The sequence below is a fragment of the Antechinus flavipes genome, chromosome 1, assembly GCF_016432865.1.
Source record: "Antechinus flavipes isolate AdamAnt ecotype Samford, QLD, Australia chromosome 1, AdamAnt_v2, whole genome shotgun sequence".
NCBI classification, from domain to species: domain Eukaryota; kingdom Metazoa; phylum Chordata; class Mammalia; order Dasyuromorphia; family Dasyuridae; genus Antechinus; species Antechinus flavipes.
Genome location: NC_067398.1, coordinates 672,613,723 through 672,676,283, shown reverse-complemented (window position 1 = coordinate 672,676,283; position 62,561 = coordinate 672,613,723). Strand labels below are relative to the sequence as shown.

General features: G+C 49.3%; 1 protein-coding gene across 1 annotated transcript; it reads right to left on the bottom strand.

Moving 5' to 3' along the window:
• Positions 1 to 16,851: 16,851 nt before the first annotated feature.
• On the bottom strand, positions 16,852 to 46,367 carry MKNK2 (MAPK interacting serine/threonine kinase 2). Its single transcript, XM_051972251.1, has 14 exons — positions 46,251 to 46,367; positions 45,367 to 45,431; positions 38,267 to 38,354; positions 37,594 to 37,695; positions 37,271 to 37,368; positions 32,420 to 32,499; positions 31,898 to 31,971; positions 30,156 to 30,260; positions 29,840 to 29,895; positions 29,099 to 29,194; positions 25,899 to 26,093; positions 25,294 to 25,458; positions 21,735 to 21,778; positions 16,852 to 20,524 (listed from the first exon to the last, which is right to left on the bottom strand). Exons 2-14 carry the CDS (start codon positions 45,415 to 45,417, stop codon positions 20,269 to 20,271), a joined length of 1,410 nt encoding a protein of 469 aa, XP_051828211.1. The 5' UTR covers positions 45,418 to 45,431; positions 46,251 to 46,367; the 3' UTR covers positions 16,852 to 20,268.
• Between the last annotated feature and the right edge of the window lie 16,194 nt (positions 46,368 to 62,561).

Below are 62,561 nucleotides of genomic sequence, written 5' to 3'. Positions count from 1 at the left end.
TGAGTAGGTTCCTCTTCTCCTTATGGTCCCATCCAGCACAAACAATACACTGAACAGAAAGCTGGCTTTGGAGAAGAACACCTAGTTTAAATTCTGCTTTCGATATAATTAACTGAAGGTCCTCAGACAAGTTAATTTCCAAGCCTCCATATTTTCAAATGAAAAAATGGGATAATAGTTTACTTTACAGCTTCAAATAATATAGCATATGAATAGAGCTTTGCAAGCTTTAAAGTTATTAATTTTTTAATTATTGGTCAGAAATCATTCTTGATGGTTTTGTTTGTTTTTGCTGAAGCAATTGGGATTAAGTGACTTGCCCAGGATCACACAGCTAGGAAGTGTTAAATGTTTGAGGTCAAATTTGAACTCAGGTCCTCCTGATTTCAAGGCTGGTGCTCTATCCACTGTGCCACCTAGCTATCCCAGAACTCATTCTTTAAGCACAGCTAGATTGGTCAGTGGATAAAATACTGGGTCTGGAGTCAGGAAAGCCTCTGATATTCACCAACTAAGAGATCATAAACAAGTCATTTCAGCTCTTCCTGTCTTAGTTTTCTCATCTGCAGAAAGGGTATAATAATAGCATTTAAACCAACAGTTATGGTAAGGATTACATATGAAGTATTTCATGAACCTTAAAGCACCATATAAATGCTGTCTATTATTACTATGAAACAAATAAATCCTGTTTATAATACAAAAGGGGAAAAAAGGAAATATTGCTTGCCTTCCAGAAGTTTACATTCCATCAGGAAAAATAATGTGTACACAGATCAGTCAATATATAATTACATATAAATACAAAGTGTTGGGGGTAGGTAGAGAAGCACTAGTATTTGAGGGGACCCCCTCAAAAAAAACTATATAGTGCTTGGGTTGGACCTTGAAGAACCTTTAAGAGATCTTAAAGAAGGGAAAGGGACCTGTATGTGTCAAAATGTTTGTGGCAGGTCTCTTTGTAGTGGCCAGAAACTGGAAACTGAGTGGATGCCCATCAATTGGAGAATGGCTAAATAAATTGGGTATATGAATGTGATGGGATATTATTGTTCTGTAAGAAATTACCAGCAGGATGAATACAGAGAGGCTTGGAGAGACTTACATGAACTGATGCTGAGTGAAATGATCAGAACCAGGAGATCATTATACACTTCAACAACAATACTATATGATGATCAATTCTGATGGACATGGCCCTCTTCAACAATGAGATGAACCAAATCAGTTCCAATAGAGCAGTAATGAATTGAACCAGCTATACCCAATGAAAGAACTCTGGGAGATGACTATGAACCACTACATAGAATTCCCAATCCCTCTATTTTTGTCCACCTGCATTTTTAATTTCCTTCATAGGCTAATTGTGACTATTTCAAAGTCCGATTCTTTTTGAACAGCAAAATATCTGTTTGGACATGTATACATATATTGAATTTAACTTATACTTCAACATATTTAACATGTATTGGTCAACCTGCCATATGGGAGAGGGGATGGAGGGGAAGGAGGGGAAAAGTTGGAACAAAAGGTTTTGCAACTGTCAGTGCTGAAAAATTACCCATGCATATATCTTGTAAATAAAAAGCTAAATAAAAAGAAAAAAGAAAAAAATAAACTTTAATATTAAAAAAAAAGAACTCTTAAAAAAAAGGAATCTAAGCGGTAGAGGTACAGAAGGAGGGAATTCTCCAAATGAAGCAAAATCTGTGCAAATCCATGGTGATGAATAATAGGATGGAATATAAATTTGAAGAAGGAAATAATATGTAATAAATCTGGCAAGGTAGATTGGAACCACGTTGAGAAAGATTTTAAATGCCAAACAAATAAAATTGTGATTCTCCTTCCATTTCCTGGTGTAGCTAAAATAAATAACAAAAAATCATGTACATTATCCTTGAGAGGTCACATGACATAATGAATAAATGGATACCTTTAAAACTGGAAGGTCTCAGTTCAAATCCTGCCTCTGACACATATTGACCACAAACCTAGGTAAGTCACTTAACTTCTCAATGTTCTGAGCCAGCTCTCTAAAATAATAAGTTACTGAGAAGGTGCCAATCTATATCAGTAGAAAGAGCTTCTTCACTCAGGAGATTCTTCTATCAGTGAAATCACGGCTCTAATCCCTGCCCCAGTATTATCCTTAGCTTTTTTGCTGGTGTAACTCTGGATTTTACCTTTCCTATCACTGTTTTTGCGATCATGGCAATATTCATCCCCCATCACTGGCCCTTGCTTCTATCTTCCACTCATGTCTGCCTAAGATCTTTGTTGGTCAGTAAATTCCTTGTGCATCTGTATCTTGAGACAATTCTTTTTCCCTAGCAGAATTGTTTTCTCTTGTGTCTTCTGAATTTCATTCTTGAGAATTTCCCACCCTTCCTAGGCTAACTCCGATGAAACAAGCAACAAGCCTTTTTAAGTTCTTACTATGTGCTAATCAGGGTACTAAATCCTAAGGAAACAAAGAAAGCCCCTCCCCCCCAAAATGTTCTTGCCCTCAAGAAGCTTACATTCTAATGGGGAAGACAATTTGCAAACAACTATGTACAAATAAGATGTTCACCGAGGTACTCTCAGAGGAAAGGAACCAGAAGAGGAAGGGAATGGAAGAAAGGTCTCTGCAGATTTTTTATATGATAATATCCAATTGATCCTTTCTCTGAATCCCCTGAAATCGGCTCTCCCTAAATCAAGGCTATATGTCAGACTATACCCAACTTGAACTGAGAGCCAGTGACTCTGCAACCAAATCTCTTTCCACCATTCAGGCTCCCTCCCTTATTTTCATTGTAAAGGAACCCTGAGTTTGGCGTCAGGAAATGGGGTAGGTCTAGGAGTTTTTTCCCCCATATTGCTAAATTTTCAATGTGAGCATTTTTACCTCAAAAATCAGAAACCATTACAAAGCAAAGTTCAAGTTATTATTTTATTGATTGTCTAGACTTCAGAAAATGATGGAGAAAATCTTAATAATAAAGATTAAGCTTAAAGATATGTACTGTAGATTTTTCTTGAAAAACCAATTGTTGATCATTTAAACTTAGGTCTGTGTCCTGATTCTGACACTAAACATTTTGCAAGTACATCAAACAAATGATTTTCCATCCCTGCGACTCAGTTTCTTCCATTGTAACATAGAAGAAATAATATAAATGCTATTCATCCACACGACTATTGGGAGGAAGGAGCTTTGCAAGTCTTCAGAAGTGGTAGATATTATTCTGTGATTCTTTTTTTGGATTCTCCATAACAAATAGAAATGAGGTTCCTGGCAATTATTGAAAATAAAAATTTAAAAATGACCACTAGAGGGTACGCGTGGGCTAATCAGAGCCTTATCCTCCAACCACTTACAAGTTCATGGAAAAACCAGATTCAGGAAAACCAGAGCTGGCCCTTTTTCTTTTTTAATTATTATTTTTCAAAATATTCTCCTATAAATGGAATATTTCTCTGGGAAGGAAAGAGAACGGGATAAAGGGGGGAAATCTGAGTAATACAAAAAGAAATGATAGCAATAAAAATTATTTAAGCAGGCCAAAAAATCAGAGCTGGAAAAGGACTTTAGAAAAGCTCCCCAAATGCATCCTTGGCTTTTACGGATGGGGATACTATGACCCAGAGAAGGGACACGACTTGCTGGGACTCACTCAGGGGTCAATTACAGAGCTGAGTCTGTGGACTCTTGATTCCTGGACCAGGACTCCTTCAGGAATGCTAGATTCAAGCCAGTCAGATAGCCAGGTAGGTAGGTTAGGTAGTATAGATGTGTATGTTTTTATGTGTGTACTTATATAGTAGGTATATTTATATTAGATGTGATATAGGTATGTATATGCAGGTTAAATAAAGTTGATAGATGATAGGTAGATAGGTGGATAGATAAATACATAGATAATAGGTAAACAGATAGGTAGACAATAGACAATATATATATTAGACATGACATAAGTATATACACATATGATATAAAGTTGATAGAGGCTAGAGAAGTAGATAGATGGATAAATAGATGGACAGATAGATGAACATATAGACAATAGGCAAACAGGTAAGCAGACACATAGCAGAAAAGTAGGTAATAGGTAAATATATGATAAATAGATATAAAGTAAATAAACAAAAGATGGATGGATGGATAGATAGATAGAAAAATGGAGAGGCAGACAGGTTGAGAGAAAGAGACGGAGGCAGCGTGCAGAAGTGAAATAAACACTGGGGATATAAATACATGAAAACAAGACAATTCCTACTCTCAGAAGCTTACGTCCTAATAGAGGAAGACAAAACATAAGGGGGAGCTGGGAATCAGAAAGGGAAGGGAAAAGGATACCTGGGCAAAGGAGGAGTCCAAAAAATGAGCTGAACTCAGAGTGAAGTGAGCAGCATGATGGAAGTTCCTTAAGAAATGTTGATCATCATAAAAGAGGGAAAAGGATCCACATGTGTAAAAATGTTTGTGGCAGCCCTTTTCATAGTGCCAAGGAATTAGAAACTGAGTGGATGCCCATCATGGAGAATGGCTGAATAAATTATGGTACATGAATGTTATGGAATATTTTGGATCTGTAAGAAATGATCAGCAGGATGATATCAGAGAGACCTGGAGAGACTTAAATGAGCTGATGCTGAGTGAAATGAGCAGAACCAGGAGAACATTGTACACAACAACAAGATTATGTGATGATCAACTGTGATGGACTTGACTTTTCAACAATGAGGTGATTCAGTGCAGTTTCAATAGATTTGTGATGGAAAGAGCCATCTGCATCCAGAGAAAGAACTATGGAGACTGAATATGGATCACAACATAGTATTTTCACTTTTGTTGCTTAGTTTCTTTTCCCTTTCCCATTGTTTTTTCCCCTTTTGATCTGATTTTTTTTTTACATGACAAATATGGAAATATGTTTAAAAGAATTGTACATATTTAACTTATTTCAAATTGCTGCTGTCTTGGAAAGACAGGAAAGACTTGGAAAGAGGAGGAGAAGGGAAGGGAGGAGGAAAATTTGGAACACAAAGTTTTACAAAAATGAATGTTGAAAACCAATTTTGAAAGGCTGACTTTTATGTAACACATTACATCCATTATCTCCCTGGAGACCCACAACGTCCCTCTACTGCAGAGAGATCAAGTTCCTTTAAAGAGGGAGAAACCTAAATGACTTGCTTGATTGAGGGTCACTTTTTCAATAAGGGGCAAAGCAGGAAATTGGACAGGTCTTCTGATGTAAGGTCGGGTACTCTTTCTGTTAGGTCACAGAATGGAGCAGGGAATATATCCCAGCGGGGCTCTGATTCTGTTCTTTTCTGCGCCCTGCCTCAGTTTCCTGGAGTGTTCCTCTTCAGGCTCTGCTCTAACCTGATGAAGGTTCATCTCACTCTTTGCTCACCCATCCCAGGGAAGAAGGCAGGAAGTGAGCTCTCCTCTGCCCAAATTCAGGACCAGAGAAGGCAATCAGCTGCAGCATGAAGCTTGTCTGCCTTTGGTGACTCTCTCCCTCCCCCAGCTCCAGCTGGGTTTAACCAGAAAGCCCTGGATTTGGAGACAGAAGATCAAGCCTCAAATATGGGGCTTCTGCTTCTTAGGCCTGTGTACAGCCTTTCTGACCCTCAGTTTCCCCATCTATAAAAGTGGAAGGTTGGTCTAGATAATCACTTCTTCTCTGATGTTCCATCCTGAGACCATAAACAACTCCTTAAGCTTTCAGAAAGGCTTGGGTCTGTCTAGAAATCCAGAGAGGGGAAGCCCAGGGTTGGGCCAGCCAGCCCTGCCCTGACTGACTTGGCCACCTCAGAGACCTGTCCCTTTAACCACTTCTGCACCTTTGCTGAGTTCCCACCTGTGAACTCAGGGGTAATTACCCTGCCCCGACTCCCTGGGCTGGGGCCTGGGCTTAATTAGTGTTTGAGGTGCTTTGAGTTCCTCAGATGAAAGGAATAAAATGTCATTATGTGAATGGTGAGATAATTACTATTATTATCCACTGAAAGAGATTCCTTCACTCCCATGGAGCTTCCTGCTCCAGCTGAGTCCACAGGCCCACAGACACATCAGCTGGCTCTTTTGGGGTATAAGGAGCCTTAGCAAGCAAGATAGCCCCTGGGAGGGAATGAGATGACCCCTGGGAGAGAATGAGATGGCCCCTGGGAGGAAACAAGATGGCCCCTTGGAGGGAATGAGATGGCCCCTGGGAGGGAATGAGATGGCCCCTGGGAAAGAACAAGATGGCCCCTGGGAGGGAATGAGATGGCCCCTGGGAGAGAATGAGATGGCCCCTGGGAGGGAATGAGATGGCCCCTGGGAGGGAATGAGATGGCCCCTGGGAGGGAATGAGATGGCCCCTGGGAGGGAATGAGATGGCCCCTGGGAGAGAATGAGATGGCCCCTGGGAGAGAATGAGATGGTTCCTGGGAGGGAATGAGATGGCCCCTGGGAGAGAATGAGATGGCCCCTGGGAGAGAATGAGATGGTTCCTGGGAGGGAATGAGATGGCCCCTGGGAGGGAATGAGATGGCCCCTGGGAGGGAATGAGATGGCCCCTGGGAGAGAATGAGATGGCCCCTGGGAGAGAATGAGATGGCCCCTGGGAGGGAATGAGATGGCCCCTGGGAAAGAACAAGATGGCCCCTGGGAGAGAATGAGATGGTTCCTGGGAGGGAATGAGATGGTTCCTGGGAGGGAATGAGATGGCCCCTGGGAGAGAATGAGATGGCCCCTGGGAAAGAACGAGATGGCCCCTGGGAGAGAATGAGATGGTTCCTGGGAGGGAATGAGATGGCTCCTGGGAGAGAATGAGATGGTTCCTGGGAGAGAATGAGATGGCCCCTGGGAGAGAATGAGATGGTTCCTGGGAGGGAATGAGATGGCCCCTGGGAGAGAATGAGATGGCCCCTGGGAGAGAATGAGATGGCCCCTAGGAGGCAATGAGATGGCCCCTGGGAGGCAATGAGATGGCCCCTGGGAGGGAATGAGATGGTCCCTGGGAGGCAATGAGATCGTTCCTGGGAGGGAATGAGATGGCCTGAAGAGGTATTAGTCTCTATTATAGTCTCTATATTTATGACACAACATCTTAGGTAGTAGGTAGTAAGAGTGTTATTTCCATTGTTCATGTGGGGAAACTGAGGCAGAGACAGATGGATAGTTTGCCCCCAATCACATAGTTATAGAAAATGTCTGAGCCTATTGACAAGAGGTCAATTCAAGGAAGGACCCCATGATCAAGCTTATGGTCTCAAATAAGGTAGATAGGTGATGGAGCCTTGGACCTAAAGTTGATTGAGATTGTGTTCAAATCCTACTCCAGCAGGGTGATGACGGTTGAATTGCTTTCTCTCTCTCAGCCTCAGTTTCCTCATCTGCAAAATGGAGGTAACCATAGCCCCAACCTTACAGGGTTGTTGTAAGGACCAAATGAGATGATCTATGTAAAGTGTTTCATAAAAGTGAGTTATTCTCATTATATTTGTGCACAAAACACAGATAATGAATGAGGTTAAAATGAGAGATCCTAATGGCAGGAGGTGAATTTGACAGATTAGCTTTCACTGAGGTATGACTGACCTGGGACCTGGAACTGGAAGATGGCTCTGAAATGGGTTACTCCAGGGATGGACTAGAGCCAACTCTACCCTCTTGTGAGCACCCATCCTTAAATTTTTACTGTGAGATTGTCAAATGCTTTATCCGTCAAAAATGGGCAGTCCCCAAAAATCAGGGCTTGATTTCTATTTTGTTAGTGGCCTAGACTTAAGAAAGTATTAAAAATGCAGATTAAACTTAAAAGTATATGCATACATTTTTCCTCCTAGAGTCCAGTTGTTAACATTTGCTATTTTAAAAATTTCATTAAATATTTCCCAGTTACATTTTAAAATTTTTTAACATTCATTTTTTAAAATTTGAGTTCCAAATTCTCTACCTCCTTCCTACCCACTCCTGTTCCTTTGAGAATGCAAGAGATATGATATAAATTATACATGTGAAGTTATGCAAAACATATTTCCATATTTGTCATGTTGCAAAATAAAACATACAAAATCCCCAAGAAAAAGAAAGTTTCTTTCTATAGGCTTTACAAATTTCTCTGATAAAGGCCTCATTTCTCAAAAATATAGGAAACTGAGTCAAATCTATAAAAATAAGACCCATTACCCAATTGATATCAAAAATATGAATAGATTTCAGGTGGATGAATCAAAGCTATTGAAGGCCATATGAAAAAATGCTCTCACTATTGATTGGAGAAATGCAAATTAAAACAATTCTGAGATACCACCTTAGACCTATTAGATTGGCTAATAGGACAAAAAAGAAAATGACAAATGTTGGAGGGGATGTAGGAAAAATGAGACATTAATACACCATTGATGGAGTTGTGAACTGATTAACTGTTTTGTAGAGGAATTTGGAATTATGCCTAAGAATTATAAAACCATGCATACCCTTTGACCTAGCAATTCACTATTAGATCTATATCCCAAAAGAGAATTTTTTTTTAAAGGAAAGGACCTATTTTTACAAAAATATTTATAGCAGCTCTTTTCTGGTGGCAAAGAACTAGAAATTGAGGAGATGCTCATCAGTTGGGGAATTGTGAAGTGATTATGATAGAATACTAGAATAACTTTTTGAGCATAGTTCCAAATCGTTCTCCAGAATGGATGTATTCACAATTCTACCAACAATGTATCAGCGTCCCAATTTTCCCACATCACCTCCAACATTCTGCATTATCTTTCCCTGTCATTCTAGCCAATCTGACAGGTTGTATAGCGGTATCTCAGAATTGAGGAAGACTTACTTTAAATCTGACTTTAGACACTTACTGGCTCTGTGACCCTGGGCATTTCACTTAACTCTATTTGTTTCAGTTTCTTTATATGTCATATGAGTTGGAAAAGAAAATGGCAAACCAATCCAGAATCTTTACCCCAAATGGGATCATGAAGAGTCAGACATAACTGAGCAGCATAATTAGAAAATGGTTGAGATATTGGTACATGACTAGTTTCATTCCAGTTTTCCTAGCAATTTTTGTCTGTTAAACATTTTTAGCACACCCTGGTTTTTCTCTATAAATATTGTTTGAGCTCTACAGGAAAACAGTAGAAGACTCAGGAAAATAATAACAATAACACAACAACAGACATTTATATAGTATTTTAAGGTTTGCAAAATGCTTGGCATCCATTATCTCATTTAAGTCTCACAATGCTCCTGGTCTACTCAAATACTCAAATGGTTCTATGATCTTATGAAGAAGGGCATTCTGGCCAACATGGCTAGTTCATCGTAAGAGACTAGTGACCATTTCCTACTACAAATTTATCATGTAGAGACCATCCAATGTGTAGAGGTTTTAACATACTGAGAATAACAAGAGCTAGTTATCCCTTGCTCTTGCCACGTGACCAGCCCATCTTTTTTGCTCATTTCTTTGATATCCTCTTTTACTCCTCTCTCATAAACTAATATATCCTGCCAATGTCTACCATGTATTTCTTCATTGTCTTTCCACTTATTCATGTGAGGAAATTCAAGATGCAGGGGTGAAAAACTTGAAGAATAAAAGCAATATTGTCATAGGTACGTAGCATAGTCCAATTACTAAGAAAAAGGAAATAGATGAGGAGTTTGGGGGAGGGAAAAAGATCACAAGTCTGGCATAGAAATATGATATAGTAATGATGGGGAACTTCAATTATCCAAATAATTGACTGAAGATTTCTCCTCTACAAAAAAGAAGAGATCTAATAAATTTTTGACTTGACTTTGTGGTAATGTCCCCTCAAACAGTCAAACCTTTAATGAAGGGAATTTCTATTCTGGAGTTAATTCCCACAATCTACAAGGAACTGATCAATGCAGTGAAAATGGTGGAAATATTGAGAAGTAGATAGTTCCATGTTAGAATTTACAATAGAGAATGAGAGGGAAGTATTTTCTGGAATTCACTTTTGATTAGGAGAGAACAGATTTTGGAGGATTCCACAAAAGAAAAAGTGAAATCCCATGAACTAAAATTCTCCAGGGAAAGTCAGCCTAAGAAGGATAAGTTGTCAAGAATGAAATTCCAGTGAGAGAAAGAACAATTCCAATGAGAAGAAAAAGACATAATTGCCTAAATAGACCAATTAGATGTTAAAGATGCAGAGAGAAGCTAGGAGCGATGACAGGTAACAGTGGGCTAATGCAAATCAACAACCGATATTCTTCTCACAAGATTTTTAAGGTTTACAAAGCACTTTACATGTACCACCTAAGCTGTTTCTCCTACTGGCCCTGGGAGAAAAATGCTACTGTTCTTCCAAACATGCCCCAAACACAACAAACACAAGCAAGGTCCAATATCCTCTGGCTCAGGAGTTCTAAAACTCAGATTTGACTGAGGCAAACAAGGAAAGATGTTGGTGACAAAAAGCAGAAGCTTTGAAAATGATGATGGGAAAAGGAAAAGGATCCAAGAATGTTGGAATCTTTACAAACTGTTAAGTTATTAGAGTTGATAGAGACAATAATTATCTAATTTAGCCTGGTTCAGTATCACTGATCTGAGCTTACAAGGAGATGTTTTGGGCCAGAACTTGAAACAAGGCACTAAGTAGAACTAATTGATACAATGCTTGTGCTCACACCTTTACTCATTGGAGTTCACATGTTTGGGAGATTTCAGGGTTTAGTATGAGATATCCGAATTCACATTTCCCTTGCAGCTCTTAGGGCCAAAGAGCACTATGGGAGAAAACCCATAATCCTACTCTGATATATAAGAAGAAAGCAGAGGCCCAGTTAAGAGAGTTCAGCTGAATTAGATTAGAGAGGAACACTCTGAGCCAGACACAGAGTGCTCTGGGAGAGCCAGAAGCCCTCTCTCGGAGGCAAGAAAGATTCATTACAACTTTTACCTTGGTGCTGGCTGGAGGCAGAGGCAGAAGCAAAGGACAAAGCCGCAAGAGCTCTTGGAACCAAGCAGAGCGATAGGCCTCAACTAACCGGGCTATTTTGGAAGGAGAAAATAAACGTTTGCATTTTTAGCCCCTGGCTGCATTTGGGTGATTATTACTCTTAATTGAAACTAAGGCTGCCTCCAGAAAACCTCCCCAAGAAACCTGCTCTCTCCCAGAGAGAACCATCTTTTATTATATTTTAAAAGAAGAAAATCACCGCACAAGAAGGGTTGAAATAACTGCTAGAGGAAGATGGGATCATGATCATGGACAAGAGAGAGGGGAAGAGCCATTCAATTCTCTTTCCACTTCTCCATTGTGTAGCGATCTTTGAGCTGGACAGAAGTGGCTAGCAGGGAGGGGATATCCAAGGTGAGGAGGGGAATTGTAGGGAAGTACCTCACTGCCCTGGTTGAGGTCACGTCCCTGGGCCATTTACATCCCAGAGTGTTGAACTCATTGTCAGATGCACAGTCAGTGATTTCTAAGAGATGTGGAGGATGCAAGCACTGAAAGAATAATAAGGCAATGTTCTTCTTTTTTTTTTTTTTTTTAAAGAGATGAGTCTGTAAATTATAAGCCAGTGAGCTTGACTTTAACTCCTGGGAAAATTCCAGACTCTATTATTAAAAGGATGGTTGGTGAAGCTGTAGAAAGGGTTATAATAATCACAGAGTCAACCTGCTTCCAACAAGGACGAGTCATACCAGATCAACCTCATTTCCTTTCCTTTTTTTTGGTGGAGTTACTGGACTGGTAGGTCAGGAGAATGTTACAGGCGTAATTCACCTAGGTTTTAGGAAAGCAGCTTACAAAGGTTCTCAGGCTTGGCTTCTGTAAAAGAATGGGAAATGTGAATTAGAAAGCTGCACTATCAGGAAATCTCAAAATCGTCTGAGTCAGCAGTATGAGGAAATAAATGACCCACGGTTCAATGTCAGCGGGGAAGGAGGACCAAGGATCGTGGGATCCTAAGGCTAGAGCAGGAAAGGACCCGAGAAATGCCCTCTCCCACCTCTTCGTTGTATAGACCAGAAAACTGAGAAGAAGAAAAGGGAAGTTACTTGCCTAAAGTCTTATAGTTGCCACTTATCAGAATGGGAATCTGAACACAGGTCAGCAGCACACTCTATACGTGTGTGTGCATAAATCTATATTGTGTATACATAGACGTGTACATATGTACATACACATACAAAATACACACAAAGAATACATATTGCCCAGAATACACATAGGAGAATACCTATGTTCAGGCTGTGTGTATGTGTGTGTAGCAGAAATAGCGCTGGATTTGGATTCAGGGGCCTGTGTTCAAATCCCTTCTCTGATATCCGGCGCCTGAATGACTTTTGGCGATACATGAATATGTGTATGTATATATGCACGTATATGCACACGCACACACAGACCATGCATACAGACAGAGCACCTTGTTGTTTTGTCCTTTTGGGAGAGGACCGAGGACATGGCTGGGGTATAAGCTGGACTTAAGCGAGCAGACTTGCACCAAATCGCCAGCCTGTCTCCGGCCCGGTGGTCGTGGTCCAGGACACGGGGGTGACCCCGGCCTCCTCAGGACGGCCCAGCCCTAGAAGCCGCCCCCACCCAGGTGGGAACACGTGCCCCCGCTCTGCCAGGGGCAGCCTCCTCCCCACTCACCGACGGCTCGAGGCCCGTTGCCAGAGTCCAGACTGGGTTAGCCCGTCTGCCGAGAGGGCTTTACCAAGGTCTGGGCGCTGTGCGAGAGCCCCGGGCAGCAACTAGGTGAGTCAGGCGGGCACCAGAGCGGGACGACCAGCCGGGAGCGGGGCTCAGCCAGCCCTGAAGCCGTGGTTACTGACCTTTGTGGATCCAAACTTTCACTCGGCATCTAAGCTAGCTTTCCAGCTGTTTTTCTCATTGGAAATATTAAACATGACTCTGCCTTTCTCAAAGACCTTGTTGAGCCAGGGTACTGGGCAGAATCCATAAGGACCCATTTTCAGAGAAACAAAAACAGTCTTATATTTGAGGGGGTTGTAAAGGTTTCCCCTATGCCCAAACGAATAAAAACTGTGCATACCCTTTGACCCAGCAGTGTCTCCACTGTGTCTGTATCCCAAAGAGATCATAAAAAAGGAAAGGGAACCTCACGTGCAAAAATGTTTGTAGCAGCCAGGAACTGGACGCTGACCCCATCCGCTGGGGAATGGCTGAATAACTTGTGGTATATGAATGTTAGGGAATATTAGGGTTCTGTAAGAAACGACCAGCAAGATTTTAGAAAAGCCTGAAAAAGGCTGATGTGAACTGATGCTGAGTGAAGAGAGCAGAACCAGGAGAACATTGTACCCGGCAACCACAGGAATATGGGGTGATCAACAATGAAGTGATTCAGGGCAATTCCAAAAGACCTGTGAGGGAAAAGAACCATCTGCCCAGAGAGAGAGAGAGAGAGAGAGAGAGAGAGAGAGAGAGAGAGAGAGAGAGAACGAACTATGGAGATTGAATATGAATCAAAGCATAGGATGTTCACGTTTTTGTTGCTGTTCTTTGCTTGTTTTTTTTTCTTATTTTTTTCTTTCACTTTTTGATCAGATTTTTCTTGTGTAGCATGATGAATATGGAAACATTTAAAATTATACATGTTTAATCTATGCTGGATTGCTTGCTATTGGGGGGGGAGCGGGAGAAAAATTTAGAAGACAAGCTTTTGCAAGGGTGAAGGTTAAAAACTATCTTTGTGGGGCAGCAAGGGGATGCAGTGCATAGAGCACCAGTCCTGAAGTCAGGAGGACCCAAGTTCAAATTTGGCCTCAGACATTTAACATTTCCTAGCTGTGTGAGCCTGAGCAAGTCACTTAACTCCAGTTGCCTCAAAAAAAACCGTATCTTTTCACATATTGGGGGGGAAATAAAGAAATTTCAAGGAAAAATAAATAAATAATGGTTTCCTTATATTTAATGGGATTGTACAGATATAACACATATCAGATTGATTGCCATCTTTGGAAAGAGTGAAGGAAGGAAAAAATGGAAATAAAAATCTTATAGTTAAATGTCAAAAATTAATAAGTACATTTTTTTAAAATTGGTTTTTGAAGTGCAATAATGCAGAGAGTATGGCCAGGCAGCAGTTTTTCTGAAAATGATCTGGGGGTAGTTTCATGGGCATAAGAGACTAATATGAATCAATGGTGTTATGTGGCAGTCAAAAATCTGATGCAATATTAGAGTAATATTCATAGGGGCATGAGAGGCAGAGTTGCCTATTGGATAGAGACTGAGAATCAGAGTCTGGATAATTTGGGTTTAAATCCCTGTAGTAGTCACTTCACATCTTAATTTCTATGACTTCTAATTATAAAGTAGATGTCGGCCTGCACTGATGGGGCATCTCACCCACTTCCTTTCCATGTCTGAAGCAGGCGAGGAAGATATACAAGACTCGGAAAGTGATAGTCCCATGCCCAAGTCTCCTCCATCCTCAAAACCTCCCCACCTGGTTCGCCCATTCTCAATAGCTAGCATCCTCCATTTCTTCTCCCTTTGGTGGCCAAACTCTCTGAGGAGGTCCTCTACAGTAGATGCCTCCATTTTCTTTCCTCTCATCTTTGCTTTGACAACTTAGAGTCTGGCTTCTGATCTCGTCATTGATCTGAGAATGGTCTCTCCAAATATAGACCAGGAAAGCAGTTAGATCATAGAAACCCGGGGAAAAGACGCTATTACTGCTATGGGCAGAGGGGCCAACCAAGGTTGTTAGCAAGAGAGAGACGAAGGAAAAGAATGATATGAAAGGTCCCTTAAAATATCAGTCTAGGCTCCCCAGCCCAGAAGTAGGAGCTGAAGGAGGGGCAAGATTGAGGTCTGTTATAATCCACAGGAGTGAGGAAAGGAGAAGAGAGAAGAATGAGGGATGAAAGAGCAGGAAGAGATGGAATAAGGGAAGAGATAGTGAGGGAAGAGACAGAAAGGAAGGGGGAAAAGGGAGTGAAGAGAGATAAGAAAGGACTCAAGAAAGAATGGGAGGAAGGAAAGGAAAAGAGAAAAAGGAAGGGGAAAACAATTGGTTTTTTTGTCTTTGTATTCCCAGGACTTACGACAGCAACTGGCACCTAGCAGGCATTTAAAATGTGTTGATTATTGCAAGATTCTCCTCTTCCTCCTCAGCCTTTTTCTATACTGAGTCACCTTGCTTTGTATAGACATACCTATCTATGTGCTTTGCTCCTTGACTCCCACACCTACTATCACTAGAAGAGACTCCAGTAGGAGCAGGGGGGCTTTATTTTATTTTATTTTTATATCTCAGTGCCTTGCACTTAGTAGGTCCTTGTTAGAATGATCTTAGAAGGAACTAACACAAAATTATTTTACAATTGGGGAAAGAGATCCTGGAAATTCCCTGCCATAATCTTCCTCCCCATCATCTCCAACAGACACATTATTGATTGTCCTTTCTCAAAGAATACCCATATGACATTACTTTGTTAGGGTCAAGACATAGCTGCTCAGACCAGCGGGAGCTTAGAAGGCTCTCCCACAGACTGGGACCATATGGACATTTAGAATGTTAAAGTCTCTAAATTTGCACCTCTCACATGTCTCTGAGCTGCCACAACTCTGCTTCGGTCATACATCCTGATGGGTGGTCCCGTGCCAGGGTCTCCCATATCTCCCAACCAATTCCAAAGGTCTTCAGAGACCCTGAGAGCTGACACATACAAGCAGTTTGTATTGGTCTTGATCTCTCCTGAGCCCTCAGAGCTTTCTGCAGCATTCTGAGAAATGGCCATAGCCCTGTACTTGAATCTCTCCAGGAAGGGGGAACCTTCCACTTCTAGAACCAAACTAAAATGGCAAAACTGCTTCCAGTTGGATGGTGTTGCCTCAATGTCCTTATTTTTGGCCTGGAGGGAATAACATCCACAAATCCAAGGTCACAACATGGAGCATCCGGTCCCAGTTGATTTTTGTTCAGTTTTTGTTCATCATCTCTAACTCTTGGAGTTTTCTTGGCAAAGATACAGGAATGGTTTGCAATTTCTTTTTTTCAGCTCATTTTACAGATGAGGAAACTGAGGCAAACAGGATTATGGGATTTCCCTGAATTACATCTGGATTTGAAATCTGGTCTTCACAAGAAAATTGTTTATGCTAAATGAAAGCTCCATTCCCTCCCTAGTCACATAGTTATAAGGAGTCTACAATCTGTATTTAAAAAATTTTTTTAACATTTAAAGTGGACTATAACCGTCCTTTGTAAGCAGAACAAAGCAGTTTTCTCCAATGTCTTAAGGGGAGCAGGAAAGATGGAGGAAAAGTGCCTAATTTCTTTGGTAATTATCTAGGACCACTCATTTTTACACTTGGCTTTATGAAACAAATTGGGGAGAGAATAAAAAATACTTGCACTTGCCAAAATAGAAGCTAGCTCTAAAACAATTAAAACTCATGTCAGGAGAAATATTGCTTTTTTTCTGGCCTCCTCAAGACTTGTATTTCCATTTAGTTTCATCTACTAGATTTGGCTCATTGTTCTGCTCGCTCTAAATCATTTTGAGCCCTGTGTTTTCCAACGTTAACTATCCTCCCTAATTTTCTGCCCTATCTATATTCCCCGTGACCTTAAGCTCATCACTTTTGGTCTCTACACAGTCTGTACATGGACCACCCAGGGAAGCCTTGAAGCCCTTTAAGGCTGGGGAGCCAATAACCACTGTTTTATATCACTGTGTGTGCTTCCCCCCTCCCAGGTCAACCCACCCCAGCCCCAGCTCCATGAAGGCAAAAGGCTACTCAATCCTCCAACTAAGGCCCATGCCCCACCAGTGGGGTCCCGAGTCAACAACCCCGGCCCAGCAGCCCATGGGCAACAACACAGTCTTCTACAAGGAATAGGTTGCAATGCTTTTATTAAATTCTTACAAAACAGAATACAAAATTCTGGCATTTGATAGTTGTTATAAAGGAAAACTCTTGAGCTGTATCAGTTTACCTGGTACCCCATAGTTAAAGTGCTTTTTTTTCCCTCCTTTTCTTTCTATTGGGATGGTGTATGTTTTCTGTTTTTCGTTGTTTTTCTTTTTCAGCAGTTTCTAAGCTGACATACCCCTTTTCTCATGGGGGCCAGTCTTGGATACCACAGCAGTGCAGTGTGTGACATCATTTCGGCCACTTTCAAGAATGGCCTACCCCATGCTGGGGTGGGGACAAGGGGGGCATCTTTTTTTATGAGCCTTGAAAAAGGTTCACAGTAACATTTCTAACCAGTTCCAAGTTGAATTAATTGGTTAAAAGGGGAGGGGGCAGGAATAGGGACAGGGAAACAGTTGGGCAGGAAAGGGAAAGTGAACCTAAATTAAAAAAAAAAAAACAAAAATAAAAGTCAGTCATCAGTATCAGCTAAGTTCTGATTAGTAGGGGGAAAATAGCAATTTGAGTCTCCAAGGCTTTTTTTTTTGGGGGGGGGGGAGGGAAGGGGGAGTTAAAAGAAAAAAAATCCCAGAAAACTCCCAGCTGGAAAGAACAACTATTGATTTTCCATTTACACCCCCCTCCTACTCAATAAACTTCAGATACTGCAGACAGCGTTTGTGGAAGTGAATCAGAAGTCTGACCCGTGAAAGGGGCCGGAGTAAGGGGCAGGAGATAGAAAGGAGGTCTCTCCATCTTCCTCCTTTGTCGTGCCCCACCCCACAACACTCAGTAGGTCAGTAGGGGAGCAAACTTCAATCCTCCAGGCCCTGCCCTGGCCTGCCAGGTATGTCCAAAGAAGATTTTGGGGGAGGATTGGAGATCAAGGCATATGGAGGGGGGGAATCATAGGAGGAGGGAGTTGCTTTAAAAAAAAAACCCAAAACAAAAAAACTCCGCGCCCCCTCCTCCAGGTGTGACCAGGATTCCAGGTGTAGCGTGGGGATAGCCTGACCCCTACTTACACCATTCAAGTATTCTTAATATAAGACAAATACCCGTTGGGTGGGGGTGGGGGGCAGGAGGAAATCTACAAGTGAGAATAAAAACAAATGACTCCAAAATCCCTATAAAAACACAATGTACAATCAAAGACCTTGGACTCTGAAGAAGCAATGACTATCATTTCCCCAGAATCCCCTGCTTCCACCTGTGGCTGTCTGAGCAGTTTCCCAACTTCCTCGGCGGGCATGGGACAAAACTGACACAGTGTGACCCAGTCTATTCAAGGGAGTTCTGGCCGAGGGCTGGAGGGGTTCGGGAGCAAAGAAATGAGGGCTGAGGGGACGAGAAAAATGCTATTTGAGGCTTAGGGGGACTGACTATAAAGAAAACCTGAGGACTTCTCTCCAAACACGTCCCACCATCTTGACCTCCCTGACTGGGAAAGAAAAAATTACATATATATATTTACATCTATATATATGCACACATAAGACGGAACTGGTATTGCATAGTTTATCGCTGCCCAGAACCCAAAGGTGGCGGGAAGAAAGCACCTGTCGGCGCAGGTGCCCTCTCCGGGCTCCTGGGAGGCTCTCTCTACACGGAGGGTGTCGGAGAGATGGACCTGGAGGAGACTCCAGTCTCTCTATAGGAATTCCTGGCTGGAGTGTTTCATCGGAATCGAACTAGAACCCTGAGCCGCTTGGATCTGCTGAGCCCCAGGATCCAAGACACCTAAAGTCTAAGCAGGAAACTAGAGCTTTTTTCCTGAATGTTGGCAAAAGAAATTCTCCCCTCGGGCACTGGAGTTGATTTCAGCTTCAGGCTTCCGAGTGGGGAAGGGGAAGAGGAGGGACTTCTTCCCGTCTGCCCCCACTGACTGAAATCGCCCATTCTAGGCTTAACTCCAAACGGAAGGGGAGGGCAGGGGAGCCGGCATTGCCCCACTCGCCCTGAGCCCTGAAAATGGGCCCGTGGGGCCCCCGGGGCACAGGTGCCCCGCCCTAGGCACCTGAGTAGCCTGTTCCAGCCAGAGAAGGTAAATCAAGCTTCCCGCCCCCCCTTTCCTCTCGGACCCAGGGTGGGAGGCGGCGCGGGAGGCACGTAGCAGCACCCCGGGATCCGTGGGAAATCCGGCTCTCCTCCTCCCTCCCCGGACGTGGGGGGCACGAGTATTTTAATGGCCCAGGATCCCAGCACCTTCCAGCAGTGTCTTGTCCCCATCACCAACAGTCAGGTACGCTTGCTTCCCCCAGGGAGGCCGATACCTAACAGGGTCCCAGGAAAAAAAGGGGGGAAGGGGGAGATTCGCAGAAGCCCCAGATTGTCTGCCCCATGAGGTGGGGAGCGGGGTAAGTAAGGGAGAACGCCAGCCACACCCTGCTCTTAGACTACATTCTGGCCAGTCAGTGATGGGGTGGGGTGGGGGAGGGCAAGGAGAGGAAAAAAAGGGGGCTGGGGGGGAGAGCCCCGGGGAGCGGCCCAGCTTGGGGGTGGGCTCTGCCTCCTCCAGGGGGCGTCCTCCTCCTGCTCCAAGGCCGTGTCCAGGTGGGTTCAACTTGTGCTCCAAGCTAGACCCCAAAAAGGAGAGCTTGGGGGGGGGGGGTGGGAAGAACAATTACGGAGAGGAAGCCTATTCTATCTGGAGCGGGTTCAGATTTCACCTGGAGTTCAGGCGCGGACCACTCCTTTCTCAATACTGTACACAGGCCAGGGGGGAAAAGTTCCCTTAGAATACTGAGAATTTCCCACGGGGCTGGATGAGCAAAATAAATTATATATATATATACATACATATATATACGTACGCATATGTGTCAGATGCATATGTATATACATATATAGGAAGTATGCACATATGCGGGGGGAGGGGGGCATGCCCCCTCCCCCCACCCGCGGACTTTTCCTCCCCCAGGGACCCTTCCCCTGCTCTGGAAGACTTCAAAGCTTCTGGAGGGAGGACGCAGGCCTTCCTCCGGAGCCGAGGGAGCGAGGGCGGGGCGGGGGCGGGGCGAGGGGCCACGTGACTTTTCCCACGACTGACTGGCCGTCTTTCACAGTTAGGGGGCGGGCTGAGCTGACAGCGCATCCTTTGGCGTAGGAAGGGAGGGAACCCTCAACAACAAACAAGGACCCAAAACAATCAGTGTGCCCCACGCCCGGGCGCGCGCGGGGTGTGTGCCGCTTTCTTGCTTCGTTGGTAAATACCATTAGACCACTTAAAAAATGTTTATAAAAAAAAAAAAAACTACTCCCAAGGTCAGCTGAACTCCCTGGAAACCAGCCAGAGGAGGGAGTGATCGACGGCTGGCGACAGCTTAAAAACCAAACCCGACCCCGGCAAACCTCAACGGACGAGTGCGCAGGAGGGGCCGGAGGGGCCCTGGCGGGCCGTTACATGTGGTCGCTGACCAGGACCAGGGGGCTGACCAGGTGCTGCGGCGCCGGCGGGGCCTTGGACAGGCTGGCCTTCTGCCGCCGCTGGGCCAGCTTGGACTTGGACGGGGGCGACAGCTGCATGGAACATGAGGTAGCTTTGATGACGATTGGTCGGTTTTCTTCCTCCTCGTCTTCTTCGCGCTGGGCCAGCTGGCGGTTCACGGCGATGGCCTCTGCCGCGAAGGAGGTGAGTTCTTTGGCACTGCTGTTTCTGGGGGCACGGAAGGAGGCGAGAGTTAAAGCCGACCCCCCAACGCGAGCGGCTCCCAAGGCCAGAACGGGGGAGAAGGATGGGCCTCGAGAGAAAGCTGGGGGGGCGCCTGCCGCCACCCACACTTCCTCCACAGGCGGGGAAGGAGCGACGGGGGCAAAACCCCGGCGAGGGACCCATCCCCGGTGCAAAAGCGTTTGCAGCAAAGACCTGGGGAAGGAGCGGACGCCGTCAATCGGGAATACGTTTGTGGTACATTAAAGTAATGGAATATCACTGATCTAAAAAAATACAGTGATGGGCAGGCTGGTTTTAGAAAGACCTGGGAAAGATTTATAGGAGCCGATGCCGAGTCAAACAAGGAGAACCCGGAATGTAGTGTGCACGGTGATAATAACAAGATTGTGCAGCGATCAACTACCAAAGACTTGGTTCTTTTCAGGGTTTCAGTGATCCAAGCAATCCCAATAAACTTTGGATGGAAAATGCCATCAGCATCCAGAGAGAGAACTGTGGAGACTGAGCACAAAGCAACACATGCTATATTGACTTTTTTTTCCCTTTTTCCTCTTGTGGTTTTTCCCTTTTGTTCTGACTTTTTCTCTCCCAACATGATTCATAAAGAAATGTTAAAAAAAAAATCAACATACCCCCCAAAATCATTTTTACATGTAACTGGGGAAAATGTTTTTTTAAAAACCCCCAGATAATATGGGGTCCAAGATGTGAGGCTAGGTAACAACTTGGAAGCCACAATTCTATACAGCTGCACTCCACACCGATATTCCAGGGAGCTAACCACTGGGCTAAACTGGCCAACAGCAATAATCGATGGCCAAAGCCCCCAGCCCAGGCCTTCTTTAACTTTTTTCACTCATGACTCCTTTCCACCTGGGGAATTTTTACAGGACTCTGAATTGTGTGGTTATATAGAATAAGTATAGAAATCAAATACTTAGCTGATAATAAATTATAATTTCATGACTTCCACATTCAGGTACAAGACTCTCAATGGGATTGAGACCCACAGTTTAAGAAAGAAATTGGAAGGCTCAAATCTAACCAGGACGAAACCTTTTTAAGACCAGCGCTCCACTGGTCAGCACCTTCTGTCCCCAAACCAAGAACGGCCTCCTTCCCTTGCCCAGCCTAGAACAAGCCTCTCTCTAGAGTCACACTGAAAAGACAGGGAGTCAGGGAGTTGTCTCACCTCTGCAGGATGATTGGAGTGGGGAAGGTGTTATCTGGAGCACACTGCAAAGAGAACACAGATCCTTCGTTAGTCCTGGGCCAGGCTGGGGGCCAGCTTAGGGTTTCGTTAAGTGCTGAGGCTGGAGGTGCTGCTTTAACCAGTTATGGTGCTTCTGCACCCACACCCACAGGAAGCAGAGCCAGTGGGGAAGCAGCTGTGCCCCATGCCCTCCTTGAATCTGTAATCCAAAGACCCAGCGGCCTTCAATACCAAACTAGGGAGGGGGAATTTTCCTTAGGGAGTCACAGAAAGCCCCTGTAGAGCCCCAGTGAGAATAACAGCCAAAGTTTTGGTCTAGAAAAGTTCTAATCCCATTTAGTAGTTGGTAGATAAATGCCTTCTTTTTACTCTTTCATTTCCCTCATCTGTAAAGTGGGGATAAGAGAAGTAAATAAAGTGATAGTTACAAAGCGCTCTGAATCATAAAGGTTATGACTTTTGCTGCTAAGACATGCCGGGAGTCAGCCCCTCATCACCTGGGAGGTGAAGACCCTGGGACTTCACCACTTACCTCCGAGGGCGTGCTGGGAATTCAATGAGAAAATGGACTGGAAAGCAATTTAGAAAGCAGCTAAGTTACTAGGCCCACTTAAAGAAGTAAAGTCATCAGGCTGTAGGGAAACAAGACATACTCCTTCCTCCCTCACCCCACCATGGCAGAACTTCCTAACATTTCTGGAACCAGGTATATTTTAGATTCATAGAATTTTAGACCCAGGAAGCATCTTAATGGGATCATCTAGTTCAATATCCTCTTTAAAGAGGAAGACAGATGAAGAAACACAGATGTGGAGACTAAGCACCTTTTCCAAGGACACAAGGAATAAATCACATCTGTTGCAAGACTTAAGTTAAAATCACTGAACTAATCATTCAGGATTTATGTAACAGATGAAGATATTAAACAATTTTTCCACCAGCTTGGACTGGACAAGATAGCCAGGGCAGGAACCAGAGACAAGCTTCCAAAGACACAACAAAATCCAGAAAAACTAAAAAAACTAAAATTGTAATAAGAATGTGTACCGGAAATAATTTCAAGGATTTGAGAAGCGCCCATTTACACACCCCAATGTCCATCTCAATATTGGTTGGCCCTGCCCCCATATTCAGGTGAGGGTGATGTGTAATCTATTTTTCAACATATATATTCCCTTTTTTTTTCTTTTTTAAAGACCTCCTTTTGGAAAGACAGCCTCCATTTTATCTAATAAAGCCCATCTTTAACATATATGATATATTCTGTGACTTGTACCCATTTCCTTCTTTGTAAAATTACTCTACCTGGATGAAGAGTGGATACACGAATTCAGGAAGACCCAAATTTGACCTCCAGGATTATTTAATCACCTGGGGCCTCAGTTTTGGCAGAGTTGGATTTGACAAAAAAACTTGCAGCTCTAAATCTCTCATCACTATGGATCCTTCTCATTCACTAAAGCAGACTTTAGGACAGCTTTGGGGCCTTCTCATCTATTCCAACCTCATCCATCTACTCTTTCCTTCAACAAGAAGTTTTTTAAAATGGCCCATGTGCCCCTCTAAGACCAGCCTGGCACTCCATTATCCACAATCTGAGTGAGGTCACTAGCAGGACCATCATCTTTTCTCCCTTTTCATTCCAAGGTCCAGCTCAAGTCACTGGATCACCTTAGCCAACCTTCACCAGGCCCTGGTCTCCCAACCTCAACGACTATCTATAACCCCCACTCATTCAGCCCTGAGCAAACACAGCCTAAGAATATTAGTAGTTCTTCTGTGCACAAGTCTTATCTCCCCCAAACAGACCTTTATCAGCAGGACTGAGCCTTCTCCTCCCCAGTGGCCCCTGGCTGACACACGGCAGGGGCTAAACATGTTTGGTGGAAGGGAGAACCATTACTACGTCAAGACTGTGGACCTGTTGTTCTGAGATGGTCCAGGGCAGTGGGCCTCGGGGGCTTCTGGGCCTGGGAGACCTCCCTCGTGCTCTCTGTCCCCTTCCGTCTGGATACCTCTCTCTACTTCAGAGAGGGCACTGTTAGCAAGCAAGCTTCTCTTCTGTCTGAATTCTCTAAACTGCCCAGACCACTGGATTTGAGGGTCGGGCCTTGGCCACATTTTATGTGTTTAAGAACATTATCCTGAGGAGGCTTTAGCAAGCAGATTTGCCAAAAGGGGCCAGGACAAATGAAGCTGACCTTCCTTAAGGATCCCTTAATCTTTAAGAAGTATAGACTAGGTGGGTGCCCCGTATCTGGAACAGGGTCTATCTGTCCCACTCTTGTGCAGTCCAGGACCAAACTAGCCTTTGGGGTGGCCCTTCTTCTAGCACACCACGGACGGAAAGGGCTATGGGGGTGGGGAGGGGGGAAACTGCCAAGCTTAATGATTTCCTAATAATTGCAGCTCCCCAAAGTGGATGGGAGTCTCTGGGAGTCTGGGAAGCTTCCTCCCATGACAGGCCAGCGGGCAAGGTCTGGAGGATTATTTCTTAGACAAAATTCTTGACCAGGTATGGGCTGCACTGGATAGCTTGAGGTCCCTTCCCACTCAGGTGCTTGCTCCCATCTGTAAAAACCTTCCAAGAAGGTTCCGTGCTCCCCCACCTCCCACCCCCATCTTCCTCTGTGACACTTTGTGTGAGTCTGAAAGCGCCAACTCCGACTCCCAGCACTCTCCGCACGGCACCATTGTTCCTCTGCCTCCTGTAGCCCCAACAACAGAAGCAAAATTTGAGTCCGCCAAGCGCTTCTTCTGTGCTTGGCGCCTGCTCATGCTGGCAAACAGAAGGCAGAACAATGGACCCGCTCTCAAAGAGCGCCCTTCTTCCAGGGAGGGACAAAAGGCAAACAAGGAGGAACAACCCCCATGACAACGGAGATGCTGTAGCACCTCTTCCCCCCTCCCCCAAGCCAATCGTCGTTTGCCCAATTAAACAGAGCGATCCCCATCTATCTACCCCCTGACAAGCTCGGGCTTCGAGGGGCCTCAGACCCCTGATCTGGAAATAAAAGGGACAGGAGAGAACCTTCTACTTCAGAGCTTAAGAGCTGGCACAGAATTGTGGGAGAAGCCTCGGCCGGCAGCCGTGGAAACCTGGATCTGCCTTCTCCCAACTTTATAACCTCGGGATAAGAGTCTCGTTTCCTCATCTGTAAAATGGGGACACTTTTTCCTCCTACCTCAGAGGGCTACTGTAACCTTAGAACTTCTCTAAACAAAAGTGAGGAGCTACTATTTCCCATTTCCAAGTCAAACTAAGTTTATGGTTCCCAATTGCTCCGATTTTCCCAAGTTTTGTCATCAAGCACAACCTCTCAGGAGCTGTGTCTTCAGCTAGAAAGGTCTCTTCCTGTTCTGATACTGTTTGGAATCCGAAGCGACCTTGGCTAAGACCCAGGCCTGGGAACCCCCGAGCCGTCCCCTTTAGCTTTCAGAGCGCAGCTGACTCTTCCTTGTCCTCCCTCCACAGCAAACAGCACCAGCCGAAGCCTAGGGAGCAGCCTGGGCCACGCCCCAGCCCCGGGACACTTACCCCCTGCACCCAGGGGTGCTGCAGGACCTGGGCCGCACTCAGCCGCTTCTTGGCATCCCGGACAAGCAGCTTGGAGATGAGGTCTTTGGCTCCAAAGGAGATATGGGCCCAGTCCTTGTCAGGGAACTCATACTTGCCTGCCTGGATGCTCTCAAAAAGCATGTTCTGGGGGGAGGAATTAGCCAAGAACTTTAAGAGCCCCGCTCCCCAACTCGCACTCCCGCTGCGGACCCCAGAGAGGTCGGGACATTCCGTCTCCCTTGGGGAAGAGAACTCTTGGGGGAGCAGTGGGGGGCACGCCCCCTCCCTCTCTTGCCCCTGAGTGCACAGCATGGAGATGTGGGTTTGGGCTGTGCCAGGGGGTAAACAAGTCCAGGGGCTTCTCGGGGTCTCTCTACATGTCAGAGGGCCCTTCCAGGGCCAGCATTCTGTCAAGTAGCTGAAGGGCTTCTAGGGGGCCGAGACCACAGGTTTCTGCCTAGTCCCAAAGGACAAGATTTAGGGAATGAAGGTAGGAAAAGGAAAGCCACAAGGGTCGATTCCCTCCTCCCCGTGCGTCCTGTGAGGTTAGTGGTCAGGGTCCCAGGAAAGGGCCAGGCCCTCACCTGGCAGGTGTGGCAAGCTTCGCCCCGGTCCCAGCCGCAGTCGCTGCCGCAATGGCCCACGAAGGGCGGGTAGCCACTGAGCAGGATGTAGAGGATGACCCCGAGGCTCCACAGGTCACATCGCTTGTCGTAGATGGTCGCCTCCTCATTGAAAGCTTCCACCACCTCGGGGGCCATGTACTCTGCAGAGCCACACTGGGAGGGAGGAGGGAGGGTTACGAGGGGCCTGGCGGGGCCGAGCCCTGTGCTGGGCACAGCAACAAGGGGGCCCGTCCCCTCAGCCGGGAGGACTCTCTCAGGCAGCAAAAGTGGGGTTTGCACCCTCCTGCAAACACGGGCTTTGGGGTCCCTAGACCACCTCTTGTCCTAGAAGGGTCCGCATTCTGCTGGGGACAAAGGGGACTCCTGATCTGGGACCAGGGTGGGCCTTGGGAGCTGAGGGGCAGTCAGGGAGGACTTCTCAGAGGAGGCAGCAACTAAAAACAACCAAGAGGAATCGAAAGAAAAGGGAGGAGGAGACTCAGGAAGGGCACCACGGCCAGCAGCAGGGACGCAGGCTTTTAGCAGCTAGCTGGCTGGGCAGCTGGTCTGGCTAAAGCCCCGAAGGCCGGGCCCAGGAGGGGTGGGACCCGGCGTGGGCTGTGGGAAATGCCGTTTCTCCTCCACTTCCCACCTGGGAAGAACTTGGAAAGGCTTTCTCATCTAACCTCCTCAGTTTTATGGTCCCAATTAAGACAACAGCAGCTGGCACACAAGCGGTGTCCACATTGTCTTTTTTTTTAATTGATGATGACACTTCTAGGAGGGAGGTGCTATTATTAACCCCATTTTACAGATGAGGAAACTAAGGCAGCTGGGGGTTAAGTGGTTTGCTCGGGGTCACAGGCCTCCCGAGCGTCTGAGAGCCGGTTTGGAATCAGGTCTCTCAGCTTGGTGGATGCTCGTGGAGTGACTCACTCACTGGCCGAACCTCCTTTTCCTCATCCCATACCCATCTCAAGCGCGCCTGGTTAACGAGGCCCGCGGACCGCCGGGCAAACAGGAGGCCGCCAAGGTCCCTCCCAACTCTCCACGCTGGGACCTCCCGCCTGGCAAATCCGCTTTCATCCGAGCCCCACCCCCGCCAGGCCGCCCGGAGTCCGGATTCCCACCGGCCGTGGTCCCACGGGAGTGTGGCCGGAGCTCCGGACACGGCAAGCCCCCCCGTGGGGCCAGGAGGACTTGCTAACCCCGTCCCAGCAGTGAGGGGATTCCCCCAGCAAGGGCCCAAACCTACCAATGACCCTGCACTGGGGCCCGGAGGCGTGTGCTCCACGCTGGGGAGTCCCAAGCTCAGTTCTGGCCCTCCCCACTCCCCACGGGCCCCTTCCCTTCTTCCCCTGGACCAGCCAAAGACTCAAGGACCTTTTCTTCCCGGCCCTCAACGTCCTCCCCTCCCCCTTCTTCACCCGCTGGGGCACCAGGAGCCTGCAAGCTGGCACAGGCCTTTCCCCTTGTGCTTGCCAGGGGGTGAGAGAAGTGGGGGAGGTGGGGGTCCCGCAGGGGCCAGGGGGCGGGCGAGGGTGTGCGGTGGCAGAGCACCGGCCCTGCAGCCTCGGACACTCACTGGCGGCGTGACCCGGACGAGGAAGCCACAGGCCCCGGCCCTCAGCGTCCTACCCACAAGGGCCTGCCTTGGGAGTGGGGGGATGAAGGCAGATGGCGGCTCCGCCAGCCCCAGCGAGCAGGGCTGCGGTTACCCCGGCTTCTCTCCCCCTTCAGCATCAGCACTTGGCAGTGAGAGGCCGGCCCTGTCACCCCACCTGCGGCCCTTCCGTGGGTCGCCTCCCACTTTGTCCTGCCTCCAGCTGGGAGCCATTCTGGGCCCCCTTACAGACAGGTGAGCCGCTGGAAGCCCCTCCCACTGGCGGCCGCTGGGACAGAAAGGGTTAAGGCCGGAGCTCACCAGCCAGGGGACTTTCCAGCCTCCCCAGAGCCGTGGGGGAGGGGCAGAGGGAGGCCCTCGGAGCACCAGAGACAGGAAGCTTGATGGGGAAGGGGGGCTGGGCCCCCTGCTCTGCGAGACAAAGCCCAACTCTGTGCCGGAGAGGGGAAGGCTGCCCGAGATGCCAGGCCCAGCAGCCCGGGGGGTGGGGGCTGCCCGAGCCCCAGCTGGGAGCCTCACCTTCCCCACCCGGCAGGGCCCGGTTGCATCAGCTCCATCCCCGCCCAGACCGGGCTTCCAGCCAAGGGTTCTGCCATGGGGGGGCCGCCTCTGCAGGTTGGCTCCCCCCAACACCCTGTGGGCGGGGGCCAGTCTCTGACAGCTCTGCAAGCAAGGACGCCGGTCAGGGGCTGGTCAGGGGCCGGAATCGCCCCGAGAAGCAGGAGCAGGGGGTGCCCCCAACAAATCTTTGGGGAAAGGGAGAGACACAGGCTGGCAAGGCGGCGGCCAGGAGCTCTCGGGGGCTGCTCCCCTGCTGTTACTCCTGGAGGTTAGGTCAGAGGTCACTGGCTTTGGGGGAGGAGGGGGTGGAGCGCAGGACCCCAGACCCTGGTTTTGACGAAGGCCTTGGGTAGGAGGAGCCCAGAGGGGCCCGAAGGGGCCGGGGTGTGGTCCTGGCGCTGCCCCTCACCCCGGGGCAGCCTCCCGCCTCCTCCAAGCCCGGCCCATCGCCAGCACCGTAAGTGCAGCCGGGGTGCCCCGGCGCCTCGAAGCCCCTCCTCTCCTTGGCCCGGGCCTCGCCTGACCCATTTCTGGGTGCCCTGAGCGCCGGGCCCCACCCCACCACCCAATCAGAGCCGCTGTTGCTAAGGCGAGCCCTAAGCTCTCTCCCCGCGACTCCTCCCCTGCTGCCGGGCTCTGCTCCAGGCCGGCCAGGAGTGGGGTGTTATGTAACTCTGGGGCCCACGGGGGCTGGCGCGTCACAGCCCCGGAGAGCAGAGGATGCCCCCGCGGGTTCCCACGGAATACTGATCGCTCCCTGAAAACCCGGGGGCCGCCCGGCCCCGGGCCCAGCCGGGTGGGTCTCAGAGAGTCTGCCTCCTCGGCCCTGCCTCTGCAAAGCCCCTGCGACTCCAGGGCAATGGGGGGAAACCGAGGCCCGGCCGGGGGCAGCCCAGGGAGCCAGCCGCCCGAAGGCAAGGACCTCCCGGCCCAGCTCTGGGCGCCCGGGGCCCCGCCCTCACTGCCCCCTCCCCGGCCGTGGTGAGCCACTTACCGGCGTGAGCAGCTCCGGGGTGGAGATGGGAGAGCAGTCACCATTGAGCTTAATGCCGCTGCCAAGGTCAAAGTCGCAGATCTTGACTGGAGAAACCTGCAGGGGGGTGGGGGGGAAGAGAGACGGGTGGGCAAAGTGCGGGGGCCCGGGCATTCTGACGTTACAGGCAGAGAGCCAAGCTTGGCCCAGGGCTGGCCAGCCATAGAGCTCCCCGTGGTCTCATTTCTCCCCCTCAATCCCTGCCCTTCCCCTGGCAGGGAGAGGGGCCGGGCCCAGGGCAGAGGAGGGGGGCCCCAGTCCCTCAAATCCCCTCGGCGCAGGCTGGAAAAGCACAGAACGGGGAGCCCCTCCATTCGAGCCTCTTCGCTGCTCTGAGCTCGAGCTTTCACCTCCATGAAATAAGGGGAGGAACCACATCAGGGGCACTACCCGATGGTCCACACCTCCAAAGGGCCCACTGGGAGATTTCAGGGCATCTGTGAACTTGTGTTTTTTAATATGTTTTTGAAATGCTTTTTAAAAATTTATTAAATTTAATTCTCTTCACAAATACATTTTGGTCTCATTTGTAATTCTCTGTTTTCTATTTATGCAGTAAAGAAAGGGGGGATAGTCTGAGAAGGGATCCATCCCTCCTGGAAGGCCCTAGAACCAGGTGACGGCTGCGGCCTTCCCAGCTCTGCCCCAAGGGACCCATTGCTCCCCAGGCCCTCGGCCACTCCTCCCAGGAGCTCTCCTCACCTGGTCAGGATTTTCACAGAGGATGTTTTCAGGTTTAAGATCCCTGTGTGCAATCCCTGGGGGAAAGCCAGACAGGAGAGGTAAGGTCAAGAGGGTGGGGAGAGCATTGGAGAAAATACCTTAAGGAGTGGGGGGGGGGCAGGGCCAGGAGGTCCCCAAGGGTTTTTGGGGGGTGGGGAGGGGGTCTCAGCTGGGCAGAGAGCTATCCAGCTGGTGCAGGCAGGGGATCAGGCAGGAGGGAGGGGACGGGAGGGAGTCAGAGCCAGGCTTTGGGCCTAATCCTCTGCCTCTCTCCCGAGACCCCGACATTGCCCACCTTTATTGTGCAAGAAGTCAAGGGCACTGGCAATGTCCTGAACCACCATGCTGGCCTCTAGCTCGTTGAAATGACGTCGCTGATGGATATGAGAGAGGATGGAGCCTGCCGAGGGAGGGGCAGAGGGGAAAAAGGCACAGTCAGGGGGGAGGGGGCAGAGGAGGAACCAAGGCTCAGAGAAAGAGCGGTTTTGCACAGGAGTCACCCAGTGCACAAGGGTCTCGGGACTCAAAAGCGCTCCCCTCTGACAGCGAGTTTAGTGCTCTTTCCACTGTAACTCACTTTGGCTAGGGATGCTGCCCAGAAAGGGGCCCAAGCCTGCTTCCCCCACATTCTGGGGGAGTTACCATCGCCATGGAGACCCTGCCTCTGGCCCCCAAGATGTGCCGGTGGGCGCCCGCCCACCCGCCTCCCAACTCCGCTCCCGCGGAGGGGAGCAAGAAGGGGCAAGGAGCCAAGCTTGGGCTCGACCTCAGGAGAGCCTCCCAGCCATGAGAACCGGGTGTGCAACAGGCCCCTCCTCCCGGGAGGTCTCCAGAGCCTCAGCCTGGGTACAGGAAGGAAGGACCGTCAGACTCGTTGGCTCCTCCTTTCAAGATTCAGCTGAAATCCCCCTCCCCAACCCCCACACTTCAGGAACCTCCCCGTCCCATTCTCCCCCTAGGGGAAGTACAAGACACCTGGTAACTACCAGTCCTTTACAAGTCTTCCCTCCCATTAGAATATAAGGCCAGACACTGATTTTACCCTTTTTTGTATCCCAGTCACCCAGCCCTAGGCCTGGTACACAGAAAGCACTTAATAAATACTCATGGGGGTGACTTATCTAGATGTTCCCCAAGGTCCCTTCCAATCCAACATCCTTTATCTCCCACAGAAAGACAACCCTCAGCCACCCTTTTACACGCCTGTCGTCGTCCGCTATTTCTCCAAACCCTGCCGGAACTAGCTCCCATTTCCAGCCTGACCTCTCTTACCAGAACAAAAACCACTTTGCTCCGAGATACCCAAAAGGTGCCGCTCCTGAAACATTACGGGCCATTCCCTCAGTACCTTGGGCCTGGAGCATCAAACCCAAACGGGAACGGGGCCATTAGGCACCGAGTAGCACAAGGATCCCCAGGCTCCACATGCTGTCTCAATTTTAAAATGTAATATCATCTCTATTTTATTATATTCCTATTTATTTTGTTAATTATTACCAAATGGCATTTTTCCCTCATTGGGCCTCATTCGGGAGTCTTGGGGGCCGAGTGTTTGACACTCTCGTCTCTCTAGAACAGTTGTTCTCCATGTGGGAGAGGGCTTTCAGAGGATTCGCCAAAATTAAAATGGTTTTCCTAATACTAAGAGGTACTCTTGAAAACAAAAACTCTCGGTAGGGGGGAGGAAAAGAAAGGGGAGGGATCCTTGATAATCTTCAAGGGGGTAAAGGGCTCCTAAGGCCAAAAAGCTTGAGAACCATGTTCCCAGACTAATGAAATCCTAGGTCCGGTACCAACTTCTTTTAAAAAATCACTTCTGAGTTATTTATAGGTCCATTTTCAGTATTATGTGGAAGAATGTTCTCTCAAAAATCCTCTACTCTCCTTGAAGATTTCATGGACTTTAACCATGTTTTTTTTAACCTGGATCTTTCATATCAGGAGTTGGGGGGGGGGGGGGGAATGGGGTAAAAATACCCCACAGGGGTCAAAGGGCTGAGCACCGGACAGCCTCAGAGAGAATCCCCCAGTACTTACCACCCCGCATCTTCTCAAACACCAAGTAGAATCTCTCCTCTTCTTCGAAGAACTCTATCAGTTCAAGGACATTTCTGGGGAGGGGGAAAGGAAGGTGACAAGGGAAGGCGCTTTAGTCATCAATCGCCCTCATTCCTAACTCATGTGGGCAGCCCTTGAAGGAGAGCCTGAATTGCCACCTTCAGGGCCAAGAAGGGCCAACCCCAGATTCTGTGTCCCTGGATCCCCAACTTCCTCAGAAAAACAACCCTTAGACACCCTTTTGTAGGACTATAACAGGGATATTTGCCGGAACTAGCTCCCATTTCCAGCCTGACCCATCTCTTACAAGCACTGACTGCCGGCCAGGTTAGGGGAGGAGGCTGCACGCCGGGAGCTAGACTCACTGCACTGGGGCTGGGACAGGGGAGAGAGATGCTCCTGCCCAACAAAATGCCCTCCATTCGACACTATCCCTGGGCTAAGGCGAGGGCTGAGGCAGAAAGGGGGCCGAGGGCGCAGGGAGAAGGAAGGATTCCTTACCGATGTCCCTGGCACTGGTACAGCATCTCTACCTCCCGAAACACCCGACTCCTTATGTGGCCCAGGCGCTTCTCGATGATCTGAAAGAGAGCCAGGCCGGTGGGGGTCACTGGGCCATCTGTGCGGCCCCAGGACCCCAGGCCAGTCAGGGGCTGGGGGCTTCCGAGGCAGAAGGGCCCCCAGACCGGCAGCTTTCCCAGGCATGAAATGCAAATATTCTTTGTTTAGAATTCTCTATTAAAATGTAAATCTCCCAGAAAGGGGGACTCTCCCTTAGGACAAGTCGGGGCTCTGGGCAAGGGGAGATACCGAGGAGGAAGCGGACAAGGGCAAGCCTGAACAGGGGCGGGCGAACCCCAAGCCGTCCAGTCGTACCCAGAGCTAACCCTGCTCCCTACACCGGCTGGGGAGAGAACGGGACATGTACTCCGAGTTAGATAAAGAAACCCCCGCTATCACACAGTCCCTGCGGTGGGATAATGCAAACTGCACCCACAACTTGGGAGCGGGGCCCAGAATCAGGGAGCCCACCCTCGCTGGTGATGCTGGCCGAGCTGATCCCGGCCGCTTCATCTCTGACGGACGAGAGCAACAACGCCCGCCCCCCAGGCTTGTTACCAGGACCTGACTTGTAAACCCCGTTCTCTGACACATAGTAGGTACTTTATGATGACTGTATAATATTATCCCCAGTATTATTACATTAAACATTGTTATTGGGCTTCGATTCCAGCTCTGACACCAACTGTGTGACTGAGCAAGGTTTTGTTTTGCCTTCCCATCCGCAGACTGGAACCGCGCCGGACCCGACAGCAAATACTTGTGGAATGGAATTTCACTTCTAAGGTTCAGTTTTCTCATCTGTAAAATGAGCCGATACAGCCCTGCTTCCCGGGCTGCCGCGAGCCAAGTGCTTCAGACAGAGAGTGTTTGCTGGGACTAAATAACCGGGAACGCTTTCCTCTCATTTCCGTAACCTTTTTAAAGTTTATAAAGCAATTCCTTCCAAACAATCCCAGGAATTAAAGACCAGGTGATTCCGCCTCTCTCGGCAGTGCTTCCGGTTCTAACTGCGAGCCTGTGTGTGACCATGAGGAAACCGAGGCAGCCTCGGGGGAGAGCAAGGCGTGTTCCGGCAGGCTCCACTGGAGCCCACTTTCTGCCCTCGGGGGCGTGCCCACCTTGCTGGGCAGCCCTGCTCCCCCTCCCCCGGCTGCCGGGCCCCCAGAGCCCTACACAGCCAAACAGCAGGGCCAGGTTCCCCTCGAGGCTCCTCAAGAGTTAATCAGTCCCAGAGCCTGACCTCTCCTCCCCCATCTCCACAAGCCAGAGGAGCCACTTATCCCCCTCCTTCCTTCCACCTCCAGGACAAAGTGCAAACCAGCACTCGGGGGACGGGGCGGTTAGTCGGCGGCCCGACTCCCTCGGGCTCCTCATCCTTAGCAGGGAGATTTCCTACAGAGAAACACAAGCATGTATTTTACTGGGGGCCAAGAGGGAGAAATGCGCCAGGGGTTCCTGGCTACCTCTTGGCTCTCTCTAATGGTGGCCGCTCACCAAGGGGCGGGGAAGCCTCTTATCCCCCTTCCCTGGAAGAGCTCTCCGCACCCCTCCCCCAACACTGGGTCATCCATCTTGAAACAGATTGGGGGGGGGGGAGTACTGGGAAGAAAGAGAAAGAAATCTAGCCTTGATGGGGACTTGGCAAAAGGAAGCATTGTTCCTTTCAGAGCAGGGCCTGCCGGGGAGAGAAAGCTCCCCGGAGAGCGCTCACCCCACAGCTGCCGTCCTCCAGCTGTCCTGCTCCACCCCACCCCAGAGAAGTCAATCTCTCCGACCAATAGACAAGCCCGGCGGGGGGAGCAGCCCGGCCCCAACCCCTTGGCCAGCTCCCCGACAAGGAAAGCCGCTTAAAGGGACCGACCCTGGCGCTTCTCCCTCCTCCCTGCATCCCCCACCTCTGCCAAGGTGGCCACTGAGAAAAAGCCGAGCCAGGGCCTCGGGGGAGGCGATTCTGGCTACAAAAGGTGGGCCAAAAAAGGGGGGGGGGGTTCCAGCCCCTGCCCTCTCTCCCCTTCGGAGAACGGAGCGGAGGGTGCCCAGAAAGATGCCCGGCTGTCCCTTCTCTTTGTTAGTCTGCTGTGAGTGCGAGTGCGGGGGGGGGGGGGAGGGGAGGGGGAAACAAGTGATGGCGGCTTGGTGCCCAAGTGCGGTAAAAGGGCCCAGAGGGAGGAAGAAGGATGGCCAGACACCAGCCCAAACTAAGGGGCGGCTGCTTCGCCAGCCACTTCCCATTCTGCCCCGTATGTGCCACAGCCGCAGACAGAGGGGCTCGGGCTGGTTTTAAAATGCAGCTAGTCTGGGGAGGTTCCGAAAGAAGCCTTGGGCAGCGGGGAAGGCAGGGGCTGGGGGGGCTGTGAGGGGCCCTTCCCCTTCCTGTCCCTGGGAATCCTCCCCGAGCCTGGCCAATCGTCATGCTTTGTGTGCCAGGCCGCTGATCCTCCCCATCCCCACTCAGGAGGGCACAGGAGAGAGAACCGCCCCGTGCTCCTGCAGGGAGGGCCAGTTGCAAAGCATCGGACCTCAGCAGTCCAAAAGACTCCCCAGGGGTTCTTGCTTAGCATCCTCCCCTGGCATTCTCAACCCACCCACTGTGAGTGTTTCTCCAGCCAATCACTATGTGAAGAGGCTCAAAATAAATTCCCAATTACCTCAGGACTGGGGAATGGCACAGATCGGGTACAGATTTGGAGATTAGCCAAGTTGCAAACCATATTTTATGACCTCTGAGCACTCGGCTTCTCCTCTCTTCCTCAGTTTACCCACTCTGCTATGTCACCGTCCCAATGAGAGTCAAAGTAGTCAATCGACAGCCAGTCTAGTAAGAGCCGTGCCCTTTTCCAGCATTCACAGAAAACCTGTTTCTTCAGACCCCAAAGGAACAAAGTATTCCCCAGATCTGAGTGGAGGACCTGACCTTCAATGTCCCCACTTTCAGCTACTACAGAGAGATAAGGAGCATTCAGGTCTAAAGTTTAGGTCCGGTGAGTAACTTGCTCACGCACCTTGTGACATTTGGCCAAGTCCCATCCTTTCTCATCCATAAGGAGGCCTGTGTGTCCTAATCTGACTCTTAAGAAATGCCGCTTCCCTTTTTCTGGCATCCATGGATACTAGATTTATGAATAACTGTTATCAAATAATAACAACAGCGAACATTACAAAGCGCTTACTACGTCCCTCAGGGACCAGGTTAAAGTGCTTTAAAGCTCATTTCATCTTCACAACAAACTTGGAAGGTGGAGCTATCATGATCCCCATTTTACAGCTGAGCAGACTGAGGCTGAAAGTGATTAAGTGACTTGATCAGGGTCACACAGCTATTAAGTGAGGCAGAATTTTAAGTCCGATCTTCCTGAGTCCAGGCCCAGTACTCTACACTGTACTACCTAGCTGCCCCTTATGGTCAGGGGATGGGGGGACCCAACAGGCTCTTTGCCACTCAGTGGTCCAAAAGACTCCCAGGGAGTCCAGCTTCCCTACTCCCTACTCCTGCTTCACAGGCATGAGACTGTTCATGAGATATGGGATGGGAAGAGAGGAGATGTAGAAAGGAAAAAAGGGAGGGGAGAGGAAGTATCAAAAGAGAAAAGAGAGATAGGGGAGACACGGAGAGAGACATGAAGAGAGAGGCAAGAGGGAGAAAGGAGGAGAAAGAGAACACAGAGAGACAGAAATAAAGAAGAGATAGGGAGACAAAAGAGGGAAAGGAAGAGAGAAAAAGAGAATAGAGAACAAGAGAGAGGAGAGACAGAGAAAAGGAGAGAGAGAGAAAAGAGAGAGAGAGAGAGAGAGAAGAAAAACAGAGAGGAGAGAGAAAAAGAACAGAGAGAAAGATAAAGGAGGAGAAAGAGTCAGAGGAAAAAAGGGACAATGAGGGGGAGAGAGAGAAAAAGAGAACACAGAAAGGCAGAGAAAGAGAAAAGGATTGAGGAAAAGAGAACAAAAAACACAGAAAGCAGAGGGAGAAAGAGAGACACAGAGAGGGGAGAGAGAGAAAAGAGAACAGAGGGAGAGGAGAGAAAAAGAGAACAGAGACAGAAAGGAGAGAGACATATGGAGAAAAAGAGAACAAAGTCAGAGAGACAGAAAGAGGAGTCAGAGAGACAGGCAGAGAGATGGGGGAATGCAGAGAGAGAAGGAAGAGTTGGGTGAGGATGAGGGAGAGGCAAAGAGAAAGGCGAGGAGAGGGGGCCGGCCGGTGGGGGGCACCCGGGAGGTCCGTCCCCTGCCCAGTTCCCCGCGGAGGCTGGCCAGCTATCACTCGTGAGGACCGGGCGGTTGGGGAAGCAGCCCTTGGGGATGAAGGCCTGGGCAGTGACCTGGGTTCCCAGCAGAGGGGCAGGAGCCGAGGCCGGGCCGGCGGGCGCGGGGCTCACAGCCTGGGCCTCCCCCCGGTCACTGCAGGATTTCGCGGCTCCTTTTCCCTGTCTGGGTGGAATCTGGGCCTTTCCCCGACCCCCGCTCTCCGCGGCCGCGGCGGGCCTGACAAACGGCCTCTCGAGGGCGGCCCCCTCCCCAAGAGCAAGGCTCCTCGCCCCCGAAGTGCTGCCCCGGGGGGCGTGGCCACTTCTGGCCTCCAGAAAGAGGCAGGACCGAAGGCTGGGACACCCCGAGTCCTTCCAGAGCTGGTCCGGCCTCCTTACTTTACGAGTGGGAAACCGAGGCCGGGAAGGAGCCATCGCCGGCGCGGGGGCCGGCTCGGGCCCGGATCGCGGGCCTCCTCGGGCACGGACCTCCTCCGGCAGCCTCCCTCCCGCCCGGGCCCCCCGGCAGCCGCCCCCCGCTCACCTTCACGGCATACTCCTTGTTGGTGATGAGGTTGATGCAGGTCTGGACTCGGGCGTGGGCTCCCTCCCCCAGCACTTCGTCCTGCAACTGGTAAACATCTGGGGGAGAGAGAGAAAGGAGCTGGGTCCGGCGGGCTGCCTGGGAGGACTGTTGACAAAGACGCTGCTGGGAGGACCTCCTTAAAATTCTCCTCTCTCCCTTTCTCAGGGAGCCCCTTAGCCCGGTCCCTCCCCCTCCCTCCCCTCCCTCTCACCACCGGCTCAGAATTCTTGGCCCCAACAGACATCCATCCACCCTGCCCTGCCTGGACTGAGTGGACCCACCTTCAAACCTCCCGGAGAAGCTATCGGTGGCCCGGCAGCGCTTCTTCTTCTTGCTCCTCTTCTTGGCGTCGGGGATGTCGATGGGCTGGCTCGAGGGCATGTCTGGGGCACACAACACCCCCAACCGCAGGAGGGGGCACAGAGGTAAACGGCGGGCTCTTGTGGGTCAGGACTCCTCCTCCCCAGCCCCGACCTCCCCCCCTCGCCTTGGGGTGAGGCCCTATTTAAAGGACTCCATCCCAGGCTGGGGACGGCCCGAGCCGGCCCCAGGGACTCGGCGCGCGCCGGCCGCCGGGCCTGGGGACCCCGGGACTCACCAGCTATTTTTAGGAGAGGGTGGGGCAAGGCGGGGACTGAGTCACAAGCAGGCCCTCCCCAAGAGGTCAGGGAAGGTAGGAAGAGAAGCTGACATCCGCTCTCATAACGAAGCTCCAGAGCTAAGAATCCTTTTCTCCAGGACTCTCCCCTCTGACTCCCCAATCAGAACTAGCTAAAGCGACGGGGGACGTGGGACAGGGGCGTCTCTGGCCACCTCGACCTCCCGCTTCTCCCCCTCCCTCCGCCCCCCGCCGTGCCCGCCCCCTCCCCGGGCCCGGCCCTCCCCTCGCGGCCCCCGCGGCCCCCAACTGGGCCGCGTGCCCACCGGGCAGAAGCCGAGCGCGTCAGGGCTTACCTGGGCGGGTCGGGCACTCAAAATTGAAGACGGATTCTAGGTGGTTGGACTGGTTGACGGTGAAGGCCAGCTCAAAAGGATTCTGTCCCTGGGAGGTGAGGAAGGGGGAGGAGTCCAGGTTATGAGAGGCGTCTCCTAGAACTTCTCCCTTCCCCCCCAAACGGCGACCCCCTCCCACATGCCCCGTGCACCCGGGCTCTCTCTGGGATCAGGAGCCGACAAACCACACTCTCCTCCGCAGTTCTAGGCTGCTCTCTCTGCTCAGGGACCCCCACGATGATGGGGCGGGCCCAGACCCCAGAGGGATGAACCCCAGGTACCCCTCAGTTCCATTCCCACATATCCTCAAAGGACAAAATTAAGAAATTCAGGAACTCGAATTCGACTGGAATCCGGACATGTTGGGCTCCTTCAGCAGCACTGCAGCCCCGCCAAGGGGCTCCAGGCCCTGAGATCGGGGGACCATCAGAAGGACAAGAAGGGAGTGGGGTCAGAGCTTGGGGTGCAGCTGTCTGAACGGGGGTGCTGAGTACCTGGAAACCGCCCCCCCAAACAGCCTAGCCCAGCTGATAGGCACAAAGGTATTAACAATCACAGGAATGTTTTTATCTTTCCCCAAACAAAGGGGATGTCCCAGCCTTACAGTCTATAAATCACGTGCTAGGAGCAGTGGGGGATGGGCTGCACCCAGCAATCCCCACTCTTTTGCCAGGTCTCCTGGGTAACCAACTCGGCCTAGATTAGGAGTATTGTCTAGGGTACCTGGGGAGCATCAAATCAACATGCCGAGGCTGCCAGCGGCAGAAGAGGGCAGGATTTGGGTGGAGAGGAGCTGGGTTCAAATTCTGGCTTTGTTCCTCTCTAGAGCTGGGCCCCAAGTAGATCCTCTCCTTTCTGGATCCATTTCCCCCTGCATAACCTGGCCCCGCTGACTTCCACAGCGCTTTCCAGTTCTAGCTCCTAAGACCCATTCTGGGCCCTGCTCTAGAAGGAAGTCCAGAGTCCCAAGTTCTTTTTTCCAGCGGAGCCCAGACTTATATGCACCATGGCCATTCCTGCACCCTCCCTGGGTCTGTTTCCCTATCTGCAAAAGGAAGGGGTTGGACTGCATCTGTAAGGCGCCCAAATTTTACACCATTTATTCCATTCTTCTTAAAACCGTCCTTAATTCCCACTAGGAACACACTAGAGGGGAAATTGGTGGATTCCATTGAAGTCTCATGGCCCATGGCAGTGGCGAAGGGATCTCGGGCCTGTGCTCCTCCTGTAGCATCCTGAGGGAAGCTGCTTTTAACTGCTACCTGTGTCAGAAGGAAAGGCTTCCTCCTTTAGGTCTCAATTTACTCACCTGCAATAACAATAATAATAGGCAGTACTCACATAGGACTTTAAGATTTGTAAAGCACTGAACAGATATTATCTCAATTAGCTTCACAACAGCCCCTGGGAAGTAGGTGCCCCAGTTTACAGATGAGGAAACTGAGGCAGACAGGTTAAGTAACTTGTCCAGGGTGACAGAGCAAACTAAGCGCCTGAAGCCAAATCTGAATTCAGGACTTCTTGTCTGCAGGCCCACAGCTCTAACCACTCTATCATCTTACTTATCTTACTTATGCAAGTCTTTAATTAATGCTAAATCCTATGAAAGGGTGGCCTGATTTGTACTCCCCCAATCCCCAAATATTCTCAAAAGAAAATTCCTTGATTCCTCCCCCCTCCATTAGCTATCATCATGCTGAGGAGGACACCGGAGTCCAGAAATCTCTTTAGCTCAAAAAGTTTTAATAAGAATTGAGTAAACTACCATCTCTCCTTCTAAACTAGAATTTTATATCAAGTCTGTCAAGTTCAGAGATCTGGAAAAATAATTTTAGCCACCCTCTGAAGACAAAAACATTCAATTATTATCAATTCCATTTTGCTCATCTGCCTTTGTACAAATGATCCTCAGATTATTTTCCCAGATCCAACCTATCTCCCAACCCCTTACATTCCTAACTGCCCAATGTACATCTCAAATCTGAGGTTTAGTGTCCAAAATTCAATTCACCATCTCTTCCCTCCTAAGCCTGCCTTCTTTTCTTCCCTATTTCTGTCAAAGGTTCCACCATCCTCCCAGTCACCCCTGATTCATGATTCTCATTATTTCCATGTCCAATCAGAGGCCATAGTCTTGAGGTTTTCATCAAACGTCCTTTCCATCTAGCCCCTTCTCTCCTCTGACACTGTGGCCACTGGTACAACTCCTCATCAGTACATACCCAGAGTCTTCCGATGGCCTGCCGATCCCTCTCCCTGCCGCAAGTCTTTCCCCACTCCACTCCACGCTCCATTAAGCTGAAAAACTCATCTTCCTGGTCATGTCACTCCTTCTCCCCACAGCACCCCACTAAATCAGCTTCAGTGGCTCTCCAAAGAGAACATCAGCTGGCAGCCAAAACCTTCCATAGAGCCAGGCCCTGTTCTGCCTTCCCAATCTTCTTCCACCCTCCTTCTCTCCCCAGGTTCCCCAGTGACACTTTTCCTTTCCTTGACTAAGACACTCCTCCCAATTCAACATTTGCACTGGCTGTCTCCCACGTCTAGAATAGGCGATGTCTACCTCTTCATCTCTGCCTCCTGGCTTTTTCCAAGTCTCGGCTGAAATCCCACCTTTTACAAGAAAGCTTTTCCAAATCCTCACTAACGCCTTGGCTCCAATTTACCTCAAATATATATACACCTCAAATACAAAATGCCTCAGTTGTGCATCAGTACTTGTATGTTATTTCGTCCATCAAATGGTAAACTCCCAGAGGTCAGGAATTATCTTTTTGCCTTTCTCTGAATCCTGAACACTTAACACAATACCTGGCACATTTAATAAATGTTAGCTGACTGATAAGGACAACAGATTCAGAGCTGGAAGGGGTCTTTCAACCCCTAATCCAACCACCTCTTTTTACAGATGAAGAAACTGAGGTTCAGAGAGATAAAGTGACTTGTCCATATGAGGTCTGGGATTCAAAGGAGGAACTCTCAGGATCTAGCATCCCCCTTCTCTTGCATTCAAGGAAATGGACTCAGTAGAGTCATGCAGCTAACAGCTAAGAGAGTCAGGCCTCAAATCCAGGCCCTCCAGATTCCAAGGCACAATTAATTGTTCTGTGGCAAGAGGCTGAAGTTGACTTTCTCCTAAGTGACCTCTTAGCAAACATGATCACTGCAGAGTTTGTGCAAAGGATGACCCTCAGGAATTACCCAGCAGGGGTAGAGACAGCAGGGACAGAACGTTAAACACAGAGACTTGGACCCCCTTGCAACTTCAGGGACACAGGTAAGTCCTCCCAAGCCTCCAGAGAGCCAGTTTTTCAACTACAAAAATGGATCATTGATATGCAACCAGAAGGAACCTTTGGGTCCACCCAATCCAACTTTCTCATTTTATGGATAGGGAAACTCAGGCTGCCCAAGATCTCTTCAAAAGCAGCCAAACCCAACTAATTCTTTCTACAGCACCAGATTCTATTTACTTCCTTCTCCCCAGAAAGGATTGTGTTAAAATGTAAAGGAATGAGAGCCAGAGGAATCCGTATCACTCTTCAGAATCATTCTCTAAGCCAGTCTTTTCTCTTCTCACAATTGGTACATAAGTGTGGAGAAGCCTGAGCAAGAGAGCCCCCTGAAAGTCAGGCCTGGTCTGGTCTACTGGTTCTACTTCCCCTTCTATAAAATGGGAAAGCTGTCCACCCAACATTTTAAGGTACTTCATTTTTTCTTTCTATGTCATAATCAGATCACCTAGGGGAAAAAACTTCTGGAAGACTGGAGGCTCATACTATTGTTCCCTTCCAGACCTGATCTAGGAAAAAAAAAAAAAAACAACACACACACACACACACACACACACACACACACACACACACACACTCCTGCCAGATGTTGACAGTTGCCTATCAGATTCCTCAGCCAGGGAATATTCAGAGGTCAAATCCTGGGGCTGGGAGGGGTGGAAAACAAGTGTTGCTCAAGAGCTGCTCCCCGTCCCCACCCCCACTCCCCCAAGGGGCAGAGATTGTTGCTAAGAGCCAGGCCTGGGAGCAGCGGGGGAGGAGGAGAAAGGGAGGAGGTTGCAGACTAAACTAGCTTGGGGTGGGTGGGGTCCAAACGGGTAAGGGTCCTACCCCCGATCCAACAACAATCCCTTTCCCAGCCAAGCTGCCATCGGTCCCTCCACTGGGAGAAGGAACAGACTCCAGCAGGCCTTTAAAACTCTTCCCAGTTTTATGACTTCTTGCAAGAAGTCATTTGAAGCTTTATGGATCTCAGTTTGCTCATCGGCATAATGGGATCACACCATTCTCACAGGCTCATGGTGAGGAAAGCAGGAGGTCAGGTGGCTAGCATTTATCATAGGGGCTATCTTGTAAAATAAATGACCCCATAAATGATCAATGATCCTGTAAAATAAAGACCCTCTCATCTTCCCATGCAATCTTGAAAAACTATTCTAAAAAGCAAGGTCTCCCTTGGTTCCTACACCAGAGCAATGGCCAACCCGACCCACCACAGGCTCTCCAAGGGACCAATGCATTTCAACACTGGGGGATGTCACAACTCGGAGCCTATGAACCGTCTCAGAAACCAGGAGGGGGAGCGTCCAGCCCAGCAGTCTCTCCCTTCCCCCAACTCTTAACATTTGAGAAGGGGGCCGCGGCCTTCCCCTCTGATCCGGCCCCAAAGGCCAACAGCCCTCAGACTCCAGCTTGGCAGGGAAGCAGGGTCAGCAGGCCTTGGCAAGAGGCTGGAACCATCGAGAAATTTGTGTTTGCTCTGGTCTAGGCCTGAAGTGGGGCTTATGCTACTGGGCTGGCCCAGGCACACGTCCCCCTCCCCACGGGGGCAGCTAGAGAATCAGCCCCCCCTCAAAAGTCTCCCAAGGAATCTGTTCTATTGAAAGGCAGTTTGAAAACATCAGGGGAGTCTCTGGAGTTCAAAGGGGAAATAGGCTCAGACCGAAGCAAGAAGGGAAAAGATGAGACCTGTCTACCCAGAGTTCCAGTGGAACTGATAGGGAAGTGGGAAGAGAAATCCACACAGGGACTCGGGAGGCAGGGGGACAAGAGCCAGGGAAGCCAGCAGAGCTGGCGGGCTTTGTTGGGTGTCCCAAAGCTCTCCCAGGACCGTGCAAGGCGCCACAGAGGGTCGTTTTTCATGGAAAAGTACGTCGGGTGGGGATTCTGCCTTTGCAAAGCACTCAGAGCCAGAGCCGACAAATCTGTGCCCGTGGTCCTCTGGGGCAGGCTGGGGAGCCTGACCTGGTCCCAAGTGCAAGAAAGCAGCCCAGGCACAAAGTGTGGGTGCAGCAGCAGGACCCAGGGAGACCACGGGCTGGGCAGAACTCCAGGCTCCTCACTGACCCCTCCCAGCCAGATGAACCAGTCACCCAACCTACAGGTTTGCTGCAGCCCTTCCAAAGCCTCCAACAGGATGCATGCACCAACACACACACACACAGAGCATCCCTGCCTATCTCAGCCAGCATTTGGCCTCCAAATGAGGCCATTACATAAGCCCAAATGCTGACATCATTCTGTCCTGGGAAAAGGAGGTGGAGAGGGCTGGGGACGGAAGCCTGCCTCCTCTTCCCACCACAGGCCTTCCTCGCTCCCCAGCCTCTTCATTCCTCCCCCTCCCAACCTAAAAGAAATCTAACATGAATCTGAGATATCGTAGGGGAGCCCCAAAGCTTCCTGGCAAGACAGGAAATGGTTTTGAAGCCGAAGATCCAAAATGAACGCCAGGCAGAGCACGGTGGCCAGAGCTCGCATTCTATAGTGCTGAAGGTTTGCCAAACACTAAATATAGTCACTTAATCTGGTCCTCCTGGAAGCCACCTGGTCCTGGTATTATGCCCATTTTACAAAGGAGGACCCTGGACCTCCGGCTGATTATCTGGGGTAACACAGCTGGTGAGTGTCTGAGGCTCAGGCCTTCCTCATGCTTAAACTCGGTCAGAAGCTGCTGGACGGTAAGGTTCGGGTCGGACCAGGGCCAGGCTTGGAGTTCTGAGTCCCACCAAAGCACTCCTCCAAAACGCCTGGGAGGAGGATCGGCGGAGCCCAGGTTCCCCAGTAGCCGAAGTAGTGATTTTGGACAAGCCTTCCCCTTGCTCCCCAGGGGCCTCAGTGTGTTTCTAAAATGAGGAAGGGGGCTGGACCAACTCATCTCTAAGGTCCTCATCTCCCCGGAGAGAAGAAATTAAGGTGGCGAGTTCTGAGAGTTTTACACTGAGTTAAGAGGGGAGGGACAGCCGGCCCAGAGCCGGTTCCAAATCCACCCCTCCTCCCCCATTCTATACTGGCTCTCCCTTATCCCTTCCCCACCATCCATCTGCTGCTATAGATTAGTTCTTCCTTAGCAGGAGAAAGGGCTCTTTCAATCCTCCAGAAAAGCCTCCAGAAAACACTTGTGTCCTAGAGCTGGGAAGCCCTGAAAGGAGGGCAGGAGATGAGCAAAGAACGTCAGGAGGGAAGGGAGAAAGGAATCCAGACTGGAGAGGAGCAGTTGCTCTGATACACACCCCCTCTCTTACTAGCAAAGGCCAGGATTCCCCGGGGCAGGGCAAGGAGGCTGTAACCAGGGGCTTACTCTTTCTAGGGAAGAGCTCTCTCCTCCAGTCCACGGGGGAAGAAACCTCATTGGGCACAGGGGAGAGAGAAACGGGGTGCTTTGTCAGCACAACTGATGGGGGCCAGGCCCACCCTGGTTCATTGCTGGTCAATCCCCTCTCCCTGCCAGACCAAACCGGCCAGTTGGGCTTGGCCCAGCTTCTGAGACTTAAACCCACGTTTTTCTGATAATCCCCTCTCCCCAAAGGAAAGTCAGCCCGCCAGGAGAACTCCAAACTGAGTTGATGGAGAGCCCTGGGCAAACTCCTAGTCCTTTCCGAGGCCGTGTGCTCTTCTCCAAGAGGAGGGGGATTGGACCAGGTGATCTACAAAGCCTCCCAGCTCCTAGGCTCCGGGCAATCAATCTCCCCTTGCAATGCAACCAGACCCGCCCCAACGAGGAGAGCCAGCCAAACCCTGCCCCTCCCCACCAGCCCAGGAGCTGGTTACCTTGAACGAACGATGGAAACCCTCAAGTTCAGCTGCTTTCTTCTGCACCATTTTTTGTCCGGGATCTTGCCAGGAGCCAGAAAATCCAAGTAGAAAAAGAGTGTTCGTGTAAGGGGAAGGGGGAGAGGCAGAGAAAGGGGCAGGGGAAGCCTAATGGCTAGTGCGCCCCAGCTGGAGGGAGACGCTACAGAGGAAGGGAGAAGAGGGGAGGGACAAAGGAAAGGATGCCTGGTGCGACCTGCAGCGAGCGGGTGTTTCTCTCCCCACCTCCAGGGTGTAAGTGGGGGGATCTCCCTCCCTCCCTCCCTCTCCTGAGTCCTCAGTCCCTCCTCCTCTCCGGGTGTCCCGACCTCCAGGCCCCGCCCCCTGTCTGTCTCCGCCAGTGTCACAAGGAACATCTGGGATCCCACCCCCTCTCACACACAGTCCCAGGGTTAAAGCAGAAGCAACTTCTTCCCTCCCCCTCCGCCAGCTGGGCCCCAAACAAAAGCTGCTGCTGCTCCTCAGCCGCGGCTGCAGCTCCTGCTCCTGCTGCTGCCGCCGCCGCCGCCGGCCCAGCCTGGGGACTGGGGCTCCGGGCACTCGGGGCTCAACCCCGCCGCCTGGTCTCCCTGCCAGCTGCGTCCCCACACCGCCTCCGGGAGAGCGGGGACTGACTGGAGGGGCTCCCGGGGCTCGGGCACACGCGCGCACACACGCCCCCTCCTCCCAGCCGGGCAGCGGGCGGCCGCGGTGCAGACCAGCCGCAGGGGGGTAGCAGCAGCAGCAGCAGCAGCTTCGCTCGCTCGGCTCCGCTCTGGAAACAGGGAAGAAGGGGAGGGGAAGGAGGAGGAACGGGTTGGAGGGGGGAGCCCCGCCGCATTCGCCAGTCCTCGGGCGCTCACCAGGACTGAGGCCGGGGGCTCCCCAGTGCTGCTGCAGCTGCTGCCGATGGTATCCCAGCCCGGACCTGGGGGCGCAGCGCCGCAGACGCCGCCGCCGCCGAGAGGAGCCTGGCAATGTCCGCGGTCGCAGCCTTTATAGGCTCCTCAGCCCCGCCCCGGGCCACCCCCTTCCCTGGCCCCGCCCTCGAATCTAGTAACTGACCGCTGGAGGAGGGAGAGGAGGTGGTGCGAGCCTGCGAGTGTGCATGCGTGAAAGAGTGTGTGTGTGTGTGTGTGTGTGTGTGTGTGTGTGTGTGTGTGTGTGTGTCTGTGTGTCTATGTGTGTGTGTGTGTGTTTTGGAGGAGCGGTACTTGTAACTGGCAGAGGAGTGTCCCTGCAGCGAGTGGGTCTGCGGTGTGGGTCTGCACATTTTTGTAAAGAGAGAGGGTCTGTTGGCCGAGTGTGAAAGAGAATTGTGTCCGTGACTTCTGGGTGGGGAAAGGAGGGAGGGTGTGTGCGTGGGAGCGTGTTTGTGAGTCTAGGCGCAGTGTCGGGGATGGGTGTAAAGGAGCTGAGGGCAGCACGTGTGCCCAGGGGGGCTGCGAGTGTGCGCGAGCGAGCAAGCGAGGGATGGAGCTCCTTGCCGGCCGCAGTGTGCAGAGGGGAGGGGTGAGCTGGGCCTACAGTGTGAGAGTGTTTGTGTGCGTGCGCGTGCGCGTGCGTGTGCGTGCGCGCGCGCTGCTACTGCTAGCTGGAGCAAAGATCGGAGAGTTGGTGTTTGGAGGAGGGCAAGGGCGGGGCGAGTGTCCCCGTATTGGGGAGGGTGTACGTGCTAGGGCAGGCGGGGCTCCGGGGCCTAACCAGTTGGTCCCACCCCCAGCTGCTGCAGCTGGAGGTCCCCTCCAGGCTGACCTCGGCTGCAGGGAAAGCCCCGCCCCGTCCCCCGGGAGGCTACTTCCACCGCGGAGCCAAATGCTTCGGTGGGCCCCACAGAGCCCCGCCCTCTCGGCCTGGCCAGACAGCTGGCCCTCTGTGGGGAGGGACTACAGTCTAGACTGACCCCTTCCCGAGACTGAAAGGCCGGGGGCTTTCCTGCAGGTCGCGGAGCTCACGCCTCCGGTCCTCCCCAGAAAGATCTCATCCATGATATAGTGCTACTCCCCCACCAAACCAACCCCTTTTATACACAGACCACGTAATAGCACGGCCGGGTGGCAGAGTGGAGAGAGCTTTGGTTCCCGGAATTCCGTCTTTGATATTCACTCCCTTCGTACCCTTAGGCAAGCTTCTTTAACCGTTCTGTGCCTCAGGTTCCCTATGTGTATAACGCGGGCTTGAGCTCAATGACTTCTTGGAGCCCTCCCAGTTCTGTGACCTATCCTAATGGCTCCTCATCTGTAACAGGAGCTGGGTCTGGGCGATCCCCAAGGTCTCTTCTCCAAACCCCACGCTCCCCGTTGTACAGAGCCCCTTTGGCTGGTGCGCGGCCCGAGGGCTCCTAGCAGCATGTCTGTCACACGCACCGCTCTGTAGCTGCACAACGCCCAACGGCCACATGCACACACAGGCGACATTCTACACAGTCACAACTGTTCGGGTGTAAGGGACCTCAGAGGTCATTTAGCTACAGACATGGAAGCACGACTCGGGAAGTGAATCGTCTGTGTGTGAAGTCACACTGCTTGTAAATAGCAGAGCAGGAGTTTGGGGCGAAGCATTTACTCCCAAGCCAGAGGTCTCGCTCTCCGCTCTCCCGCTTCCTTGCAGACTACCCAGCACCCCCCGCGCACGTACAGAACCGGTAATAGACAGGTAAAAGGCAGGACGTTCGCAGCCTCGTTCCAGTCCCAGTCCTGCCACTTGCCCCCGGGGTGGTGGTGAGGAAGAAATGAGACGTTTGTAAAGTGCAGTATGTAAATGCTAACAGGCGACAAAGACCGCGAACATAAACACACCTGATACCTTTGCGTTTATTCATATTAACTGGTCACCTCTCAAGACTCAAGGAATCAAGGCTGATATTGATCAAAAAACGATAAGCATTTTTTCTCCCCATAATGCGAGTGCACGTACCCTCCCCCACACCCAGTCATGATCGCACCGTCCTTTCCCTTGGTCTTTCCCGGAAAGAACGCGTCCATCCCCGGAGATTCCGTCTTTGCCTCCAATCGCCCGCTCAAATGCTGGTAAAGCCCTTAGCACAGAGTCTGGTCCACAGCAGGTCCTAGCTACGGGCGGACTCCCTTCCCTTCCCCTTATTCCCTCTCCGCATAGAGCATTCACACCCTAGTGTTAGCTAGACGTGTATTGTCCCCTCTTGCAGCAAATTCTCAGACAGAGCTCCAACTCCTCCTTTTATGTGCTTGCTCTAGCCGTCTTGTATTATTCTGTGTGAGATTTTCCAATTTCTAGGACTTCAATTAGATTAGATTGCAATCTCTAGGAGTCAAGTGGATAGGAGTTTGTTCAGCGCTCGGAGTGTGCTAAGCGCTGGAGGGGCATGGAAGTCAGAAACAAGAACAGCAAGGAGAGTTTATGTAAATTTTAGCTGACCCGCGGTGGGGCACATAGTCCTCCAGACAGGGCAGATGCCCGAACCCGTTTGGGAAGCCCGACTGACTCGAAGGCCGTCCCCTCTCCCAAAGATCTCTCTGAAATCGCAGAGGCCAGGGACAGAAAGTCCCCGTGTGGTAGCTGTGCTGGAGAAAGCCTTGGTTTTCTGGCTGCAGCTCACCCTATATATAATCTCTCCCCAGGAATCACTCAGGAGTTAGGACAAACGCAAAAGTCTTTAGAAAGAAGAATCCATTTGATGAGATTGTTTGTTAGTTCAGAGTTTGCAGCCAGGAGCAGACAAGATTCACATCAGGTAAATTGGGGGTGAATCAAGGAGAGGAGAAAGAAAACCAAGGTAGGTATGGACAGTTCCCAAATTGCTAGTATCAGCCTGGAGTGACCAGTTAATATGAATAAACCCATTAGGCTGTGGGTTACCAAAGGGAAGTGGACGGCTAGAAATAGGCATGAGCGGTGACCTCCTCCCCAGTCCTCCTCCGCCTCTCCCAAAGCTAGAAGAGCTTGCCCAGGGAGCTTTAAGAAATCAAACCACTTTAATAATAACAGGCCACTTCAAAGTCTGCAAAGGGCTTTACAATGTATTTTATTTAATCCTCACAACAATTTTCTGAGGTAAATGCTATCAGGATCCCTACTTTGCACATAAAGAAACTGAGGTTAGGGGAATTAAATGACTTGCCCGCAGTCAGGTGGTAAGGGTTAGGCTGCTGAATTTGAATCCAGATATGTCCTTAAGTCCTGTGCCCTTTCATTTCAAGGTCCTACCCAATTCCTGAAACTTGACTTGTCCCCAGGGCCTTCTGCATCATCTCCTGCAGGCATTCTAAGTCCACACCAAGATAACCCATTTCGCTAGTAATTTTAAGAGTACAAAGTGCTTTCCTCGCATCCACCTTAGGAGGAAAAGAGTGCACATTTTTTTATCCCAAATTTATGAGAGTAAATTAAGAATCAGAGAAATCCAGGGCCATCAAGCCACGTGTCCACAAGCCAGGTCTCTTTAAACTCTGATGACGATTTGCTTCCTGGTTGAAACAACCATCCACTGATGGGATGCTCTCATTCACCTGCCCTGCCCACATGTTGGGGTTCAGGGATGCAAAAGTACATATTAAGGTTCTGGACCCATCTTGCAGGTATCTCAAAAGAAGTTGGAAGCTTAGATAATTTCTAAGTCAAAAGGTAAAGTTTTATTTAATTACAATGATAATAAAATGGGCTAAATTCCAAGAAAGGAAGATAGCAAAAAACAGAAAGCAGGGATCGGGAGAGTATAGAACAAAAAACAGCAGGATAAATGGCATCATGGGATTGGGGTCCACATGACTGGTGGGAAGTTTGGTGATGGAGGCTAATAACAACCCCCATCCTTCTCTCGTGAAATTAAGAAATGCTCATTGAGTCCAGGTGGGAGATAGCAACCCAGACTTTTGGATGAGAAACCAGACATCCTTGAAGGATAGCTTAGTGGAATAAAGATATCGGGCCCAACTCCCTTTCTTTCACACACATTTTCCAAGGCTGTGGCACATCACTCCCAATAACTAAATTCCTAAGGTGAGATAGTCGGGGGACTTGACTACAATCATTGCCAAAGCCAGGCTGCTGGGGGCTTCTTGAAAACTCTCGGGGTCTCTCTTAGGGTTTCTACTATATCATGTGGCCTGCTTATTCTCGCTCTGGGACACTGGTGACCAAGGAAGCAAACCCCCTGTGGACAAAAGGCCATCCCTTCCCAACAAATGCTGACGAGCTGTACCATCTGTGAGACAGGTGAGCCAGCCTAATTGAGGCAGCCAGGCGTCCTAGGGAGAGACAGGAAGTAGCACATCCCAGCTGGGTCACTGGCCACCACTTGAACTATCATCCCCTGATTCAATGAAATTCCAATGGACTTGTGCTGGAAAGAGCCATCCCATCCACAGAGAGAACTATGGAGAATGAATGTGGATCAAAGCTTACTCTTTTCACCATTTTTGTCGTTTGCTTGGTTTTTTTTTTTTCTCTTTTGATCTGATTTTTCTCGCACAGTATGACGAATATGGAAATATATTTTTTAAAATAACAGCTTTTTATTTTCAAAATATATGCAAAGATAGTTTTCAACATTCACCCTTGCAAAACCTTGTGTGGAAATATGTTTAGAAGAATTGCACATGTTTAACCTATATTGGATTGCTTGCTGTCGAGGAGAGGGAGAAAAATCCATCACCTCCTCTGAGACCCTGATGGAGACAGCCCGGATTCAGGGCTCTGTTTGAGCTCTGCTCTCATGGCCATCATCCAGACAGAAACAACCCTGTGGAGATGTGACCAGGCAACTGTTTCTACTAGTTCCTCCTCTGCAGCCACAGCCTCTAAAGACTCAGAAGAAAGTTTTTGTCACCAGCATCTTTGGCATTGTCAAATGGTTCAACATGAAAATGAATATGGTTTTGGCAGAGGAAATTACATTCAAGAAGAGACATTATCGTCTGCTTTGCTGCTGCACCCTAGCAACCAAGGGACCTTCTCATGTGACTTGTGGCTGAAACCATCCCTATCTGTTGGGACTCCCATTAGAATATGAACTCCTTAAAAGCCAGGATTGTCTTCCTTCTCTCCTTGTAGTCCCAGGGCTTAGTGCAGCATTTTGCTTAACAAATGCATATTTACTCCTCCTCCTTTCCTCTCCAGATCTTCTCTATCAGCTCAGGCTTTTTCTCCTCCTGCCAACCAGACTGGAAACAGCCTCCTACCTGTGGAGAGAGAGATCAGAGTACAAACAGAAGTTTAATTTCAAAGTGAGGAAAAGGACTTGCAAGCAGGGACCCCTGTGCCGGGGCCGCCCCCAAGGGGAGGCACCCGAAGCAGCGTGGGGAGATCTCAGTGTTTATGTTTAAGTAATGAGCTGTGCCTTGACAATGAGGGGTAACGGCAACCATGAGACAGGCTTGATTTATAGCCGGGCTTAATGACTGGAACGTGGGTGCTACAAGTGTTTGGCCAAGCCCAGAGACCACCTGATGCTGCTGTGGAACAATTCCGGGAGGCTGCTGAGGCTGAGACCATCCGGAGGCTGAGCACAAGCGAGGGTTGTTCGGGGCATGGCCTGCTTGCTGGGCCTTTGCTCTGGCAGACGGGCCCCCAGCATCTTGCCATAACACATCATGGTTTTCACAGCCTCTCTCACCTGCTTTGCAGCAACCAGCCTCCTGCTCTCCCCCACGCCATCTTGGGCACCTGAGACAGACTATTTCCATCAATCTTGCCCCAGGTGCAAAAATACCTCTTTGCAGCTTTGGTGGTCTCTGCCTTCTCTGAATTGCTACTCACAATGGATGCCAAACAATTTAGAACTTAATTGTAGCTAACTAACTGTTTCAGGTGTGGGAATCTTCCACTCCTTTACTCCCCTTTGATCTCCTTTGGCCAGATACCAAGATCCTCCCTAGCCCAAGATTCCAAGCTCAGTAACAAGCACAGGGATGCTGTGACCACTGACAAAAACAAGCTCCTCCTCCCCCCCAGCTTCTGCGCCCATTCCCATCTTTGATCCCAGATAGCCACAGGACTTAGCCAACGAACCTCTCTTCTCTGTAAGCTTTTGGCGCGAGTTTTCAACAAATAAACCATACCATAACTTTCACAATACCTTGCCCCCTTGCAAAAGGGGACCAAAGCCACAAGTGAAATTTTGAAGAAAGAGATGGATGCAAGAGGGAACCCAAAAAATGCGATCCTAGAGGGTAGAGTCAGTCACGGAAGGCTTCCCAGAGGAAAGGAGACACCTGTGCTTTAGTCAATAGCCCAAGAGAAGACTGAGAAAGGAGAGGGAATGAGAGAGAATGAGAAGGAGGATAGAATATTAGGAAAGGGTAGAAGAAGGGAAAAGGGATGGGGGAAATAATTGAAAAAAGAGGGCAAAGGAGGAAGAAGAGAGAAAGGAGAGCAGTTAAAGGGAGAAAGGGGAAGGGAAGGAGTGGAAGAGAGGAAAGGAAAATCAAAAAGGAGAGGAAGAAAGGGAAGAAGAGACAGGAAGATAAAGAAATGAAGGGAGAAAGGGAGAAGAATAGAGAAGTGATAATAGAAAAGGGGGAAGAGGAAAGAGATCCCAACATTGTAGGATTTAAATCTGGAAGGGAATTTAGAGCTCATTTAGTCTAGGGCTCTTCATCCTTTTTGTCCCATTTGACAATCTGATGATGTAAAATAATGATTTTTAAAAATGTAATTGAAGAAAATGTTAAATTTAGTTAGAGGTTAGTGAAAATAAAAATGTTTTTTTTTTTCCTCATCCAAGTTCATGGATTGCAGGTTAACTAACCTAACCCTCAATTAACATATGAGATGGGAGGAAAAAGAGGAAAGGAGGGAAGAGAAAAAGTGGGGGAAAGAAAGGGAAGATGGGGTGGGGAAAGAGCAAGTAAGGAAGTGGAAGGGCAGCTGCTGCCTCCCCTCCCCCAAGAAGATTATATAGAGTATGGGTAAGAAATGCTCTGAGAGACGCTATGGAAAGGCTCAGTGGACTCCCAACGGCACCTGGATGTGGGCTGCTTTGTAGGACTCAGAAAAAAGTCTGTGCTAAGGAGAACACCTGAGTCAAAAGAGAGAGGGAAGAACTCTGAAAGGGTCTGAGCCGCCCCCTCCTCTCCCCAGGGTGCTGGCTGAGTTTCTCCCAGATGGAAGTTCCTAATTATGACAGAGGCAACTCCCCCGATCCTGCATTCTGAGGACAGACAAATCCCAGATATAAACTAGCAATCCAAGAGCATTTACCAAGCTAAAGACTCTTGCTTATTTCCATCTGTCAAAGAAAAAAAGCTGGGGGGGGGGATGAAGGGGAGACTTTAGAGATGATCAAGTCTGATCTTATTTTAGGGAAGGAAATGGGAGCTCAGAGAAAACTAAGGGCTTGCACATGATCAGACAACTAGCAAAGGACAATGTTAGCGTCTGGACCTCTAGACCTGACTCAAGAACTTTGAACCGTCTCTGAGCCAATAATAATAGCAGGAGATACAACTGAAGAGGTGAGCCCCTTCCTGGATAAAGATTGTGTGAAGTAGGAGAACTGGTGGAGATAAGTGGGAAAAACCACAAAGCTGAAGGCACCTATGGGACACCTAAGCAGCTTGGTCTGACAGAGTAACGTAAGTGTTGATGGGATCCTGGATTTGGGCGTGTTTGATGTGTATTTATTAATCCACAGTGTGCCAGCTTGGAATACAATGATAAAAATAAGTATTAAACTATAGTACTACAATGATATAAATAAGTATTAAACTACAGTACTACAATGATATAAATAAGTATTAAACTACAGTACTACAATGATAAAAATAAATTAAAATAAGTATTTTTAAATAAGTATTAAACTACAGTGTGCTAGCTTGGAATACAATGACAAAAATAAGCCAGACCTTGCCCTCAAGGAGCTTACATTCTACGGTGTCCTTGCCACTGGACTTTGATGACTCGGGAAGAGAGGGAGCTGGATGACTTTGGGTAACTCTGACTCACTTAACCAATTCATGCATGAGTCAAGATATCATCCTATGATGTCATTGTTGTGTTTTTTTTTTTAAAGGACAAACAACTCTAAAACCATCCCAGTAGACCAAGCCTTTCCTGTACTACAACAGAAAGCTAGAAAGCTGAGTGAGCTGTTCCACTCTCCCCTTCTACTGTACCCCTCTGAATTTCACTGGACACAAGCTGGGAGACTTTCAGAACCCCTATTTTTGCCCTAATTTTGCCTACTTTGCCCCTCTTCTAGCCCCACAGGCTGTAAAAAACACCCATCAATTCCTCTAATTAGGATGCCTAGATTTTATGCAGGGATTCTCTTGTCTTACTTGTATGGGAGATAACATTCATTTAGAGAGGCATTTGCTGACCAACTTAAGAATTAAAACCAATGGGAGAACTTGATCAGTTATGCATCTGGAGAAGTACATCTAACTCACCTCTCCCTCTAAAGTACCAAAGTCTCTCCCACTCCAGTTCCCTCAAAATAGACTGTTTAATGTTAGGATTCTTACAAGGTGCTGTCAGTGGAATTGATAGAGACAATAACTATCTAATTTAGCATGGTGCTTAACAGTTCTCTAGTTCAGAGTTCACACCTTTCACACCTTTAAGATTCACGCCTTTAAGAGTGCATATATAAGCAAGGAGCCTCAATCAGGATGCACTTGGGGAGATTCACAAGCCAGGATTCAGTGGAGGAGATTCACAAGTCAGAACCCCACAAGTTCTCTCTTGGAGGCAGAGTCAGATCCAACTTCCACCTCTGTGCTGGCAGGAGGCTTTGGATTTGGAGGGACCGGAGGCAGAAGCTGGAAGAGACAAAGGACTAGCGGCAGGAGCTCTCGGAACCAAGGAGAGAGAAAGGCCTCTAAGAAAGCTAACCAGGCCCAAGGAAGGAGGCAAGACTTTGAAGGAGACAATAAAGGATCTGAACTTTTAGCTCCTGGCTGCATTTGAGGTGATTATGACTCTGAACTGAAACGAAGGCTGCTCCCAGAAGCCCCCCAAGAAACCTGCTCCCAGAGAACGATTATATTTTAAAGAAGAACATTACAGTTTAAACCAATTTTTTTTTTCAATTGAACCATACAGGGCCAGATCTCGGAGTCAGGAGAGCTGGGATCTATTATTAATTCTGACTTTAATTCACTTTATGACTTTAGCTATCACTTCTTCCTGAATTTCGGTTTCCCAATCTATAGAATGAGAAGGTTCTATTTTGCCCAAAGGACTATCAAACTGTACATATCCTTTGATCCAACAGTGGCTCTCCTGGGGGTCTGTATCCCAAAGATTAAAAAAAGAGAAGGGGACTCACATGTGCAAAAATGTTTATAGCAGCCCTTTTTGTGGTGGCACAGTACTGGAAATTGAGTGGATGCCCTGTTGGGAAATGGCTAGATAAGTTATAGTGTATTAATGGAATATTATTGTTCTATAAGAAATGATGAGCAGGCAGATTTCAGAAAAACCTGGAAAGATTTACACAAAGTGATGCTGAGTGAAGAGATCAGAACCAGAACATTGTCTATAATAACAAGATTATATGATGATCAACTGTGATGGACTTGGTTCTTCTCAGCAATAAAATGATGCAAGACCATTCCAATAGTCATGGGATGGAAAACGTTAGAATCCAGAGACAGAACTATGGAGAGTGAATGAGGATCAAAACATATTATTGTCACTTTTTTTTTGTTTGCTTTTTTTTTTCTTGTGGCTTTTCCTTTTTTTTTTTTCTTGTTTTTCTTTTACAACATAACTAATGGAAATATGTTTAAAAAATGATTGTACATATATAATCTATATCAGGTTGCTTGCTGTTTTGGGGTAGGGAAGGTAAGAGAGGGAGGAGGAAAAAATTGAAAACTATCTTTACATGTAATTAGAAAAAAATAAAATACTATCCTGTAAAAAAAAAAAAGTGAGAGTTTTATTAATACTCATTAAAGTCCTTCAGAACTTTGATGTTCTATATTCTATGTCTCAGGGTTTCTGGGAACAATGGCACTCTATAATCTAAGGTTCCTCCCAGCTCTGTTCTCTTCTATTTTATGCTCTAATCAATCACTGATATCCCATCAGCAAGAAAGCTCCTGACCTCTGACTCCTGACCCAAAGGAATTTAGGCAGTTGTGTGGAGAAACTAGATCAGGGGAAAGGGGACTGAGCAGATACGATGTAACCCTGGCAACGCATTAGTCTCTTCCCTCACCTTAGTCCAGTGTCCCCTAAATTTAGGTAACAGTTGTTCAGGAGTCTAGGCGTCACATCCAGCCTTAAACAGGGGAATCATGCTATTTCTGTTCTGCCATCTCCTCTCCACTGCCTCATATCTGACTTTGTATGTACAGATGGATTTGGATAGGAGGCGCACACATATACAGACATATTAGGGACAAGTTATTTCCTTAGTGACTCTGTTTTCCCACATGTAAAATTGAGTTCATCTCAAAGGACCCTCTGAATGCTGCCATTACTAAACTAAGGGCCCTCCCAGCCCTGACGTCCTCTGTTCTAAAGGCCCTCCCAGGCCTGACCTCCTGGTTCTAAGGGCCCTCCCAGGCCTGACCTCCTGATTCTAAGGGCCCTCCCAGCCCTGACCTCCTGGGTTCTAAGGTCCCTTCCAGACCTGACCTCCTGGGTTCTAAGGGCCCTCCCAGCCCTGACCTCCTGGTTCTAAGGGCCCTCCCAGGCCTGACCTCCTGGTTCTAAGGGCCCTCCCAGCCCTGACCTCCTGGGTTCTAAGGTCCCTTCCAGACCTGACCTCCTGGGTTCTAAGGGCCCTCCCAGCCCTGACCTCCTGGGTTCTAAGGGCCCTCCCAGCCCTGACATCCTCTGTTCTAAGGGCCCTCCCAGGCCTGACCTCCTGGGTTCTAAGGTCCCTTCCAGACCTGACCTCCTGGGGGGCCCTCCCAGCCCTGACCTCCTGGGTTCTAAGAGCCCTCCCAGCCCTGATCTCCTGGGTTCTGAGGGCCCTCCCAGCTCTGACACTCTATGGTCTATATCCTAAACTCCTCGGTTCTGACATGTTATAACTCTAGATCACTCTCCATGTAGGATAATGTGTTTGTCATGTTTTGGGGAATATATAATATGCCGCTCTGTATTCAATCCCACACATTCATGAATCTATGTAAGTGAATATCTCATATGCAAATATGTGAGCATGAATAACATTAATGATAATAATAGTTAATATTTAACATGGTGCTTACTTTGTGCCAGACACAAAGCTCTTTATAATTATCTCATTTGGCCTTCTTAACAACCCTGAGAAGGAAATGTTATTATTATCACCATTTTACAGATGAGGAAACTGAGGCACTCTTCACTCAATCAGTAGATATCCAAATTTGAATTTCAGTTCAGGTTTTCCTGACTTCAGATCTGGCTCTCCATTGCATCGAGTATATATACATGAAGATGTATGAGAATCCATTTAAATACAGGAGGCGTGAGAGTGCAGATTGTGCGTAAGACTTAGTTAATTCTCATTTCTAAGACAGTACCCAGAGCACATAAAATCTAAAAGTTGCTGTCTTCCAACTTCCTCCAGCCCCCATCCCTTACCACCCCGAGGAGTTCTGGGGCTGGTTATTTTGAAGCATTTAAATATAGCTCCTTCTGTTCTCAGCTTGCCCAGCCCCCTCCCTGCCCCCCCCTTGTGCACTCACACTGCCCACCTGCCTTTGCGGGCTCCCAGGGCTAAGGAGTATATACATGTGAGTATGTTTCCATGTCTACCGATGTACTTGTGTTTGTGCATATTAAATGTGCAAATGTATGTGAGCATGTATGGACAAGAATTCGTGCATACAAGAGTGTCTTTTATAGTATTATTTTATTTATTTATTTAAAGTATTATATTATTTATAGTATTAGAAAATCTCTAAGACCACAGGATTTTTAGGAGAAAAGACAGAGATCATATGGCCTAATCTCATTTTGCAAGTGAAATATATATATATATAGGACAATTTTAGCATTGATGATTTGTGCATGTGCATATGTACCTGGGGTTTATATGTTGCAAATACATTTTTTAAATTTATTTTTCTACTGAGGTGATTGGGGTTAAGTGACTTGCCCAGGTCACACAGTTAGGAAGGGTTGAGGGTCTGAGGCTAGATTTGAACTCAGGTCCTCCTGACTTCAGGGCTGGGGCTCTCTCCACTACATTTCTGTGAGGGCCGGCCCAGTGCGGAGGAATGTGCTTCTGGGCTTCAGACGGGTGCCCGAGCTCTCACGATCGGGGCTGTGGCTTGTTGACTCTGCGCCAGGCTGCAGCACCTGGACAGTCTACACCCGGGCCCCCTCCATCTCACAGCTTTCTTCTGGGGGGTTTTGGGGACGGGGCAGAAGCCCCAGGTGCCAGCGCCCAGCAGAGTTTGTCTCTTCCCGAGGGCACTGTATGAGCAAATGCATGTGGATGTGGGGTGCGGCAGGGAATTGTGGTCTGTGTGTTTTGGGGGAAGGGAGGGGACAGCCGCCCCCAGCACTCGTGTGGCTCTCCGCTTTGCCCCGGTCCTCCCAGCTGGCCGACAGCCAAGACCATAGCCGGATTCCTGTAATTTTCCTTCTGGATCTTGTTTACAAGCATGATCCTGGGAGCGTCTGGGAGCTGCGGCCAATGGGAGGATCCACAGATGGTTCCCGGAACGAGGATCCCAAGCAGGCTCTGCTCCGGGACCCCAAAGAAGAGGAGCCCCAGTATTTCCTGTGGGTGCTGCGCTCTGCTCAGCCGAGGCCTGGGCAGCCAGAAAGCCTATGCTCACTTCTCCGGGCAGAAGAGCTCTGCCCAAATTCCAGGATGTCCCCCAGCGGACGGCTCAGAAGTTTGTGTTCAGTGGGTACAAGGGGGATGCTATGCTTAGGGCTCTTCTGGAAGCCAGCTCCTCCTGGGGCAGATGATGAACAGGTGGGGTTCTGAAGGAAGAGGCCCCTTCCAAGGAGAGTCTTGGAACAAGTTTGGCTGTTTGCTGCCTCCATGACCTTGGATCAGAAGGCTTGGCTAACCTCCAGAGTCCAGCTTTTCATCATCCATAGAATGGAGGGGGCTTGGCTTAGGGATCTCTGAAGTCTGGTAGCTGGAAACGCTTTGAAGAGACATTACTTAGAAATGATCTGATGTAGCAGGGAGAAATGCTCTCCCTCATCTGCTCTAGGCAACTTTTAAAAAAATTATCATATATTTTGCTTTTTCAAAATACATGCAAAGAGTTTTCAAAATGTTGTATTCCAATTTTTTCTCTCTCCCTCCTCCCCTAGACAGCAAGTAATATAGATTAAACAAATGCAATCCTTCTACACATATTTCTTCATTTATCATGATGAACAAGAAAAATCAGCTCAAAAAGGAAAAAAATGAGAGGAAAAAAAACAAGCAAACAATAACAAAAAAGGTACTGCTTTGATCCACATTCAGTCTCCATTGTTCACTCTCTGGATAGAGATGGCTCTTTCCCATCATAATAAGTCTATTGGAATTGCTTCATTATTGTAAAGAGCCAAGTCCATCAGAATTGTTTATCACACACTCCTGCTGTTACTGTGTACAGTGTTCTCCTTGTTCTGCTCACTTCACTCAGCATCAGTTCCTGTAAGTCTCTCCAGGCCTTTCTGAAATTATTCTGTTGATTGTTTCTTATAGAATAATAATATTCCCCTACATTCATATACCATAATTTATTTAGCCGTTCCCAACTAATTAGCCTTCACTCAGTTTCTGCTTCCTTGTCACTACAAAAGGGGGCTATTGTAAACATTTTTGCTTAGGCAACTCTTCAGGACACTAAGTGGAAAAAGAGGAGCTGATGTGGGGGAAGGAAATCTCAGGTCCATTCCTTGTCCTGGTCACTATCTGATTGATCTGCCTGATCCACTCTTTCCAGATATCACCCTTAACCCTAAGCTTCCCTTTTTATGGGCTCATACTATAAGGGACCCTAGTCCTTGGGACAAAGAACAGCAGAAATGGAGGGTACTTAAAAAGTTTTCACTTCCAACCTTTCATTTCCCAGAGGTCCAGAAATCTGAAAGACCTTGTCAAGCCGGCTAGGAAGGGCCAGGGCAGGAAATCTGGCGGGTGCCCAGGAACAGGCAAGTATTCCAAAGGGCCGGGCCGGCCTGGAACCCAGGTCCAAGTCAGCCAAAGCAGGAAGGGCCAATTGGGTGAATGCCTAAGACTCAAACAGGTAGACTCTTTGGACCTGCAAATCAGAAGTAGGGAGAAAGCACTAGAAAGCCGGGCAGAGGTTGTGTGGTCTTTGAGACTTAGATACACCCAGATGGGTGAGGGGGGTCCAAGCTGGCCGGTATGTGATGCAGACAGACTCCAGGGAGTTGTGCATGACCCAGGTCACCACAGGAAGGGACAGAGCACCGGGCCTTCTGGTAAACCCTCTGCTTTCCCTTCCCGGAGAATTTCACTTCTGCCATCTGTCCCCCTCCCTCCTAGGGAACTTGGAGAACAAGTGAGACCAGGAGCCCTTACCCCAGGGACTGCTCCTAATCACATGACGGCCGGCTCACATTTCTTGCACTGTTTACACAGACACCTTTTGCTTGATGGCAGTGAATTTGTGTCAGTGATTTGTCCAGGGTCACACAGATCATAAGCATGAGGGAGAGCTGGACCTCAGCCCAGGGGTCCTGACGCCCCAGCCCAGTGCCCTTTCCACCATGTCGGGAGACGGCTTGGCAAAGGGCGCTGATGAGCCGAGCCTCATGTCTAGGGGGCCCCAAGCCAGGCAGCTGTCCCTTTCCTTCACGCCTGTCCCTTACCTCTGGCAGCCCTTCTGTTGCCCATGGCTTTCTCCTCTTCCTCTATTCCTCCTATGCCTTTAGCATATGAAAGTCAGCATATTCTTCTAACAGAAGCCCCGGGAGATAAAGTCTCCATTCAAATCAGTGAGTCCAATGGCAAATTTCAAGCCTGGGTTCAGGCTGTCTAAGGAATTCTTTTTCCCTGAAGGCTTGTAGAACATCTAAAAGCTCATATTTCAATAGCAGTTTATCATGTACAAAAGTATCTCCGTATTTCCATTTTCATCCCCTATTTCACTGAATGTCCATCTTTTTAAGGTTTCCATTTTCAAATGAGAAAAGGGAAAATCAGAGAACTCAAGTCATCTGTCCACAGTCTCACAGGATGCTAAGTGGAGGAGCTGGTCCTCGCCACAGTATTTTCTGCCTTTACATCGAAAGGACTTTGGGGGTCTTAATCCAGGGTTCTTAATCGCTTTTGTGTCATTTTGACCCCTTTGTCAAGACAGGCAAAGCCTGTGGCCCTTCTCAGAATCATTTTTTAATAATAAAGTATATGGTGAGATCCAACTGATTTAGTCATTGTATTTCTGGGTAGAGGGACGGGGAACCAGTGGTGGGGATGGGGAACGCTGAGGTTCAATGCTGGCAGTGAGAAGATAAGGGCCTGCATCCTCTCCCCATCTCACCTCTGTGAGCACAGCTGGATCGTGGCGATTGTTGAAAATCCATGGAATAGAAGCATGAAGGAGGGGGCTGAGCCCCTGGCCAGAGCGGAGGAGCTCGAGGGCCTGGGCCTTTCCAGTCTCGGGGGGAAGAGGAGCAGGGAGAGGGGAGGGGCCCATGGAAGGTCAGCTGCTCTCTGGGGATCAAGGCTTGGGAGGAAAGGGAGGAAAAAACAGGAAATAAACCCGTGTCCCCCAGCCAGGCAGAGCTCAGCCATTGTTCCAAGAATTCCAGGGTTCGGGGCGGGCTGAGAGAAGCAGATATGAAGGGGCAGCGGCTCTGCTACAGCCAGACAGACTCACAGGCACATCCCCACCTCCCCTCGCCCCCCCTCCCCCTGCCAATGCCTCTGCAGAGACCCACGCCCTCCTAAAGCACACATCCCATTCCGGCAGCCAGGCTCGTGCAATAAACCGGCACCGATTATACGGCATCACAAGCATTTTTCTTGTTTTGTTGTTCAGTCATCTGTCACGTCCAACTCTTGGTGACCCCATTTGGGGTTTTCTGGGCAGAAATACGGCGGTTTGTCCTTTTACAGATGAGGAAACTGAGGTGAGCAGTGCAGTGACCTTCACCGTCACAGGGCCAGTAAGTCTCCTCGGTGCCCCACAGGTGACCCTCAGCGGCACGTGGGCATCCGTGGACACATTTGGACTGCAAACCCACAGGCAGTCACCGATTTCTATCTGGAAAGGCCCTTAGGGATGGTCTGGTGCACAGGTAGACATTCACCCGGAGAAACATGC

Excerpts from the sequence above, each read along its gene's own strand:
- MKNK2 (XM_051972251.1), bottom strand. The coding sequence starts at position 45,417 with ATGGTGCAGAAGAAAGCAGCTGAACTTGAGGGTTTCCATCGTTCGTTC. Across the intron at positions 29,195-29,839 it reads TCTGTGAAAATCCTGACCAG|GTTTCTCCAGTCAAGATCTG; the intron begins GTGAGGAGAGCT and ends ACCCCCCTGCAG. Across the intron at positions 20,525-21,734 it reads ACTCCAATCATCCTGCAGAG|AAACAGCAGTGCCAAAGAAC; the intron begins GTGAGACAACTC and ends CCGTGCCCCCAG.